We start from the raw sequence: 72,089 nt of genomic DNA on the forward strand, positions 1-72,089 counted from the left end.
AAGTGTATGTGAAGTAGTCAAGAAATAATTCAGATAAGTTCTTCAAAATACCAGATAAAAAGAACAGATATGACAAGAGTCAACATTTTAGAATTAAACAATCAAAAAAGACAGTGAAGGACAATTAAGGATTGACACATTTGGAGGGCTTACTGATTCTTGAAAACATTGCATTTCTGAGAAATGAAACCTGAATAGGGATTATCAATATCTGGGAATGCTCCATCAAGAAAGTCGGAGATGAGCTAAAGCTAGAAATCTGAGTAGGTTTTATGTATGACTTGCAATGCTGTTAAGTCATAAGGAAATTATTCCAAATGAAATCATCCTACTCAATGTCCCTTCTGTTTGATGTTTGTGCAAGTGAAGGGTGATGAGGAGAGCATGGATTGACATGTGCCAGCACAGCAGGTGCTAAAGTAACACAACACATTGTAATCTTGCACTAAATATCATGAAAGAAACACCTTCTCCTACTTTCCATATGCATATGAATGTATTAAATTATAGATTACCTCCTTACACAATTTAATAAATTGTCTTCATTTACAAGTATAAGTATACATACATATCTACATACATGTATAGATTTATATTTTTAATAAAATGTTTAGCGTGGAATTCACAGGCTTGTAGGAGATTTTATAGTAGGTTTTATAGTAGTTAGGCAGTTTGACAAACATTCAAAGTTATTGTATACTATAAAGTTTCCTGTGAAATAAAAAAGTGAAAGAAGATATATCAATGAATACTTGAATTTTCCAAGAATAGATGTAGTATATACAATATACAGAAATGCTAGCATTTTACTCAAAAAAAATCAATGAACCCAAGGAAACTTAATGATAAAATATAAAAATAGTTTTCACTATTCTTGAGTTAGGACAAAAGTTTTATAGACATAACTTATTGGTTAAGTGGTAAGGAAACTCTGGATTATTTGGGAAATCTTGGAATGAAATGAGTGTACTACACATAATACAAGCAGTCATCTTTTGTCTACAGAGACACTAACTAGTGTTCTTAATATGTAAGGTTGAATTATCCACATAAAAGCTATCAGAATGATCCAAGAAAACTCTTTAAACTATTCCTATGAATTAATGCTGGAGTTTATTTTGTTTAAGACACTTCTTGAAACACATTGAGGATTTCATATCTCTGGAATGTAAAGAAACCTCTAGCATTTTAATCCTCTATTGCTAGCTCATGTGTGCACACATTTCCAGAAGAAAAGTGCCAAAATCTGGTCAAACAGCTGAAAGTGATGCAGACAAGAATGAAAGTGCATGAGCACTGTCCCAAAGAGTTCAATCTCTTTCTTATTGACATTTAGTCAATGTGAAGTTCAATATACTCTGTAGAAAAAAAATGACAATTCCTCGATTGATGAGAAATGTGGTGATGTGGATTATAATATTGGTATAATAATACCAATAACCAAATATATTGGTATTATTGGCAATCTCTGGCCAATAATACCAATATATTTCTTTCACAGTTAATAAAACTTCAAAATTTGAGATGTCATAGTAAAGTAGTTGTAGCATGCTTCTTGGGTGATGGGAAGAACTTTAATGAATATCTTTTAATATGTGCATTTTTTTGCCAAATTTCTTTGTCTTTTAACTTATGGATATTCACTGATAAGTAAAATGCAATATCCCTTCATTCTTTATTGGTTTATGGATTGACTCATCCTCCTCACTAGTTGTATTTTAATGATTTATGTTATTTGTTGTGTTATTTTCAGTAAATTAAATCTAAACATCATAGAAAATCTGGTTAAATTGTTTCGGTGTTTCAGATTTTCCCCTTTAATATTTTAGCCAATACCCATACAATATTATTTGACGTATTTCATTCTTCCTGTGTCTTTATTTTTTTATTAAAAATGTTTTAACATCTTTATTGGAGTATAATTTCTTTACAATGGTGTGTTAGTTTCTTCTTTATAACAAAGTGAATCAGCTATACATATACATATATCCCTATATCTCCTCTCTCTTACATCTCCCTCCCACCCTCCCTATCCCACCAGTCTAGGTGGTCATAAAGCACTGAGCTGATCTCATGCTTCCCACTAGCTATCAGTTTTACATTTGGTAGTATATATAAGTCCATGCCACTGTCTCACTTCGTCTCAGCTTACCCTTCCCCCTCCCTGTGTCCTCAAGTCCATTCTCAACGGTGACTGCATCTTTATTCCTGCCCTGCACCTAGGTTCTTCAGAACCATTTTTTTTTTTAGATTACATATATATGTGTTAGCATACAGTATTTGTTTTTCTCTTTCTGACTTGCTTCACTCTGTATGACAGACTCTATGTCCATCCACCTCACTACAAATAACTCAATTTCATTTCTTTTTATAGTTGAGTAATATTCGACTGTATATATGTGCCACATCTTCTTTATCCATTCATCTGTCAATGGACACAGGTTGTGTCCATGTCCTGGCTACCATAAATAGTTCTGCAATGAACATTGTGGTACATGACTCTTTTTGAATTATGGTTTTCTGAGGGTGTATGCCCAGTAATGGGATTGCTGGGTCATATGGTAGTTCTATTTTTAGTTTTTTAAGGAACCTCCATACTGTTCTCTATAGTGGCTGTATCAATTTACATTCCTACCAACAGTGCAAGAGGGTTCCCTTTACTCCACACCCTCTCCAGCATTTATTCTTTGTAATTTTTTGATGATGGCCATTCTGACTGGTGTGAGGTGATACCTCATTGTAGTTTTGATTTTCATTTCTCTAATAATTAGTGATGTTGAACATTCTTTCATGTGTTTGTTGGCAATCTGTATATCTTTTTTGGAGAGGGACTAGTCAGAAATTAAAAGCTGTTGTAAACACTCAGGCTCAATAATTATCTCAGTTACTGAATTCAGTGCAGTTAAAGCTAACAAATAGTTTACTGCATTGTGGTCAATATTATACTGTGGTAAAAACTTCTAATTATTGAATGTAAATTTAGAAATATTCCCTGACTTACATTTTTGCTATATTCCAAAAGCTGCAGCCTAAGAAGTTTAATGCTTTTAAATGCAGATTTTCTTTTTCATTCCTCTTAGAAATCATACCATAAAAGGTGATTTGTTCTCGAGGTTAGTTCACAAATACTATTTACCATCATGTTAAAAAGAATATTATTGATTGCAACATTTTCATTATTATTAACCACAGCTCATAAAACTGGTTTCTATGGAAAGTATGTTATGAATCCTAACAGAGAATATGTCTATTTTCCCCAGTGAAGCAGTGGGAATGAGAACCCCATGGGTTGCTTTGGCAGTAGGAAAGGGATTCCAAAATGAGCTTCCCCAAGGTGACACCTTTAGGTAAACAGAGATTGGCCAGCATAGTATTGGGGCTGCAAGAAACTAATATAGCTTATTCATTAATTACACTTTTAAAAAGGAAAATAAATGTCTAAATGAGAAATTCTTTTTATTTTTTTTATTTTTATTTTTTTCGGTACGCGGGCCTCTCACTGTTGCGGCCTCTCCCGTTGCGGAGCACAGGCTCCAGATGTGCAGGCTCAGCGGCCATGGCTCACGGGCCCAGCCGCTCCGCGGCATATGGGATCCTCCCGGACCGGGGCATGAACCCGTATCCCCTGCATCGGCAGGCGGACTCTCAACCACTGCGCCACCAGGGAGGCCCTAAATGAGAAATTCTTAAATGTTAATATGTATTGATATCTCCTGCTGCTCTCTGACTACCTGGAACCACACTGATGGGACTCAGCCTATGCTAGAAAATACCTCACTCTCAAAATATTTATTCCTTATCCATCTTATTATAATAAAGGCTGTCATTCTTTTAGAGAAGATGCCTTAGGATAATATTTTGAGAAGAGATTGGTAAAATAAACTCACCAAAATATTTGAAGGCCTCTAGGTATAATACACTTTAAGCTCTATCTGCATCATAATTTTTTCACAGTGGAGTTCTTACTTGTTGAAGGACATTTATAAACACCACTAAAATGGTACCATTAATATATGTAGCTTAGTTACGTACAGGGTGCCTTCTGATCCCAAGGTAATATTGTGTTATTTCTTATAAAATAAAGAATGAGAAAGAATTAAACACTAGTTATTATTTTAATGGAAATTGATAGAAATCCATATATCCTTTAATTATAGGATACCATTGTAATTTGCTTATCTTGAATAAGAATGCAACCAATTATAAAAATGATAGAAATACATTGCTTATGTTTATTTTCTAAACAAGGTGATGAAATTGATGAAAATTAAAAACTTTATTTATTATAGTGTATTTACAGCATGTAATCATTACTGACATTGTGTACTTAACTTTTTTTGATAACAATTCTGCATATAGAATTCCATCATATCCTCTAGCTTTTGGGTGGAAAGTAATATCTATTGCTTCATTTAACAATCATTTTGAGTTTATTCATGAATTAATTAACTTATTAATTGTAGATATATTCTTTAACATATAACAATTTAGCATAAACTCTAAGAAATACTGTCTTAGGTAATGATGAGTATAAAACTTTTTGTTTTCATATACTACTTAAGAAATAATAGCTAATATTGATATAGCGCTTAATGTGTTTCTGACACTATTCTGTGTGCTTTAACATATTATTGTATGCAATCTTTACATCAATTCTGTGTGATAAATTCTATTGTTATCTGCATCTAACAGATGAGAAAACTGAGCTACAGAGTGGTTAAGTAACTTGACCAAGATTACACAACTAGTAAATGTAGAGACAGGAGTATGTAATATATTTTCATTATGAAAGATATTTTCAATTTTTCAGGTGTAGAAAAATATTCAGGATACTTTTGAAGTCATCTGCCTTAAGAAGGTAGTCTATCTTAAGGGATGATGTTCTTAAATACCTAAACAAACACAGAGAAAATAAATATGCAGAGACAATGTTTTTCATAAGTTACATGGCGAATTAAGTAAGATGTCAGTGGAGCAAATAAAAGAAATGTGGTAATTTGGTAAGAATGACATTGTTGAATATTTTCAAGGAGGGGGAATGACATAATTTGACTAAAAGGTAGAGAACAGTGGCTTGTCAGGCAACAATGATAACTCGCAGAAATTCAGAGAAGAATTAATGATAGCATGACCAAATTAGTGGCAATTGGTAGGAGAAAAATTAGGAGGCATTTAGAAAATAGAATCCATATGTGGTTTCTGGGAGTGAGAGAGGGAATGGGGCAGTGAATAATGACACAGAATCTGGAGTGGGCAGTAGGGTAGTTGCTGTTTGTAATCATTCATTTAGATAAACTGATGGTAAAAACACAAGCACTAGCAATTTTGGGTTGACTTCAGATAAAGGCACATTGTTTTGAACTATAATGTAGGGGATTTTGTTTATGTGAAGGCATGGAGATCGGTTGGTTTCACTATGAATACTATACTATAATTCATTATTTAATTTAATCAGAATTTTAAAAAATCTGAATTTAGATCAAAGTGTTATAGGTATATGTAATTTTATGAAATCTCACATGATTTATATAACAAAATGATGGTTTATTGGTTATGAAGTTCAAAGATAAGTCTATTTTTAAATATTTTTAAAAATGAATGTGTAGTGTGTGGCATTTTAAAAAACAAAAATACCTCCACCTATTTAACTGTATTAAGCAGTCATATTTGTGGGAAATAGTCATGCAAATAAATTAATATATTAGAAAATAGAGATTAGAGTTAGAAATTAGAAAATAAAGAATATTCTCCTGCTGTGTTATTCACTGATTACTTGCTGCTAATAAGAATTTTCCCTGCTATTGAGTCAGCCTGATTGTGCCTGTACAAATTATACAAATGAATCCATCTGTGCCCTTTCTCCCTAAAAAATAAGAGTAAAAATCTCTGAGATGATGAACATGCTATTACTACTTAAATTAATTTTCTTCTCATGGTTTTAAAATTATGTACTTTTCTGATATGTATGCAACACATGTAGAAATATCAACTGTGGTCTGCATTTTACTTTGGCCTGTATTTTGTATTTACTGTTAGCTTAAGAAAGGATTGAGACTTACACATATCTGATAGTTGTCCCTTGATAACTGTGTGCAGAATGAATTGTGGTAAAGGAAGGGGAACTAATAGGTTGTGATGAAATATTTCATTCTATTATTGGATGGTTATTAGATTAGTTATGAGAAATGTTTAACAATTTCCAGTAGCCTGAGGCAGCTCATAGATATCTCTTTAGTGAAGTCCTGTAACATATATCTAAATTAATTTTATTCAACACCTCTTTTATGACAAGTTTTTATCAGGAGCTAAAAATATCCTTAAAAAAGTGTGTTTCCCTCCCTTTGAGAAAAATATTCAACACAATATTCTTTAAAAAATAGATTTTGGCTTAATAAATTATAGTTCATGACATTATAAATGATATAATTTATATAATTATATAAATTATATCATTTATAATTTATAAAAAATAAATTATAAATTCTGTAAATTATAATTTACAGAAATTATAGTTTATGAGTTTAGCCAAATAATTTGGGCACACAATGACCACTGGGTAATATTCGCTCCTGGGAGACATGTTATGAGACACCTCTGAAAAATAAATGCATTTTAAATGGATGTTCAATGTGCAAAATAGAAAATATAAAATAAAGTGTGCATCATTTGCCATGAATCTGTTAATAAAAAATGGGAAAGTTGATTAATGACATTATAAACATGACCTTAATGAAACTTGTATTAAATAAAATAACCAATTAGTTGGATTTCATTAGCTTGCCAAATGAAATTCTCTTGTGTGCTATAGAAAATGTTGCAAAAATTTGGAAACCTTTGAATGATGTATTATGTTCTCTTATAGGTTTACATTTTAGTGGTGGAAGAGGGAGAGTGTAATCTGATTTGTGTGTTTTGTCAGATCACTCTATTGATCTTGTACATGATAACATTCTACTTGGGAGATGAAATTGAAAATGAATATTCCAAAAATGATGCATTTTATTTTCAGCGCAAGTAGTCATTATAGCTAGAAGTCAGAATGCCAGCAGCTGCTATATACTGAGCTGTACTGCAAATTTTGAAAGGTAATTCCACATTACCACATTCTGAATAGAGTTCAAAACAAAGTATCTGATTTATGCATGTTCATACTATAACACAAATAGGCAAATTTCTTTACTGATACATGGAGTTTACCATGTTTAGTTCAGCATAGCAAGCTTATTTAAAGGTATATTTACTTTTTAATTTCAACTTATAAAGCCAGCGAACAAATATTTAAGTAAAGTATTTCAAATTGTGCCAAACAGTTTAGCTACACTTCATTGTAGGTTCCCTACTTCATCATTCTTGTACCTTGTGTTGACTACAAAGTAAGGGTTTATACTTGTCCTTTACAACTTTTCTGAATGTCTTGGTAAAAAGAGTTTGATTCATAATTAGGGTAAAGGATAATTTCCCAAGATGTGAAATTGCAGCATACTTATTTATTACTGTATTTTAGGTTATATCTTTCTTAGAAATTTCTTGCATCCATGACAAGAGGGGAACAAATTATAATAATCATTTTCAGTATGTATTTCCTTACCAAAGATATTTTCCATTTGTCAGGTGAAGGAAAATATGCAGGATACTTTTGAAGTCATATAACAATAATTTGAAAGGGATTTTAGTGTGCCATTTAGAGAAGTAGCATATTTGGATAAGATGGACTGTACAACTAGATATATTTTTGTGTTTATCATTTAGTTACAGTACAATGTCCTTTAATAAATATCTGAAAAAGGTATTTTCTCTGTACCTTCCATATTTAAGTGAACATAAAGAGCTCAATCAAGGTAAAGTACAGCTATAGACTAGTGTACTTAAAGAATTAACCTTACTCAAAAAGAGCTCTGGTCTTTGCCCTCATTTTCTGGGAGCTAATCTCTAATCCCTTGGAATATCCTACCTGAAAAAATGACTTTGTTTTCTAGGGGCCCTTGGGACTTGCCTGATAGTCTATACTGACAATACTTTATCATGGGAGCTTTGAATCAGAAGGTATCAGCTAGATCTCTGCAGAGGCTAGAGGTTGAGGTCAGCCTTATGGGCAGTCAGCCATGTCCACATGACCAAACCCCACTAAAATTCTGGATACAAGGGCTTGGGTGACTTCTCTTGTTGCCCATACTCTATGTATATTGCTATACATTATTGTTGGGAAGTATCAGTGTTGTTTAAAGTTCCACTGGAATCTTCAAATTTGGAAGTCTTCTAGACTCTACCCCATGCATCTGTTCCCGTGGATAATTTTAATCCATATCTTATTATTCTATTAAACAGTGACTGTGATATTCCAGCTTTCAGTGAGTTCTGTGAGTCTTGAGTGAATTATTGAACTGAACGGTGGTCCTGGGGACCCCTGGACTTGTAGTTTGTGTGAGAAGTCGGGATGGTCTTAGGGACCTCCAAACATTGCAGAACTCAATATTTTCTCTTTAAAATTTGGTTTTGTGGTAGAACAGGAGTTAAGAACAGGTTTATAGTACAGTTAATGCGAGTCTGTGGATATAGAGAAACTGTCTTGTGAAGATTACATAAATTCATGTTTTAAAGCACTTAAAACAGTGCCTGAAGCAGACTGAGCACTACATAAACATTAGTTCTTATTGTCTTTTTTTTTTTTTTTTGGTAGTATGCGGGCCTCTCACTGCTGTGGCCTCTCCCATTGTGGAGCACAGGCTCCGGACGTGCAGGCCCAGCGGCCATGGCTCATGGGCCCAGCCGCTCCGCAGCATGTGGGATCTTCCCAGACCGGGGCACTAACCCGTATCCCCTGCATTGGCAGGCGGACTCTGAACCACTGTGCCACCAGGGAAGCACTATTGTCTTCTTTATTTGATATACAGGTAAGATCTTTTAAGAATGACTTTAATATAGCAAGTACTAGTTAAAGAAATGTACGTACAGTCAGTCATTGCTATGATCTTAAGTGATTTTTGGTTGACTTGTGGCCAATTTCTACAGTTTCCACTCACCAGTTTTCATTCACTCTCTTAATGAAGGGACTGAATTTTCTGTCCAGGATTCTTTGTTCTAGGATTTCCCTTCCTGTTGATGTGATAAAGTTTCTGTCCTTGTACCTGCCAGGCACAGATGTGAATTCATCTATTTTCCCAGATCTTTTCCTGAGAAAATTAGCCAAACATTGTTTCTTCAATAGTTATTTCTGTCCTACTTTTGGACAGTCTCCATAACTTTTTATCCTTTACTCATATAAAATGATACATTGATTTAATTTGTAATTGATTTGCATATAACATGTGCATTGAACTCTCTCTTAATACCTTTAAAATACTTGATAATCTTTATGTGATGATTAAATTCAGTACCTAGAAATCTAGTGATGCCTCCTGAACTTTTATTTATAAGAATATCTTATGTATTTTCACTTTTATTTATTTTGAAACAATTCCTTGCATAATTTTTTTTAGTGATGGGATTATTAATGCCCATTAGTTTTTGCTTTAGGAAAAGTATTTTTATAAATATTTTATATATATTTACTATATAACCAAAATTTAATTTTTAATATGCATTAGCCCAGATAATAGACTAGTGACAAGTATTAGTATATTCCCTGACTTCTTGTCGTTATTATAAAATATATTTTTCCTTCTTTAAGCAACAATTAGAACATATGGATTTCACTAGATTGATTTTCAATTAATTACTATGTCATTAGTATCAGTGATGATTTTCTTTTCATATATGAAAAAAATGTTGCTAATATGTTTTGTATTCAAAACCAGATAATGAATGAATCATTCTTTGCTTCTCAGTGGGGACATATTTATTCATTAGATATGTTATTAATGAATTATCCACAAATTATTCTCACAAAAATGGTTTATAACTTGCTGCTAATAATAAAACCTAATCTCTTAAGCTCATTAATATAGAGATATTTTGCTGTATTTTTAAATTGTCTATATTCAACATCAGGAGTTCTCAAACTTATTCTTTAAAAGTCCAGATAGTAATATTTTAGACATATGGTTCTTATGATCTCTGTTGCAATTACTTAATTCTGGCATTGTACTACAAAAGAAGTCTTAGAAAATATGTAAAGAAAAGGAAGTAAAAATTTATTTAGAAAAACAGATGGCCAGAGCATGGGCCACAGTTTACCAACCTCTGTTGTAGATTATTAACATATAAATAGATAAATAAGTAGGCAGGATGAAGTTATCTGAATATACTAACACACTGTAATAAACTTCACCATTTTTATTACTAAATCTTAATGTTTAAAACATAATACTATCCTACCAAAAATGACACTTGATTCTTTAATATTTACTTACATAAACCTAGACTAACAGAGTATTTTTCTGTGCAAATTCAAAAATTGATAAAAGATTGAAAAATAAAGGAACAGACCTTTAGGGTCATGTGGAACAATATCAAAAACTGTAAGATATCTGCAATTGGAGTCTCAAAAAGAGACACATTATTTAAAGAAATAATGGCTGAAAATTTTGCAAACATAGTGGTAGATACAAATTTACAGATTCAAGAAGCCCAGCAAAACCCACATAGGATAAGAACAAAGAAAATTACCAAGACTTCTCATCAATCCACTGAGAACAAAAAATATAGAGAAAATCAACATTAATCTTATAAGAACAGCCAGGAGAAAACAGCATGCTAAGCACAGAGGAATAATGATTTAAATGATCATGGACTTCTTTTCAGAAACAATGGAGGTCTGAAGACAATGGAACACAGTATTTTTTAAATGTCACCAAAATTAATTTCTACATCCACTAAGAATATACTTTAAAAATGAAATTGATATAAAGATGTTTTCATAAAAAAAGAAACAAAGAGAATCTTTTGCCAGAAAACCTGAATTTTAAGAAATGTGGAAAGAATTTCTTTGAAATGAAGGATATTGTTATGAAATGGTATTAGAATATATTAAATCTGGAAGAGGAATCAAAGAAAAGAAAAAAAATGATGAATAAAAGGATAGTTTCCTTTTTAATATTCTTAACAATGTATAATTATTTTAAAGGAAAATTATAATATATCATTGTCTTTGGGGTTTTAAAACATATGTAGTCATAACGTAGTATCTATGGAAACTGTAGTATGAAGGACTTGCGGTGGACAAATTATTATATGCAGTCACAAGATTTATACGTTTTATATCAGGTGTAAATATGTTATTTTTAGAAGACTATGAAAACTTATGGAGGTGTATTTAAATCGCTAGAGCAAGCAATGAGAATGTGTGCAAATAGTCTTATTGAAAATGTCATTAAGCTAAAAGTCTAGAAATATTCCAGTAATCCAAAAGAGACAAGAAAAGGGAGACAGAAATAAAAAAGAGAAAGATAAACAATAAATTAAAATAAAATTCTAGAATTCAGTTTTAAAAATAATTGCACTAGATATTAATTATTGCACTAAATATGACAATTAAATGAAAGATATTGACAGAATGGAGAAAACTAATTCTAAAAATGATATTTGTAAATAAAGTGTTATAGTTATGTTGAAAGTAATTGAACAGAAAAATACCAACTCAAAGCATAAGAAACATAAGTGGACTGTGTGTGCTAAATTTATATGGGAAAAAAGTAAATTTTAAGACAAATATAAATGCAAGAGATGAAGGGTAGTATTTCATAATTATGAAAGATGATTTATTCAGAAAAATCAAACAATCAAAAATATATATGTTGAAAATATATGTTCATTTTTTGAACGTATATTAAAAACATATGTAAAATTTATATATGATCAAATAACAGCTTCTAAATTTATGAAACAAGAATTGATAGACATAAAGAAATAGACTACATGATAAGCTGAATGTGTAACATTAAACTTGTCTTTCAGAAATTGATAAAAACAACTAAGAAAAACGTTAATAAAGATATAGATGTTCTAAAAAACACTCTCAATCACCTGGAATTGGTTGTCATGTATAGAACACTGAACCTAAAACCTTCACAATATGCATTCTTTTCAATTGCACATGGGACATTCAGCAAGATACAGCATTTGATGAAATTTAAACAAATGTCAAATAATTTAAAAGGCTCAAACAAACCCACAGCTAACATCATACTCAGGAATTATAGATTCAGGAAGAAGACAAGGATACACATTCTTACCACTTCTATTTAACATAGTATTGGAAGTCCTAGTCACAACAATCAGAAAAGGAAAGGGAATAAAAAGGATCCAAATTTGAAGGAAGAAGTAAAACTGCCACTATTTGCAGATGACATAATACTTTATGTAGAAAACACTGAAGTCTCCACTAAAAAACTATTCAAACTAATAAGTGAATTCAGTAAAATTGCAGGATAGTAGATTAATATATAGAAATCTGTTGCTTTTCTATACACTAATAATGAACTATCAGAAAAAGAAATTTAAAAACATGTTTAAGGTCATATCAAAAATAGTGAAATACCTAGGAAAAACAATAACCAAAGAGGTGAAATACCTATATTCTGAAAGATATAAAACACCGATGAAGAAAATTTAAGATGTTACAAAGAAATGAAAGATTTCTCATGCTATTGGGTTGGAAGAATTAATATTGTTAAACTGGCCATAATACCCAAAACAATCTACAGATTTAAGGCAATCCCTATCAAAATACCCATGACATTTTTCACAGAACTAGAACAAATAATTCTAAAATTTATATGGAACCACAAAAGCCCCTAATTTCCAAAACAATCTTGAGAAAAATCAACAAAGCTGGAGGTGTCACCTTCCCGAATTTCAGACTATGCTACAAAGTTACAGTAATCAAAGCAGCATGGTACTGGCACAAAAACAGACACAGATCAATGGAACAGAATAGAGACCCCAGAAAAAATCCCACACAACTATGGTCAATTAATCTATGACAAAGGAGGAAAGAATGCAGAAAAGACAGTTTCCTCAATACGTGGTACCGGGAAAACTGAAACAGCTACATGTGAAAGAATGAGATTAGAACATTTCCTCACACCATATACAAAAAATAAACTCAAAATGGATTAAAGACCTAAATGTAAGACCTGAAACCATAAAACCCCTAGAAGAGAACATAGGCAGAACACTTTTTCACATAAATTGCAGCAGTATTTTTTTTTGGATCTGTCTCCTAAGGCAAAATAAATAAATCAAAAATAAACAAATGAGACTTAATTAAACTTAAAAAAACTTTTGTATAGCAAAGGAAACCATTGACAAAATGCAAAGACCACCTACTGAGTGGGAGAAAATATTTGCAAAAGATATGACCAACAAGGAGTTAATATCCAAAAAATATATAAACAGTTAATATAACTCAATATAAAAACAAACAAACAAACAAACAACCAGATCTAAACATGGGCAGAAGACCTGAATAGACATTTTGGCAAAGAAGACATACTGATGGCTAACAGGCACACGAAAAGATGCTCAACATCACTAACTATTAGAGAAATGCACCAAATATTAAACAAAGAGATATCTCACAACTGTCAAAACAACTTTCATCAAAAAGTCTACAAATAAATATTGGCGAGGATGTGGAGAAAAGGGAACACTTGTACATTGTCAGTGGGAAGGTAAATTGGTGCAACCACTGTGGAAAACAGTCTGGAGATTCCTCAAAAAACTAAAAGTAAAACTACCATATGATCTAGCAATTCCACTCCTGGGTATATATCCAGAAAAAGCAGAAACAATAATTTGAAAAGATAACATGAATCACAATGTTCATAGTAACATGATTTACAATATCCAAGATACAGAAGCAACCCAAGTGTCCATCAACAGATGAATGGATAAAGAAGATGTGATATTATACACACACACACACACACACACACACACACACACACACAATGGAATATTACTCAGCCATAAAAAATAATGAAATTCTGCTATTTACAGCAAAGTATATTGACCTAGTGGATATTAGGCTTAGTGAAATAAGTCAGACAGAGAAAGGCAAATACTGCATGATGTCATTTGCATGTGGCATCTAAAAACTAAAACAAACTAATGTATATAGCAAAATAGAAACAGACTCAGGGATGCAGAAAACATACCATTGTTTACCAGTAAGGAGAGGGAACAGAGGATGGGAAAGATAGGTGCATGGGATTAAGAGATATAAACTACTATGTATAAAATAGATAAGCAAAAAAAATATGTTGCACAGCACAGGGCATTATGGTGGTTATTTTACTATAACTTGGAATGTAGTCTGTAAAATTACTGAATCAGGGCTTCCTTGGTGGCGCAGTGGTAGAGAGTCCGCCTGCCGATGCAGGGGACACGGGTTCGTGCCCCGGTCCGGGAAGATCCCACATGCCCTGGAGCAGCTGGGCCCGTGAGACATGGCCGCTGAGCCTGCGTGTCTGGAGCCTGTGCTCCACAATGGGAGAGGCCACAACAGTGAGAGGCCCGCGTACCGCAAAAAAAAAAAAAAAAAAAAAAATTACTGAATCACCATGCTGTACACCTGAAACTAATATAATATTGTAAATCAACTATACTTAAATAAATACATAAATGCATAATTAAAAGACTCAGTATTATACAGAGTTAAATTTTTAAATAAAATACAATTATGGTAATAAATTATATATCTCTGGAACCATAAATTCTGTGAAGATTAGCAATACACATAAATAATTCAGAGATCAAGGAAGAATCTCTTTCTCATACACATACATACACACCATACGCACACACATGCACAACATGAAAATATTTTGAACTAGAGAGAATAACATATCAAACAATGCGATTCAGCTATAAAAATAGTTGGGGGATAAATTTATAGTCTTAAATTTTATATAAGAAAAAAATTGAAGGTAATTGTATCCTTACACGAAAGACTCTTCCTGTCTGATTCATTTAGGTGAATTTCTAGAAGAAGCCTGATTAACATGTGCTGGAAAATAATCAGAATTGTTTTCTCTAGGTAAATTAGTAAAATAATTGAAAGAGGAGGAGCCATGAAGGAAATTTCTGTAAGAATGATGGTCTCTTTTGTTTGGGAATTTGATTACAAGTGGCATATGCATGAAGCTTGACTACCCTTAGGGTAACCAAAAAAGATTCAGAGTAATAAGTTAAAACTATTAGAAAGAGCATTCTCTGACCAAAATACAATAAAATTAGAACTCCATGAAAAAATCAATAATTAAAGATACACTCTCCTTGGAAATTTCAAAATTTTATTAATCAACTATTGGGTCTAAGGGAAACTACAGACTGAAATTTCAGAACATCTTGGAAATAATAATGAAAACAAAGCAACTGGAATTATGGAATAGCAGTTATGAGAAAGATTTATAGTAAGTAAATTTATATTAAAGAGATCAACAAAAACACAAAATATTATTTGTACATTTTTATCTTGCATGTTTTAGTCATATTAAAGATATACATAACAAAAAATGAAAAGAAATTAAATATATAATGAATAATCCTAGAAAAAGCAACAATTTAAACCAATAGTCAAAGACTGTTTTTAATCCAGATGTCCTTCAATTAATCAAGGGATTAGTAACAAAGACAGACATGCTATATACACTGATATTAATAGCTTTCTTGGATATATTCTTAAGTAAAAAATAGGTTGGATGATACTGTGAGTAGTATGCTTCTGTTTAAGAAAGACTGGATTATACAGGCACAAATGCATGCATATATTTTATTTAAAAAACAAACACACAAACATGAAATAAACCAATACATTAAAACAGTATGGTTATCTATGTGTGTGTGTATATATATATATATATATATATATATATATATATATATATATATAAACCAGTACATTAAAATAGTATGATTATCTATGTGTGTGTATATATATATATATATATATATATATATATATATATAGAGAGAGAGAGAGAGAGAGAGAGAGAGAAACAGGGTAGAGAGCAAACGAAGAAAAGTCACAGTTCTCTCTTTTGTACAATTAGCTTTGGATGCATGTTTTTGTAATTATAAAACAAAGTTATATTAGAAGAGCAAATCCGAAAAAAATGAAAGTAAGATAAAGCTGTTTGCATAGCTCATATAGAGCAAATATCTTCATTGATCTTAAAATGTAGTAATATGACTGATGGGATATGTCTTAAAGAGAAAAAAATGAACTTTTCACTATTCAGTTGTTGATAGTAATATTGGTATTTTTATTCACAAAATGGCCTATTGGATAAAGCAAATTATTAATTATGACAATGTAATTATGAATCAAGTTTTTAAGATAACCACATTAGTATAAAATCAAAGAAGTAAACATCCAGAATCCTACATATGATCTGGAAATATCAGAATGAACTTATGATTTATTTTCTTATTAATATATATATATATGTGTGTGTGTGTGTGTGTGTGTGTGTGTGTGTGTGTGTGTACTTTCTAGCTTTATCCCTTGAAAAGGAAAATATAAGACCAATGAATATCACTATTGACAGATTATTGTGTCAATATCATTCTCACTAATATGAGTGAGGAGAAATAACTGATTCCAGTTCTATGACAAGAAATATGCAAATACTTTGTCAGGAAAGAAGGAAACTGTTAAAGATAGAGGTCATGTCAAGAAGGTGTAGAAGTTGTCCTGAATTTGCTCCCACTGGCCAATGATATGACAATTTTGAGCATCAATAAGCATGATAATTGTGAAGTATTGAAACATATCCAATAATTTGAATCCAGAATATTATGTTACTCAGAAATGTATATTAATCACACATAGGTCACCTTTGAATGATTCTGGAAAGCAACTCCATATTCTGAATATTGGCAAGTGAAGAGAAATAAACTTTTAATCTCTCTACCAGGGACAAGCTCTGCCTCAGAGCAGCAAACAAACTTTAAGGGAAAATTGTTCTGTGTAGTATTACAGCTAAACGTGAAGAAGGGCTGATAGAATCTGAACATTTTGCAATCCATGTCAAAATAATGGAACTGGGTAGATAAATTTATCATTCATTATGGAATGATAGTGGAAAAATAGTGATTATCATTTATATGTTTCCTGCTGGAAGAGTATACCACCTATGAAGTATTCTTGGAAAAAACAAAGTAAACAAGCAAACAAAACAGAATCAGACCAAGATTCTAGAATTAACATTCGGTTGAAAGAAAATACAGGTGACAGCAATATGTTCAAAGACACTGCATGGAGATATTCGGCAAAATCATAAAACAAGATGAATGGCCCCGTTTCTTAAAAAAAAAAATTGTTAAGTAATCAATATACAGGCAGGGGCAATTATAAATTAAGGGACTTTCAAGAGAAATATAAATGACAAGTTACTGGCTTTCTTGTTGTGCTTCCTGATTGAAACAAATTGTAAAAGCAATTATAAGACATAAGAAATCTGAGGAAATGCAAACACTGACAGGTTATTTAATATTAGAATTATTCATTTTTAGGTGTTACAGTAGTTTGGGGAATGTGCATAGTTTAATAAAGAACTTCTGTCTTAGAAATAAAGTAGTAACTGATGTTAAACAATGATGCATAATTTTGACCGCTTCCAGTCAAGTCCCATATTTAAGCAAATTTCCAACTTAAACTGGAAATCAGTTTTGATTTATTAACCAAGGTTTTTGATTATGTTGTACTGAAATAATAATTTCCAGATATATATAGATTAGATGGATAGATAGAGGATATATATATATATATATATATATATATATATATATACATATGTGTGTGTATATACATATATATATGCATACATACATATGCAGATGGATGGATGGATTGGAAGGAGAGAGAGTGTGACAGATGAGGTGGAGGAAAGGAGGGCAGGGGAAAGGAGAGAAGGGAAAAGGAGGGGAGATGAAGGAAAAGAAAAGGATGGGAGGAGAGAAAAGAGCATGTGCACTATGTGAATGCAATTGCACAAACACTGTCTCATAAACTTACTAGTCATCACCAGATATTTTCCTATTTTACTGTGATTTCATTCCCCTCAACCCTTTTTTCCTTTCCAGTATTTCTACAAATGTAATCCCAAAGGGGAAACTGCAAAAACTTAGATCTCTAGTAAAATTGTTCTTGCATTATTATCTAGGTTAAATGATTGTAACTGCTTTATGAATAATCAAGTATTTATGTGTAAGTATATTTGATAGGCAAATAGAATTACCTTTATTGAAGTTGAAAAAATACATGGGATATGTTTTTAACATAGAAATTAAAAAATTATATGGGATATTGTTAATTGAATGATGGAGAATAGTGGCAAAATATTACTTATATAAAATATATTCAAAACCAGTTAGAGCTAGGCAATTAACTTAATAAGACCATAGCTGTTGTGTGCTCTGAGAGGATTCTCTGGAATCATTAAATGAGGTAATCTGACTTCACTGCTATGTAAAAATGTACCAGAATTATCATTAGTCACTTCTATATTTGGTTTATTATATGTATTATATTATCTTGGAACAACAAAATTCAATCAAGAATTCCTTAAGTAAAATGATTTAGGCAACATATAATTTATTTGGTCATTTTGTTCAGCTAAATATTAAATCTGGCAGGAAATTCTGCCTTGGTTATCATTAAGTTATTGGCAAAAGAATTATGCAAAATAAATTAGTCCTTAAAAAGCAAAACCTGAAAATTATTTAATGAACAACAACGAAAGGAGTGTGTATTACTTTGCTCTATTGAAAATCACTCTTTGTAAGAATTGTGATAATATGGTTCAAGAAAATATACAAGGTTCAAGAATAAACCCTTTCTTTATACCTATTTTTGTTCTTCAGCTACTCAGCATGTGTTTCAACTTAAAAAAAAAATGTATCCACTAAGTATATATAAGAGCTGTAGACTCCTATGATCCTGTTTAACAAAATAAAACAATAAGTGCAAATTCAATTAAATATCATTTGTTGATTTTTTTAATATCCAGCACTGTAATACCTTTTCTCTGTTTAGATACACTGTTCTGCTGCCTTCTAAAAAATACATCATAATAAATTATTTCTTTCAATGAAAAGGAGTTATATTTTGAGAATTTTTGGCATCTTCATGACACCTCATAGCTAACTATTCATGTGGAGTGAAAGCCATAGGCCAATTTATTATTCCTTTTATAATTCTTATTGCCATTTTCTCTGAAGAAAACTCAGTTGTACCTCAGTGAGTTAATTCTGCTATTCATCCTTTATATAATGTAAATAAATGTCTATAATTTTTCCCTTTTTCAAATCTAAAGGGTGTTCAAACTGTTTATAATTAGAATCATGTATCAAGATTATGTTTTACTTTGTATAATATTTCCAGTATGAAATGTGGAATCTATGCAATTTAATATTTATCCTTACATTATTTATTCTATTGTGGAAAATAGCAATTTTTAAGGTTTACAGAATTTAGCACTCTAAGCTCGAGTCCACTGCAAAATAAATACTAACTCTTACTGAAAGACATTGTACCTTATTTTTTTTCATCTTTATTGGAGTAAAATTGCTTTACAATGTTGTGTTAAGTTTCTGCTGTACAACAAAGTGAATCAGCTATATGTATACATATATTCCCATATCCCCTCCCTCTTGAGCCTCCCCCCCACCCTTCCTATCCCAACCCTCTAGGTCATCACAAAGCATTGAGCTGATCTTCCTGTGCTTTGGAGCAGCTTCCGCTAGACATCCATACATTTGTCAGTGTATACATGTCAATGCTACTCTCTCACTTCATCTCAGCTTCCCTTTCCTCTTCCGGCCGTGTCCTCAAGTCTGTTCTCTATGTCTGTGTCTTTATTCCTGCCCTGCCACCAGGTTCATTAGTACTGCTTTTCTTAGATTCCATATATATATGTGTTAGCATACAGTATTTGTTTTCCTCTTTCTGACTTACTTTACTCTGTATGACATGCTCTAGGTCCATCCACCTCATTACAAATAACTCAGTTTCATTCCTTTTTATGGCTGAGTAATATTCCATTATATATATATATATATGTGTGTGTGTGTGTGTGTGTGTGTGTGTGTGTGTGTGTGTGTGTGTGTGTGCGCCACATCTTCTTTATCCATTCATCTGTCGATGGACATTTAGGTTGCTTAGATATCCTGGCTATTGTAAATAGTTCTGCAATGAACATTGTGGTACATGCCTCTTTTTGAATTATGGTTTTCTCAGGTTATATGCCCAGTAGAGGGATTGCTGGGTCATATGGTAATTCTATTTTTAGGGTTAGCTTTTGCACAGCAAAAGAAACCATAAATTAAATGAAAAGACCACATCAGAATGGGAGAAAATATTTGCAAATGAAGCAACTGGCAAAGGATTAATCTCCAAAATATACAAGCAGCTCATGCAGCTCAATATCAAAAAAAAACAAACAACCCAATCCAAAAATGGGCAGAAGACCTAAATAGGCATTTCTCCAAAGAAGACATACAGATGGCCAAGAAGCACATGAAAGGATGCTCAACATCACTAATCATTAGAGAAATGCAAATCAAAACCACAATGAGGATCACCTCACACACCGGTCAGAATGACCATCATCCAAAAATCTAGGAACAATAAATGCTGGAGAGGGTTTGCAGAAAAGGGAGCCCTCCTGCACTATTGGTAGGAATGTAAATTGATACAGGCACTGTGGAGAACGGTATGGAGGTTCCTTAAAAACTAAAAATAGATGTACATTAATTTTTGTTGAATATTCATGAGAAAACACTACTTATGGACTGGAGAAGTTGGAAATTTAAACTGGTCACTCTTAAAATATTAAAATATGCCTGTAGGATAAGTTTCGGAGAATATAAGTATACTTTTTAAATTTTATACTGTTAATATCCTTTTTGAAGTTCAAATTTTTATTTGTAGGTGATCTGCCATATTATATTCTGCTCATCACCGGATACCCATATCAATCTCTGATGATATACACACTCTCTCTCTCTCTCTCTCTCTCTCTCTCTCACACACACACACACACACACACATATTCTTTTTCAATGCCAAGTGTAAATCTTCAACTTTTTAAACAATGGAAATTCTGTAAATTTATAAAAGGTATGCATTATTTTATACTTTTTAAAGTAGAGACAGACACATTCCCTAGAGTTTTACTAAATCTTCTCTTATCTCTGCATGTCTGTCTCTATCTACCTACTTTAAAATAGGTCTGTTTTTATAGATTACCTAGTGGTTCCTATTCTGAATTTTTTAAATGAATGGATCATACAATTTAGATATTTCAATCATGTACCTTTAGTGTTGCAAAAATCATGCTTTACTTGTTTGTTTTTGTTCTTATTTTCAATTTTTTAGGTTCCATGTATTTCAAGGCATTGTTAGGCCTGGGAAAGGGGCAAGATATAATATTTATCAATTAGAAAGAGCTTCTTACTATTTTGGAATTTCAAGAGTGTGGTTTGCCTTTCAATCCTATAGAGTATTACTATGTAGCTCTAATTATGAAATAAATCTTGGTATAGCTGTAAGAACCTTCCTCAGCCTCAGTAGTTTTGTTTTTTTCTGGAAGACTTAGCTTAATAAAGTGGCTCTTTCTTTCTACTTAACTATTTAAACATCAGTGTTCTAAGAAAACTTCCAAGGTGGTAAGTTGGGTCAGTGTGCAGTAGAGAGATCTTTCAGACTGTTTTATCTCTGTTTTATGAACATTTCCACATTTGGCTGTCTTATGCCCTCTGGGAGATCAACCAACCTCAGAGCATTTTCTTAAAGCTGTTTCTGAACTTCTTCTACCTTTATTATAAGAATTGTGAAGTCTTTTCTCTGAACCTTTTCCAGTTGTTTAATATGGTCAGTGTTGTGTCTTTGTATGAGCCACTTTGATTCCTCTCCCTGGGACTGTATTCACAATATTTTACTCTTTTTTGTTCCTTATTGATTCTCCTGCTAAGAACTTCTCTTTTTTTCCCCAGGATATTGAGATTCCACATTGCACATCCAGTTCTTTTAGCTTTTAAGGTTCTTACTGAGTTGTTCTTTCTACAGTAGGACTGGGAGAAACCAGTAGAGCAGAGAGGATTCCATGTCTTCAGGCACTCTCAAAAGGAAACCAAAACTAAAATAAAAATCAATAAACAAATGAACCCCAATAAATTATTTAAATCCAAGTATGGAATGTTGAGAGAAAGGTGCTGTAAATTTCATGCTATGGAATGTTGGAGACATAAATGTTTGTATTTGTAAATATCAGTGAGTCCAACACTTCATTTTACAAATTTTTTGCTATAGAATGTTGGAGACATAAATGTTTGTAAATATCACTGAGTCCAACACTTCATTTTCACAATGCCAAGCAATGTGCTAAATATGATCTGAAATAGGAAGGCAATTATGGTAACAAGGTCAAAGGAAGTAGATCACAATCTCTCCTTTCCAAGCTTTTGCAAACTTTCAGATTTCAAATGTAATTCTAGGGTCTTTGATATGCATTAAGTTAAATGGTTGATTATTCCAATTCATTCAACAAATATATATCAAATGCCTACTACATATCTGACTATAAACTTTGCAATGAGTATACAATTATGAATGAGAAATGCTCCTATAATTTACTGAATTACAGTATAAAGTATGGGGTACATATAAAAAGATACAACACAAAGTTGTGCATGCACTGATTCAAGAATGAGAGACCTGTTGCTTGAATATTAGTGACAGCCAATGTCTTTGGTGATAAAGTTAATAATAAAGCATTATTTTAATTGTCATCATGTTTTAAGCTTCAGATTTTCTTTTGGCAGACACCAGAACATTCTGTGAAATAGACAAAAGAAAGTCTTATATATTTTAATAAGCTGGGATTTTTGATATTAATTTTGTAAAATATTCAGCTCATCACACATTTAAAAGCATTATATATGTTTTCATGTACATAGAATATATAGAAATACTTGAGATGTCTGCTTAAAGCAACATCTAATAAGCATTATTAATCTTCATATTCAAATGCATCTTATGCATAGAACGTGTAAAATATTTGAAAAGATTTGAGAATAGTTTAAGTAATTTAACTACTTTTTCTTAACATACATTGAAACAGTAGAGAGTATCTTAGTGAATGTCCACCTAACACCTTTCTGAATTAGCTAATGTTCTTCTTTCCTATGGTAAATTATACACTGATATATCAGACAACATAAATATTTGCCATTAGGAAGCTCCTCTTATGTGTACTTTGATTCTTATCAGGTAAAAAGCATGCTGTTCTCAAACTCTATCTTGTGTTCCTGGATGTAATTCCAAAGTGTGTGTTAGGAGGAGGGTCTCCCCACACCAAAAAGCAATTATTGGACACAAACAGGGTGTCTGGGAATTCAAATCAATTATGTCACCATCTACCCAGAGTAAGCATCAGATTCCACATGTTTAGGGTCCAGTCCCGCAAGACTGTCCAAACATATATATATGAAGTGAAATAAATAAAATATTGAAGTATGTATGTACTGTGATTTTGCTTGAGGGCTTTATTCCACGTATATAATGTGTGTTAAATTTCCCAACAACCAATGACTTTCATTTCTGTTTAAGTCCATTTGTTTGTTTAGAGACAATAGCAAAGACTATGTTGCTATTGCTAAGAGCAAGAAACTTGGCTTTTTATTCCCTGTAATTTTCTAAAAGTTTAAGTAGTTTTTGAAATTCACTATCGCTCTCCTTCCAATAATTATGACTTTAACGAACTTTTGTGGAACCAAAAGTAAAGGGTGAAAAAAAATTACACTCTTGTCTCTAATTTTACTAGGAATATCAATCTCTGTGTCAATTGATTTCTTTGGTGGAATTCAGAATAATTTTACATTAACTATTGCTAGTGCCAAATGTAGTTAGAAAAAATAATATTCTCATCAAAAAATAAAAACCAGAAAGAAAGTGTGCCAAAGACATCTTTTTTATATTTCAAATTTTGGATAATGTTTTCAGTGACCATAAAAAATCTCTCCTATACTTTAGAGACAACACTCTTGAAGGGAAAAATCTCTGATGATTTTCCTCCTAATTCTCCCTTTTTTATAATATAGGTTTATATATTTATGTTTCAGAAAGAAAGGAAAATGATGTGAGCAAAATAAAAGAGCCATGATCCCTGATTATCATTAACTCAAAATATCAAAGATTAATTATGATTGATGAGTGTGAAGGCAGAACCATACTCAGATACATTATCTTCTATTTCAATGTTACATTGAACAGATAAGTTGTCAGGAAATTAAAAGTATAATTATTGTATATCCTTCCATGAAACGTGTTAACCATAGGTTGGAAAAAAGGTGAAAATAATTTCATTGAAAGATTCTAACTTCTTACTAATATTAAGTTAACTTTATTAACTACACATACTACAGATCAAATTCAGTTCTGGATATGAAATGCAAAGGCATAAATGTTATGGGCTCTCAATGAGCTTCCAAATTAATTGGGGAGAGAGACCTGTTATGGTAATTCTTCCTTCCACAAATAGAAGGGAGTAACTTCTAAACTGAGTTATGAATGATGAATCAGAATATCCACAGAGTTTGAAGGAGGGGTGGGACAATAAAACAAGGGTAACAGCAGTGAAGTATTCTAATACCGTGTAACTCATGAGCTAATTCTATGAGGCAAAAGAAAGAATGACACATTAGGAGAAATAAAATAATTATATTATAGTTGGAGCGTGGGGTGGTAGTGTGTATGTGTAGGTATGCATGCATGTATGTACACACAGGTGCACCATCATTTATATTGGAGGTCTCACTGGATGGACAGGTTTAGGAGCAGCAATCTGTTCAGAAAGAGAAGCTTGAGAATGCATTTGTTTCACCCTTTTCATAAAATGAGTAAATGCCAGTTTTCTATATCAGAGTGTTGGCTCTGTTGGGATGATGATGTAGAGCCTTTCCAGCTTGCCTTCTTCCAAATCTGCAGATAAACAGGCTGGGCCAAGGCACTGAGGAGGCTTCTAATCCTTGTTAAGGAGGTTGGCCTTCGTGCTGAAGGCAGAGAAATGTCATTGAATGGGTTATGAGCAGAGAAATGTTCACAATGTTTTTTTTTTTTTTTTTAAGATCAATATAAATACTGGAGGAGGAAAGGGTAAAATTAAAAGCAGAAAATAAGTTAGGAGGCTGACAATGGGGAGGGATATATAAATTGTTTGAGAGAAATTTTATGCACATTAGTAAGAAAGATAAAAGCAATCCCTTACATCTGGGACAGGACAGCTAGGTCTTGTTCTTCTGTTGAACATAAACAATTTCATAGAATATCAACATCAGTAAAGTCATTCTGACCGACATTGTTCAAAATAAAAACAAGACCACTTTGTACTCAGGTCTGAACAAAGGCACTGAACATTATCTAAAGCATAAAAATGACCAAACATCTTGCTATCCTTACTAAAATAAATTACTACTGCCTCTTTACCAATTATGGTTTAACCCTCACTCTAGTCTTCCATCTTCCTAAATAAGAAGGTACAGTCACAGAATTACCTCCACTTCCTGACAGTAAAACCAATCAAATCCAAGAGCAAAGCCCCACCACATAAACTGCCCCTAAAATCACAGAACCCCAGTCCAAAACCTATAATGAGGCCTTTCTAATACGTTCTTTCTGGGGTGCCCAACAGTTGCTCCTATGTTGTGTGTGTCTTTCCTTATTGTAAACCAAGTATGTTCCTAGCAGTCTTTGCTAGACACATTAGTAAGGTAAGGTAGTTATGAAAATATTCAATTACTTGTTTGGTTTCTAAATTAAGGTTTAATACATGAAGAAATATCTTATTTGTACTCTCTTAGAGCAAAAGTAACGGGAAAATTTATGACATGTGGGGAGACTGTTAGTAAAGCACCTGGAACTTATGACATGGAAATTAGGAAATTCTTTATATGAATCATTAGTCTCTTTCTCTCTACTTCTTTGAAAAGGATTGCATCTCAAAATGGCAGATATTTGATTAAAAAGCAAAGTGATTTTTATTATGTTAATCACCATAGCACTCTTAGTTTATAAGTACTTTCCAATTATCTTACTCATTAGGCTCTTACAAGAATGTCCTCTCAAAGAACAAATTTTTCTTTCAACATATTTGGTTGAGTCCTATATTGTGAGTCCTGTTAAATTTCCATAGTAGTACTAAGAAACATACTTTTTAAAAATTATTCTTTCTTATTCTTTAATACCAATAAGTTTTATACTTTAAATAGTAACAAGATGCATCTCCCTATCAAATTGTGCTTGAGACTAGGTAACTGGTGTGAAATACAATTAAAAATGTTTTCATATTTATTAAGTACAAATGCAGTTTCATTCATTGATAGTTAATACTGACATAAGTTTTGCAGTTCATCATAGAAAAATTACCATAATATTATATTTTTGAAATATAAAGATAGAAAAATTTGCATAGCTTTTAATTAGTTCTGAATTTATGAATGTATCTGTTAATATTATTCTACTTCAAAAAAAAAAAACCTGAGAAAAAAATAGCTTTGTTTTTTATTTTGTTGAATTCCTATGGCTAAATATTCATTGTTTTATTATATTTTTATGTAGCAAAGTATATGGATATTGTGTCACATAAAACAAAGTGAGTAATGTACAACAATTTGATATAGAAGTATATCTAAAAATATTTAAGCCATAAAATATATAACTGATATGAAAAATAATCATGGGGATTTTTTTGAATTTATCATTTGAAATGCTTATCTAGACCTCTGATTTTTATTTTACTATTTTTTGAATTTTGAATTTTCCAGATGAATTACTTGGGCATAACATGTGAGGGTACTTATGTTTTAGAGTTCTTCAGAGAAACAGGACAAATAGAATGCATGTATATACATAAAATATTTATTGTGAAGAATTGGCTCACATGAATAAGGAGGCTGGCAAATGCAAAATCTTCAGGGTAAGGCTGAAGGGTTCATGGAGACCTAGGGAAGAGTTGATGTTGGAGCTCAAACCTGAAGGCCATCTAGAGTCAGAACTGCCTCTTCCCCAAGGGAATTCATTCTTTTCTGCTGATCAGATGAGACACACCAACATTATGGAGGGTAACCTGCTTTACTCAAAGTCTACCAATTTAAGTGTTAATCTCATCTAAAAATAACTTCAAGCAACATCTAGACTGGTGTTTGAAATATATGAGTATTGTAACCTAAGCAAGTTGACACATAAAGTTAGCCATTCACAATTTCTAATATCATTTATATGTCATTGGCATGTTGAATATTTACTCCCCAAACTATAAGTGGAGTTGCAGTGCATTATTCATGCTTTCCCACAGAACTTTACTAGCTTTAGAAAAGAAAGGAATATTCTCTTCTGTGTTGAGACAAGCCCTGAGTTAATTACATTAGAGTAGTACTACAAATTTCTTGTGAGAAGGGTGTGATAGAAATATGTTTTTACCATGAATATTTGTTAGTTGGGTTGGTAGTGTGACTGTGTGTTTTAAGTAGGTAGATGTTTAAAAAATGCTGAGGCATTTAAACCATAAATACCTGATTACAGGCCAAATAATGAAAGATTAAGCCGTTCTCAATCTAATACTTGTTTTCTTGAATGAGTACAAATTTTAAAGTGAAAAAAACTTGGAAAAATAAAAACTGATTTCTTCATGAAAATCTATTATAGCAAAAAATGCAAATACTTGTTTTCTAAATAGTTGCATATTCATAAAAGAAACCATTAATTTTGAGGAAAAGTCTAAACATCCTGAATCTTTGAATGTAATGATTTTTGTGGGACATCAACTAACTGGTAGAATTAAGGCCTGACCTGTTTGTTCCCTCTTTTCTTCTTTTTTCCTCCCTCCCTACCTTCATTCCTTCCTTCATTCCTTCATTCCTGCCTTCGTTCGTTCTTTCCTTCCTTCCTTCCTGTCTCCTCCTTTTTTCAAGCACTGTGTATTAATTTTCATTTAAGGAGATACAGAAAGGTAAATTAAAAAATAATGTTCAAAATTTTAAATGAGGATTTTTTTTTCATTATACCTATGCATATGTGGGGAGAGTATCTAATACTTTTCACAAGGTTTTATTGTATTCGTAACTAAGTGAAATATTTAAGTACTTTGAATTGTTTCAGAGGCATGATCTGCTTTATGAGCAGTACATTTTATTTATCCTAAATGCTTATGATCTAAAGAGTGAAAACAATTCAATTGTTTAAATGTTTACATGACTTTGAATTTAGTGTTTAATTAGTTAGAAATAGTTCTGTTGCTATGACATATACAATTAGTAGCATAACATACATATAACAAAAGTTCCAACTTTGACTAGCTTTAACTTAGGCAGTATCTTACTCTGTTATTGCTGATGTTGGTAAGTCCAACACAGAAAATAGCACAACAGAAACTTCAAATACAAGGCAATGGCACTTTCATAACTCATTACATTTAATGGGAAGCTTGCACACATGTAACAAAAAGCAGAAAATTTAGCTAATAAATCTCTAAGACATTTTCTTTTTTTTCTCTACACAGACATTATTCTACATTTCAGCATCTTAGATTGTTAAAAGATAGAGGTAAAAAAAATCTGCAAAAGTTGTTGTTATCTAAACACACACACACACAAATACAGAGTGAGAAAAGGACCATAGTTCATTAAAATTACTTATTAAAAAAAGCTTTTACTGTTTTTCCCAACCGTATTGGTGTTATGAAAATATTTTGCTAAGAATTCCTTGAATCTTTCAATGTTCTAGTGGATCCAAATGTTCGTGGATGTTTTATGATAGTTTCATACTTTAGATTGGCTTTGTGTGTGTATGTTAATGTTTGTGGGTATAAAAAAGTAACAGAAACAGCAAAAAATATTTTCAGTCATATAAAAACCTTGATATAAAATAGTGAAGACAGATATATATTTTTATTCTCACAAAGTCTCTATTTCTAGATAGACCTATAATACCGAATCTTACCTTGAGATCCATACATAAACATCAAGAATATTTTAATTCCTAAATCTATGTAGAAAATTTTGTTTTGTTTTGATGCATATTTTTAATTTTTTTCTGGGATTTGAGAAAAAAAAAACTGATATTCAGATGAGGCACCTAGTTTTTTGTCTAGCCAAGCCAGGTACCCTTTATGATTTGGTGAATGCTTTTACATATATCAAATATCACCCTGACATTTCCAAGAATGATAGTTCTAACGATATTCTTAAGGAGAAGTCAAGCCCCCCTCAAAAAGTTATCACTATTTCATTTGGCGTTTTCTGGAGAATGTCTGATTTTTTTTTTGAGACAACAAATTGCTGATATTTACATCATTTCTACAAAAATATTGAACACCTAGTAGTAACATAAATCATCCCAGATGCTTATATAACATTATTTCAACACAAGACAATGGCATCTCCTGAAATTCAATTCTTAAAGTCTAGTCTTTGAATAAAACAAATCTCTTTAATAGTAAGCAATGCATTTTCCTTCCTTCCTTCTTTCCTTCCTTCCTTCCTTCCTTCCTTCCTTCCTTCCTTCCTTCCTTCTTTCCTTCCTTCCTGATGCATAAAGTAGATCAATTTGTCGCTTTTAATAAACATAGAAAAGTGGTCACCATATTCCTTTATGCTAAAACAAAAATATGATGACCAACTCAATAAAATATGTCCAGAAAATAGGGCAAGAGGAACAAAGTTAAATATCATTAATTGTTTTCCAAAATACCCAAGAACACAAGACTTACAGTGAAGCATCATACTAAGAATTTGATACCGCAGACTGAGCGTCTAACTTTGTTTTAGTGAGAAATACTAAATCTTGACAGGCAGCTTTGCCCAGATACCTTCATAAGAAATTGAATACAAGGAATGTGAAATATGAAACATGTATAATATATTCCAATAAAATAGAGGTCCAAACAATCAAGCAGCACATGCCATTCTAAAGTGATCTGTATTGTTCAGTTAGGGTATGACTCCCTCCCTTGATTTAGGACAAAATATTCGCAGAGGATATTTACAAAAAATTCAAGAACCAATACTTAGTTAGAACCACATTCCATGGTGGAAGTAGAGGAAGAATAACATACATTGTATTTGTGATCATGTGGGACAAGAGGCATGAAATATAGTAAGACTCTTTGGCAGCATCACTAAATAGAAGACTGGAGGTGGAATGATCATTAAATTTTGGATAAAAAGGAGGGGAAATTTTTTCCCTCAACTTTTTATTACTGTGACACTATACCTTGTTATGAAGCTTGTTTGTTTTGTTTTTATATTTTCTTATAGACATTTTCCTGATTTCCCCACAAATGCATTATAAATTCAACAGTTTTCCTTTCCATTCCTCTCTGCTCTGAAGTCTCTAACTCAGCCTTTCTCATAAAATCAACAATAGAAGTTACTAGACAGTGCAGAGAATAAGAGAGTTGAAAAAAAAATCAAATAAGCAAGGAGTAAATAGCATCCTTCCTCTCAGAGGTAGACTAAGACTCGTTCTGAAACTCAGAATCATGCTGTTATTTAGTCTCTCTCTATGTCCAGGAAATAATAATGAAAGAAAGGTCTACATTTGCCAAGTTGTGGGGTATTTTTTAGGCAGTGTTTCCTACACTGTGTCTGCTGATGCCACTTGAATGTTACTCCCTGTTATGTATTAAAGGTTTGTGTCTGTTCCGCCAGATTCATATGTTGAAGCCCTTACCCGCAGTGTGACTGTATTTGGAGATGGAGTCTCGAAGTAATTAAGGTTAAATAAGGTCATGATGAGGGGCCCTGATGCCATAGGATTAGTGTTTTATAAGAGATACCAGAGAGATTGTGCTCTCTCTACATGTATATGTGCCTAGGAAAGGTTATTTGGGAGAAAACAGCCACTGGCAAACCAGGAAAAGAACATTTTTCAGAAGGCAAACCTTGCTGGAACCTTGATCTTTGACTTTCCAACCTCCAGAAGTTTGAGTAAAATAAACTTCTTTCGTTTAAGCCACCCAGTCTATGGTATTTTGTTAGAGCAGCCCGAGTCCTACTCCTACTACTCCAGAATGCAACTCCAAAAACTCCTTTAATATGTAGATTTACTGAGCAGCTTACTGAGTTTCCTGGCTAAGTTTTATTACTACTGAGGCAGCCCTTCTACATCAGATCATTTACAGTTCTATTCCTACTTCTTCAATTGTCCAGACATCTACTGCCCACTCTGTACACGTACTAACTACCACCATGAACTGTTATATTCAAAAGGGGAAATATAAAAGCTGGGGACTAGCTCTGGTGATATAGCAAAAAATTCTTTCCCCACAGAGATGGATAAGGGGAACAATGACCAAAGATAAGAAATAGTAAAGCACTTTTATCCTGTGGGGCAATAAGCAAAATAGAGGGCTGAGGGAGGACTAATATCTCCTTTATATGTACATGTATGAATCTTACCATATGCAATTTTTTGCTCTTTTTGTAAATGTTTTCTTTCCTGCAGTGAATATGATGGCATTTAATAGGAGAGTTCAGTATCCATTTTACCTTGTGAACAATAAAGCCCCGAAGAAAGCAAATTTATTTTAATTCTGAATATCTGGTGCTATTTAAAACAACAGTGGACTTTGATAGCATTTATTTTAAGGCACTCTGAATTCTGAACCAATTCTGTCGCTCGGTTGTTATTTGTTTTGTATGTTTGATTTTTATGTACAATTTTACATATTTAGAGATTGTATCAAAGTTTATTTTTGTTCCTTTAACATCTTTATTATATTAAAAATTTAAATTAATGTCATCTAAACTAGAATCTAAACTAGAGTGTTCACACAATTCCTCCTTCTTTTTCTTCTACAAGGGGGTAACTTTATTACTTAATAAAAATAACAATACAACACAATGAGATTTCTAGAAGTCCACTGCAAACTGGGAGCCCTGAGGTTTTTTTTTTTCCTCTTTTTAACATTTTTTTTTTTTCTTTTGCGGTACATGGGCCTCTCACTGTTGTGGCCTCTCCTGTTGTGGAGCACAGGCTCCGGACGCGCAGGCTCAGTGGCCATGGCTCACAGGCCCAGCAGCTCCACGGCATGTGCAATCTTCCTGGACCGGGACACAAACCCGTGTCCCCTGCATCGGCAGGCGGACTCTCAACCACTGTGCACCGAGGGAAGCCTTTAACATCTTTATTGGAGTATAACTGCTCTACATTGCTGTGTTTGTTGCTGCTGTATAATAAAGTGAATCAGCTATATGTATAAATATATCACCATATCACCTCTCTCTTGCATCTCACTTTCACCCTCCCTATCTCACCTCTCTAGGTGGTCATAAAGCACCACTCTGATCTCCCTGTGCTATGCGACTGCTTCCCACTAGATATTTATTTTACATTTGGTAGTGTTTATATGTCAATGTCACTCTCTCACTTCATCCCAGCTTACCCTTCCCCCTCCCTTTGTCCTCAAGTCCATTCTCTAGGTCTGCATCTTTATTTCTGTCCTGCCCCTAGGTTCTTCAAAAGCATTTTTTTTGATTCCATATATATGCATTAGAATACGGTATTTGTTTTTCTCTTGTGGACTTACTTCACTCTGTATGACAGACTCTATGTCCATCCAGCTCACTACAAATAACTCAATTTCATTTCTTTTTATGGCTGAGTAATATTCAATTGTATTATGTGCCTCATCTTCTTTATCCATTCGTCTGTCAATGGACACTTAGGTTGCTTCCATGTCCTGACTATTGTAAACAGTGCTACAATGAACATTTTCATACATCACTCTTTTTGAATTATAGTTTTCTCAGGGTATATGCCCAGTGGTGGGATTGCTTGGTCATATTGTAGTTCTATTTTCTAGATTTTTAAGGAACCTCCATACTATTCTTCATAGTGGTTGTATCAGTTTATATTCCCACCAACAGTGCAAGAGGGTTCCCTTTTCTCCTTTTCTCCACAGCCTCTCTAGCATTTATTGTTTGTAGATTTTTTGATGGTGGCCATTCTGACTGGTGTGAGGTGATACCTTACTGTAGTTTTGATTTGCATTTCTCTAATGATTAGTGATGTTGAACATCTTTCATGTGTTTGTTAGAAATCTGTATATCTTCTTTGGAAAAATGTTTATTTAGGTCTTCTGCTCATTTTTTGATTTTTTTTTTTTTTTGATATTGAGCTCCATTAACTGCTTGTATATTTTGGAGATTAATCCTTTGTCAGTTGCTTCATTTACAAGTATTGTCTACATTCTGAGGGTTGGGTTTTCATCTGGGTAATGGTTTCCTTTGTTGTGCAAAAGATTTTAACTTTCCTTAGGTCCCATTTGTTTATTTTTGTTTTTATTTCCATTTCTCTAGGAGGTGGGTCAAAAAGGATCTTGCTGTGATTTATGTCATAGAGTATTCTGCCTACTTTCCTCTAAGAGTATTATAGTGTCTGGCCTTACATTTAGGTCTTTAATCCATTTTGAGTTTATTTTTGTGTATGATATTAGGGAGTGTTCTAATCTCATTCTTTTACATGTAACTGTCCAGTTTTCCCAGCACCACTTATTGAAGATGCTATCTTTTCTCTATTGTATATTCTTACCTCCTTTATCAAAGATAGTGTGACCATGTATTCATGGGTTTATCTCTGGGATTGCTATCCTGTTCCATTGATCTATATTTCTTTTTTTGTAACAGTACCATACTGTCTTGAATACTGTAGCTTTGTAGTATATTCTGAAGTCCAGGAGCCTGATTCCTCCAGCTCCGTTTTTCTCTCTCAAGATTGCTTTGGCTATTCGGGGTCTTTTGTGTTTCCATACAAATTGTGAAATGTTTGTTCTAGTTCTGTGAAAAATGCCATTGGTAGTTTGATAGGGATTGCATTGAATCTGTACACTGCTTTGGGTAGTAGAGTCATTTTCACAATGTTGATTATTCCAATGCAAGGGCATGGTATATCTCTCCGTCTGATTGTATCATCTTTAATTTCTTTCATCAGTGTCTTATAGTTTTCTGCATACAGGTCTTTTGTCTTCTTAGGTAGGTTTGTTCCTAAGCATTTTATTCTTTTTGTTGCAATGGTAAATAAGAGTGTTTCTTTAATTTCCCTTTCAGATATTTCATCATTAGTGTATAGGAATGCAAGAGATTTCTGCGCATTAATTTTGTATCCTGCTACTTTACCAAGTTCATTGATTAGTTCTAATAGTTTTCTGGTAGCATCTTTAGGATTCTCTATGTATAGTATCATGTCATCTTCAGACAGTGACAGTTTTACTTCTTTTTTTCCAATTTGGATGCCTTTTATTTCTCTTTTCTCTCTGATTGCTGTAGCTATAACTTCCAAAACTACGTTGAAAAATAGTGGTGAGAGTGGGAAACCTTGTCTTATTCCTGATCTTCGTGGAAATGGCCTGTTTTTAACCATTGAGAATGAGGTTGGTTGTTGGTTTGTCATATATGGCCTGTATTATGTTGAGGTAAGTTCACTCCATGCATACTTTCTGTAGGGTTTTTGTCATAAATGGGTATTGAATTTTGTTGAAAGCTTTTTCTGCATCTATTGATATTATCATATGCTTTTTATCCTTCAGTTTGTTAATATGGTATATCACATTGATTGATTTATGTATATTAAACAATCCTTGTATTCCTGGGATAAACTCCACTTGATCATGGTGTATGATCCCTTTAATGTGCTGCAGGATTCTTTTGGCTAATCTTTTGTTGAGCAGTTTTGCATCTATGTTCATCACTGTTATGGGTCTGTAGTTTTCTTTTTTGTGACATCTTTGTCTGGTTTTGGTATCCAGGTGACGTTGGCCTTGTGGAAAGAATCTGGGGGAGTTTTCCTCCCTATGCTATATTTTTGAAGAGTTTGAGAAGGATAGGTGTTACTTCTTCTCTAAATGTTTGATGGAATTTGCCTGTGAAGCCATCTAGTCCTGGGCTTTTGTTTGTTTGAAGTTTTTTAATCAAAGTCTCAATTTCAGTGCTTGTGATTGGTCTGTTTATATTTTCTATTTCTTCCTGATTCAGTCTTGGAATGTTGTTCTTTTCTAAGAATTTGTCTGTTTCTTCCAGGTTGTCCATTTTATTGGCATAGAGTTACTTGTAGTAATCTCTCATAATCCTTTGTATTTCTCATGTCATTTGTTACTTCTCCTTTTACATTTCTAATTCTGTTCGAGTGTTCTCCTTTTTTTTTTTTTTTGATGAGCCTGGTTAATGGTTTATTAATTTTTTTAATCTTCTCAAAGAACCACCTTTTAGTTTTATTTATCTTTGCTATTGTTTCCTTCATATCTTTTTTATTTATTTCTGATGTGATCTTTAATATTTCTTTCCTTCTGCTAACTTTGGGGTTTTTTGTTCTTCTTTCTCTGATTGCTTTAGGTGTAAGTTTAGGTTGTTTATTTGAGATGTTTCTTGTTTCTTGAAGTAGAATTTTATTGCTATATACTTCCCTCTTAGAACGGCTTTTGCTGCATCCCACAAGATTTTGGTTCATCATGTTTTCCTTGGCATTTGTTTCTAAGTATTTGTTGATTTCCTCTTTGATTTCTTTAGTGATCGCTTGGTTACTTAGTAATGTATTGTTTAGCCTCCATGTGTTTGTATTTTTTACAGTTTCTTTCCTGTAATTGATACCTAGTCTAGAGCCTTGTAGTCAGAAAAGGTACTTGATACGATTTCAGTTTTCTTAAATTTAACAAGTCTTGATTTGTGACCCAAGTTATGATCTATCCTGGAGAATGTTCCATGAACACTTGAGAAAAAAGTGTATTCTGTTGTTGATGGAATGTCCTATAAATATCAATTAAGTGAATTTTATTTAATGTATCATTTAAAGCTTGTGTTTCCTTATTTATTTTCATTTTGGTTGATCTCTCCATTGGTGAAAGTGGGGTCTTAAAGTCCTTTACTATGATTGTGTTGCTGTCGATTTCCTCTTTTATGGCTGTTAGCATTTGCCTAATGTATTGAGTTTCTTGTATTTTGGGTGCATAAATATTTATAATTGTTATATCTTCTTCTTGGATTGATCCCTTGATCATTATGTAGTGCCCTTCTTTGTCTCTTCTAATAGTCTTTATTTTAAAGTCTATTTTTTTCTGATATGAGAATTGCTACTCCAGCTTTCTTTTGATTTCCATTTGCATGGAATATCTTTTTCCATCCCCTCACTTTCAGTCTTTATGTGTCTCTAGGTCTGAAGCGGGTCTCTTGTAGACAGCATATATATGGGTCTTGTTTTTGTATCCATTCAGCCAGTCTATGTCTTTTGGTTGGAGCATTTATTCCATTTACATTTAAGGTAATTATCAATATGTATGTTCTTATTACCATTTTCTTGCTTGTTTTTGGTTTGGGTTTTTAGGTCTTTTCCTTGTCTGGTGTTTCCTGTCTAGAGAAGTTCCTCTAGTGTTTGTTGTAAAGCTGTTTTGGTGGTGCTGTATTCTCTTAACTTCTGCTTTTCTGTAAGGGTTTTAATTTCTCTGTTGAATCTGAACGAGATCCTCTCTGGGTAAAGTAATCTTGGTTTTAGGTTTTTTCCCTTCATCACTTTAAATATGTCCTGCCACTCCCTTTTGGCTTGCAGAGTTTCTGCGGAAAGATTAGCTGTTAACCTTTTGGAGATTCCCTTGTAGGTTATTTGTTGCTTTTCCATTGTTGCTTTTAATATGTTTTCTTTGTATTTAATATTTCATTGTTTGACTAACATGTGTCTTGGCATGTTTCTCCTTGGATTTATCCTGTATGGGACTGTCTGCACTTCCTGGGCTTGACTGAATATTTCCTTTCCCATATTACAGGTGTTTTCAACTATAATCATTTCAAATATTTTCTCAGTCACTTTCTTTTTCTCTTTTTCTTCTGGGACCCCTATAATTCGAATGTTAGTGTGCTTAAGGTTGTCCCAGAGTTCTCTGAGACTGTCCTCATTTCTTTTCATTCTTTTTTCTTTATTCTGCTCTGAGATAGTTATTTCACTATTTTGTCTTCCAGGTCACTTATGTGTTTTTTTGCCTCAGTTATTCTGCTATTGATTCCTTCTAGAGAATTTTTAATATAATTTATTGTGTTGTTCATCATTGTTTTTTCCTCTTTAGTTCTTCTAGGTCCTTGTTAAACATTTGTTTTATTTCCTCCTTTCTATTTCCAAGATTTTCGGTCATGTTTACTATCATTACTCTGAATTCTTTTTCATGTAGACTGCTTATTTCTTCTTCATTTGTTTGGTGTGGTGGATTTTTACCTTGTTCCTTCATCTGCTGCATATTTCTCTGTCATCTCATTTTGCTTAGCTTACTGAGTTTGGGGTCTGGTTTTCGCAGGCTACAGGTTCATAGTTCCCATTGTTTTTGGTGTCTTCCCCTAGTTGGTAACGTTGGCTCAGTGGGTCATGTAGGCTTCCAAGTGGAGGGGACAGTTGCCTGTGTTCTGGTGGATGAAGCTGGATCTTGTCTTTGTGGTGGGCAGGACCGCATTTGTGGTTTGTTTTGGGGGTGTCTGTGAAGTTAGTATTGTTTTAATCAGCCTCTCTTCTAATGCGTGGGTTTGTTTTCTTGTTTGCTAGTTGTTTGGCATGGGGTGTCCAGCACTGGAGCTTAGTGGTCATTGAATGTAGCTGTTTCTTAGTATTGAGATGGAGATCTCTGGGAGAACTCTCACTGATTGATATTACATAGAGCAAAGGGGGTCTCTGGTGGTCCAGTGTCCTGAACTCGGCTCTCCCACCTCTTAGGCTCAGTCCTGATACCCAGCCAGAGCACCAAGACCCTATCAGCCACATGGCCAGGTACCTGGGGATTTTCTTTCCTTTTGGGAAGTCTGAGGTCTTCTGCCAGCATTCAGTGGGTGTTCTGTAGAAGTTGTTCCACATGTATTTTTGATGTATTTATGGGAGGAAGGTGATCTCCATGTCTTACTCCTCCACCATTTTGAAGGTCCTCCCACTCAATTCCTCTTTAAGTGATCTTGGAGAAGCCCAAAACAAAGCCATAGATAATTTCAGTGATGTGTATTTCCTTTGAAATTTAGTGAACATTTGAATGATATATGAAAGAGAAGATACATAATGTGTAGGTTTTATGAATCAGAAAATTACAGTAGAAATTTCTACTTTAGTTTTGTCTTAACTTGACTTTGGCAGCAGCCACTCCTCTACTTGTCTATATGGTGACAAGGTGACAAGCCTTGGGTGAGAAGCCCACCACAAAGACAAGATGCAGCTTCATCCACCAGAAGACAGGTGACAAGTGTCTGGACAAAAACATTTAATATAAATGATCACATTAAATTGGTTTGCATGACTACTTTAAAAATTCAGACTCTCGGTACTTTTCACAGTTAAAAAACAAAAACAAAAACAAAGAATAGCTGACACATCTAGCCTGTCTCAGCAGTAAATAATTTCTTTTGGTTGAGAAAACTATAAACACATTTTTCAGGAATGAAAGAGTCTGATAAACTTATGATTTAGGAAAATAGAGAGTGCCCTGTGGTAACTCTGTAAGGGGATAAATCTGCAAGAGAAGCAGCCTTCAGTGTTTAATTTGAATCTTACTCTACAACTTGTTAATCCAAAGATCTGTTTGACACAACTATATATATGATCAAATTAATTTTACATTCATTTAGTAATTTACTTTGTTGTTAATTTTTATTATATTGTCTTAAAATTAGGCATATCTTTTGAGTAGATTGGTAAATAAAATGCAATTTGATTGAACTGTGCTTGCTAATATTATCCTTCAATTTGCTTTTCAAGTCACTTTTACCAAAGAAAATAGTGCAACTAATGAAATAAAACAATATAAATCTATACTGGACACTTCTATTCAAGTCACCATCAACCCAGAATTATGAGTCTTAAAAGACTCCGAAATTTCTCTCCTTACATATGCCACCCTGTTTTACATAGTAATTGAAGGGAAGAAGTATATTTGTTGAACTAAATTTATTTACCTCATTCCCTGAGAAATTACACCATACTGAATCCAGGTTTATATCACATTTTAGAAAAGTGTATCTTAGGGTTAATCTTGTGTAATGTCTGTAAGACCTGAAGATACAAAAAACTAAAACAATCATCTATCTGACATCTATAAAGGTGAATGGCATTTTTCTCAAAAGTGCTCACTGAAGATAATGTTTGGAACTGTTTGCTGTTTCCCAGTCCTGAGACGTCCACATATAGCTTTGTAGAGTTGTTCATGCCATTCTTTATTAAAAATTGCAGTTTTAATTTTTCCCTGTATGCAGCAGAGCATAAGAGACTTACCTTTATGTTTTTCTTAAATTCACTTGGGCGCATATAGTATTATATATTTTCTCTGTTTCTGTTTTGCTGAAAACTTAGAATCCTAATTTGTCCTTTGAGACCATTTTTCATCACATATTCTGCAAACAGACAATGTATAAAAAAAATAGGCATCCTATGCAATTATTACATTTCTTGCCTGTCTCCTATGTTTCTCTTAACTGTGAATTATTTGGGTTCCTAAGAATATTTCCAGTTCTTTCCTTTAGGGAATCTCACCCCATTTTTAATTGTGATTATGCAATGACCAGATATTTCATATTTGACAACTGAGATGAAATTGGCCTTGTCAACATCACAACTAATATACTTTTGGCCTTCTGAAACCACACAGATCTATCACAGAAATTAAATAAAATTTTGCCTTAATTATAGCACAATATTCAATTCAAAACAAAAGGAAAAGTAATTTGAAGTCAATCAACTTGTGTGTTGATAGGTTCAACAACAACAACAAAATTATAGGAAAAGAGAAAAATCAGTTCTATCAATTTGAAAAAAACTCTAAGCAAAATATCTTGGATTCCATAGCATTTTAGACTAAGAACAATAATGTGAGCTAATAGCTTTTGAATATTCTAGATAACCGACATTTTTGTACAGCAATATTGATTATCATAAACTTCCACAAATGGACTTGGACTATACACAGATAACCTATTTTCTTCTTTAGAGTATGAATGAATTTTTAAATATTTCTCTAGTACTTTGCCTTGGGCTTTCTTCTGGAAGAAAGCTAAGCAGACATTTCCTGAATAGTTTTATAGTGAGATGGAAGAATGGAAATGACACTGAATAAACCTAATGCAAACAAAACTTTGATTCACTATTTAAAGCTTCATGGAATCTAACCTTTTAAACTTGTATTTTGCAAGCACACAAATGACCTTTAAAACTAAGTGGTAAAGTCTGTTGTTAGGTTCATTGTGGTTTGCTACTGATGGTGGGTGTTGGATTATTTTTTCTTGACATATCTTTAGAAATGCTTCTGTGTTTCAATAAGTAGTGATTAAATAGCATAAAAAGGAAAAGGAAACCTAGTCAGAAGAAAATTTTCTGTTTAGGCACATCTTAATTTAAGCAGAAGATTGGAGGAATTTTCCAGGGATGCATTAACAAAGTTTGTCTTACAATATTCAGAAGCAGTGGTTCACCTCTTTCTATTTAGGCTGTTTAGCATAGAAGTGAAGGGGGCAAGAGCTAAACTCTGAGATTATATGTGCCTCTTTCCCAACATGTTAATTAGCCTTTCTAAATATTTTTTGTAATCTAGAAAGTGAGGCCAAGACTTGACATTCCTCATAGGGTCTCACTGAGGATCAAATGAGGCAGTGTTTGTAAATCAATTATTCTGGTACCTGGTTTATGCTCAGAACTCAATATATGTGAGTAATTATTATGGTATTATACAGAAAAACTCTTGTATACAATGTTTTATAATTTAAAATTTTATAATTTCTGATATTTATGAAACCATTGACATCTTTATGTTTCTGTATTTTTTTTCTTTAAGTATATTGTGAACATTGCCTCTGGATTGCTTTTCTTTTGAGTGGACCAACATAATGCACATAGTATATATTCATTTTTTGACAAACATCATAACTTTGATAATAATGAAAATCATTGCTATTAAACAATTCAATTAATGGCTACAAACAGCATGAATTTCCCAGTACTCTTACTGATGGATTGTTTGTCTTTTTTTCCCATAGTCTGGTTATTCATAAGAAGAAGCTGAGCTCTTGATGTCCGTCTTCCAATTCATGTGGTAAGTAATTTCTCAGAATTTTTTCTCTCCTGCCATTTCCCCTTTGTTTCTAAAAGCTAACTTTATTCTGAGAGTACTTTTATTATTATTATTCTTTACTGACATCCTGGGATGATTGTACCAGTGCTACTCTTTGCCCTGTGCTTAAACTCAGTGACTTTCTCCCACAGAAATAAAAACTATTTTAGAAGAAAAATTATATGTGATGCATTACTACATTATATAGTTTATTTTATTTCGAGTCAGCCCTTTTGAAGTGGAGCTCCCACATAGTGTAACTTATTAACTTCTAGAATTTCAAAGAAATTATACATAAGCATTTTTCTTTCTCCATTGTCAAATATTTATCCATGGTCATAACAACATTAATATGGGATTATCGAGTTTTGTATATTTTAAGCATATCCTATATCTTCTAAAGACTGTTACATAAAGCAATATATACATATGTATAAGCACATATATAGTATGTGTGTGTATATGTATGTATGTATTTGTATGCCAAAATAATGTTTTGAATGAGTATTCTTGAAATAATCAGAAAGAGTTTAAACAATCAAATATGAGTAGGCCATATTGGACACCAATGGCTGTATTTAGGGATTGGTAGATGTAAAAATTCTGAGAAGAACTATTTAATTTAGTAATGGAAGTGAATGCTTCTCGTATTGTGAAGCACAGGGCAATGATAAGAAGTATATTGATTTCTACTTTAATATGATCTCTGCTTTACTGGAAATTTGAAAAACGATGGAACCAGACAAAGTATGCAAGTTAGGGGAACTAATTATAGTTATGTTTGGGAAGGATCTTCAGATGTTGTAGCTCAAGAATAACAAGAGAGGAAATTAACATGGGAGAGCACAGACACGTATTTTGAGGACTGCAGGAAGAGGAGGTCAGGAGAACTGAAATTCCAAAAGGTAAAAATTAGTAAGCAAAACCTGAAGATTCACAGAGGAAAATTTAGGTAGCATGTATATATATTGAATGGAGGAGCAAAGTAAGTCTATTAACACAGATGTTGCATAATTTTGAGAAAGTAGTCCCTAACATTGAAATATTTGATTATGTCCTATATCTGTGATCCTCACTGGGCATGGGGAGTTCTGAATAAAAAGATACTAATTATAGCTGAAAAGAAACATAAAAATATTAGTATGTTCTTCTGGATAAAGAAAGTTAGAGCTTCTTCCTGTGTCTCACGTGTTTCTACAGAGACAAAAGATCATGAGTTAGAAATTGACAGCCACAGAACACAAGATGCATTTCTCATGGGTTTGTCCATAACAGGAAGAATATCCTAGATAAGACTTTGAAGTAAAGGGTTAGGATAAGACCTGAATTATACACTTGATGAGACACAGGAAGGAATACAGAACTTTTCAATAGACATACTGTATTTCCCACATACAAATCTACTGAAAAGTCAGAATAGCTTACGGCTATTTTATCACCAAAACTATTTGTTTCTTCAGGAGTTATTTGAACTGCAGAGGATATATAACTCTAAAGTTCATTAGAAAGTTTGGACTCAAAGGAAAGGAGAAAGATTGTGTCAAGGTTAGAGATAACACAGCATTTATTTATAAAGCATGTTTAATATTCCATGGGGACTAATGGAGAAAATATTAGCAAGAATGTGTACAGAATATTAATAGTACTATTTTGAAGCAAAGGTCATTATAATTACTTTGAGAATATTCTAAAATGTTTCTTTTTAAAATATTTTGAGGAAAAAATTTAAGATTAAACAATTGAAATTTTCTTAAATGGTAATTTAATGATTATATTAAACTATTATGCACATGTGTCAAAATATGAATTAATAGAGGAACTTCTTAAAAGTTTGCAGAAATATTAAGGCTTATGAGTCCAATGTCATCCACATTCTCTCAGGATCAACACTACTTGGAAACTTAATAGAAATCCAAATTCTTGAGTTTCTCCTCAAATTTAGTGAATCAGATACTCTGGGGGTGGGTTCAGCAATCTATGTTTTATCAAGCTCTCCAAGTCATTCTTATACATGTTAAATTTGTAGAGCCACTAATCTACTACTATTGTACTTGAATTAGGGTTGCAAGAAAAAAATAATAACTGAGAACAATAGCAACAATAATAAAATCACTTAGATTAGATTTTCAGAATAACAGCAAATAATGTTTAATATAAGCATGTCACACATAGGGCATGGGTGATGTTAATACTAAAGCTCATTAATTATTTATCTGAAGTTCAAATTTAACTGAGTGTCTTATGTTTTATCTCAACCCTTACTTGAATGGCTAAGACTGGTGATAGGTCAGATAATGTAACCCTTTCATTTTGAACATGGAAATACTCAGGTTTAAAAAGATGTTATAAACAACTATGTTCCAGAGTTGGTTTATTTCAAAGGGTGAGTCTGTGTGCAAGAAATATGTTGAATCCTTGCTCAGTGCTCTTTCCACTACTTCCTCTTCTATATACCCTAAACTCCATGAACGGTTGTCTTAGTCTGATTGGACTACCATTAAAAAAATTACTATATGTTGGGTGACTTAAAAAACAGAAGTTGGTTTCCTCACAATTCTGGAGACTGAAAGTCTGTGATCAGGTTTCCAATATGGTCAGTTTGTGGTGAGATATCTACTCTTGATTGGCACAAGGCCTTCTTGCTATGTTCCCATGTGGCAGAGAGAGAGAAAACAATCTCTCTAGGATCTCTTCTCATCATGAGAGTTCCTCTTGCATGATCTCCTCTAAACCTCTAAACTTGATTACATCCCAAAAGTCCCATCTCCAAATGCCATCTCATTGAGGGTCAGGGCTTCAACATATAAATTTGGGGAGGACACAGTTTATCCCACAACAAGTGTTAATATGTATCTTATAAATGTATAAGAATTTCAACTTTGCCTTGAAAAATTATATCTAGAAATCTGATATAAAGAAAATAAGTGCAGAAATACCTAAGAAAATATAGTATTTCTGAGAAAAATTCTGGAGTGTTTTTGATCTGAATTGCCCACATTCCTGAAGTTCTAAACTGTACAACAGTCAATGAAGCCACATAATCCAGAGTATATATTGAATCTGCCTATATTTTGTAGACCACAGTGCATGTCAACTAACAAGGATTAATTTTTTTAATTAATAGGCTTTATTTTTTGAGCAGTTTTAGGTTTGCACAAAGTAGAGTTCCAGTATACCACCCTCTATTTCCCCCATATTATTAACATCTTTTTAAGTCAATGGATATATTTGTTACAATTGGTAAGCCAATATTGATAGAAGATTATTAGCTAAGATTCCTGGTTTATTAATGTTCCGTCTTTGAAGTTTATATTCTGAGACTTGGCAAATGTATAATGCCACATATCCATCATTACGTTATTGCTCTAAACTCCCCTGTGCTCAAGGATTCATTTCTTAACTAGATGTTTTCAGTGATTGCAAAGTGAAGTCTTTACTGTAGATATCTAAAAAGAGTTACTTGAATAGAGGAAGAGAAACAGCTTTAATTCTTATTCCTACAGAAGCAATTTCTAGAGTTGTACATTTGTATTGCATTCTTATTTCCTTTTTATTTTCAGTAAGTTCATGGCACTAAATTATATGAACTTTAGAGATTAAATTTTTCATCTCCCAAAATTCACCCTGAGTACTACCAAATAAAATCAAACACAGAAAATAAGAATAATTAAAAACACTCAAGTAAAATCAGAATCTTCCTCTCTGAGTCTCTTAGCTGTATTAAGAGATGTAGAGCAGATATTTATGCTACCTTTCTAATAGTAAAGCAATCTTTTTTATTTGCTGTATTCAAGCTCTAACATCTGGTTGGTTACATTTCAGCTAAATTTCATGTTGTTAATAGTCTGTTCAAAACAGCCACTTCAAAGATTTCTTTCTGCAGCCGCGTTTGATACTGGTATTTGTTCTTAGTCCTTTGTGGGGTGTATTAATTGGATCATTTTACACTAATCGAAACTCTTTGCCAAACAGTTACTTTGACAATTTGGAATGGAGTTTCTATATTTGCCTTGCATGCAGGCTCAGTCTGGATCAGGGTAGATACCAGAAAACTGATAGATATGCATTCTTCTTTTACCACTCTTCAATATTTTAACTTCATGGTTAATTATGTTCAATCTGCATACCTTTATAGATAATGGGAAATTTTAATTACAAAACTTCTTTTTATTTTTGTAATTTTCTAGTTCTGCTGGCTAGAAAACGATACCTATTTGGGTCACTGTACATTTTTTCTTTTAGATTTTATTGGTTATTTAAGTTCTAACAGAAAAAAAAAAACTCATCTCTTCTGTCTAAGAAAAACATTGCCAAATAAAACTGAGCTAACTTTGAGACACACTACTTAATTTCAAACATTGAAATCTAGCATATATTTTTGAAGGAAAATTTGAGCTGTGATTTAGATTATTAAAAAGCATTCTAGTTAAGCTACAAAATAATATTCAGGAAACAATTCACGGACATTCAACAAAGAAGTATATAGTCACAGAATATTAAATATTACAAAACATAACATGTTAAAAATTCACTAGTGTTGCTTTTACATGAGTACATTGTGAAATTTGAGAGTTCAGGGTATTAGCATTGAAGGGGACTATTATTATTTTTAAATGATGTTCTCTTAAATCACATTAGTTTTTACTCACCAATATACAGTTAGTATTTTATAAGTTTTGCTTGACAAATGAGGTTAACCTTTGACAAAATTAACAGACAGGGAAATTTGTCAGCAACAATTACATGTGCTTTTAATTAGATTTTAGATCTATATTTATATTGAATGTCTCTTTGCTGATCACCAGTGCACTCATTTCTTCTATCTGGCTAATTTTAATCAATGTAGAATGCTGATAATACACAGACGTTTTCTCAAATAACTTATCAGTTTGGTTGATATGATTGAGTCAGCTGTCTTCTCTCTCAATGCACAGAAATTATATATTTCTCTATACCACTAAGTATCACAGTCTAATCCAGAAATCAGACCATCATGGCTATACTGTCTTCGATTTTCACTCTCACTTTTTAAATTTATTTTTAAATCTAGGATGTATTTGTTCATTTCAAATTCAAAAAATTTCCTGCTTTCTTTGGAACATGACTTATACCACATTTATTTTTAGAACAGAAGAAGGAATGATTCTACCTTTTTCTCTAAAACAGCATATCCCTAGTGCATTCAGTAGAATGTGGTCAAACATATTATGGAAACATATCATGTGTTTTTCATCTCAACCATGTCCACTGTTAACATAGTAAAGATTCGGATTAAAATACAAAAAAATAAATTGTGATTAATACATAATTTACTGAACACATTTACTTTCCAACATTCCTCGCTCCTATCTCTTTAAGGAGACATTAATATTATGCAGCATCCATGGATCATGCTGCTCTTAATATTGACAGAGTAGAGAGTAAAGAACGCAGGATTCTGCTTTCTAACTGGATGTTGATGTTCTTAAGTCATTAAACTACCTAGCTAACATGAAACATGGTTTAATCTTTCTTAGGGTGCTCTGCAAAACCAAAGTATGCTTATATGCTTTGTAAGTAATTAATTCGGAAAAACACTGAATAAAAACCATGGGATAAGTTGAGTGGACAACCACTGCCCTCCACCCGAAAATCTATTTAAACGCTTACCTAATGCTTTCATAAAGATAAAAGCACTTTCGCTAAAGCCCTTAATATTTAAAATAGAACAATACTAAATGAAACACTAAAAACATAAGAATAAAATTACTCTTAGGCACAGACAAGAAGATAAGAAAAATGAATACATATACCCAATTCCCAGAAAAATTGTGAACTTCTTAAAAGCACTCCACTCAGAAATGAGTAAACAAAAGCTAGAGAACCGGCGGGAGAAATCCTAAATCCAAAATCCAGCTCTAACACTTGATAGTTTGTTTCCATTGGATAACTAGCTGACACCTCTAAATCTGAGCTGTAAAATATGTACACAAATAGAAATCAAATCATCAGTTAATTTGGACTTTAGCTGAGATTATTGATGTAAAATCTTAGCACAGTACCTGGCACATGGTAATCACACATTTTATTAGTTATCATAATGAAAATCCATTATAGCAGTATGTCAACAATATAAATATTCTGTGCCCTTAAGGAGGCAGGTTTCCAAGACTCTCCCTGTCAAGAAATTGGAAGAGAGGGATAATTTTTTTCAAATACTTGAGAAGTTTTCCTGCACATTTGCTGTTTGCTATTGGAGGCTTGGGTACATTTTATAAGTGATAATTAGCTAATAATGAAATGATTGTGCCACACCCTACATTAAATATACTTTTTAAGGGCAGAAAATAGGTGCTCAAGTCACATATCTCTAGAAACAAGGCAACCTAAACCTAGGGTGGTTTCTGTGGCATTTATTAAACTGACATTACCAAGAGAAGTACAAAAAGACAGCTATTGGTTTCATTTTTGTACTCTACCTAAGAGCTATAGGGGTCACTTTGGACTAAAATATGTTTGTAATGTATGGCTTCTAAAGAGAAATAAGAAGTTATGAATTCCTATAATTAAAGTGTTCTCTATGCTCACACAGAATATGAAAAAGCTATGAAATATGTTTTACCAGAGAGTATAAATTGTTGCAAAACAGAATGAAAAAAACTGAAAAAGGTACCACAGGTATATATTAATAAAGTATACAGTTATAAAACATATTAATAGATTACAGATCAGAAAGAAAGGAAATCTTATTGATTTGAGTCCTCTCCTTTTTTTCTTGATGAGTCTGGCTAAAGGTTTATCAATTTTGTTTATCCTCACAAAGAAGCAGCTTTTAGTGTTATTGATCTTTCATATTGTTTCGTTCATCTCTATTTCATTTATTATTGCCCTGATCTTTATTATTTCTTTCCTTCTACTAACTTTGGGTTTTGTTTGTTCTTCTTTCTCTAATTGCTTTCGGTGTAAGTTTAAATTGTTTATTTGAGACTTTTCTTGTTTCTTGAGGTAAGATTGTATTGCTATAAACTTCTCTCTTAGAACTGTTTCTGCTGAATCCCTTAGGTTTTGGGTCATTGTGTTTTCATTGTCATTTGTTTCTATGTATTTTGTTATTTCCTGTTTGATTTATTCAGTGATCCATTGGTTATTTAGTAGCCTATTGTTCAGCCTCCATGTGCTTGTGCTTTTTACAGTTTTTTTTGTTGTTGTTATTGTTTTTTCTGTAATTGATTTCTAATCTCATAGCGTTATGGTTGGAAACAATTCTCGACATGATTTCAATTTTCTTAAATTTACCAAGGCTTGATTTGTGACCCAAGATGTGATCTGTCCTGGAGAATGTTCCACGTGCACTTGAGAAGAAAATGTATTCTGCTGCTTTTGGATGGAATGTCTTATAAGTATCAATTAAGTATATCTGGTTTAATGTGTCATGTAAGGCTTGTGTTTCTTTCTTAATTTTCTGTCTGGATGATCTGTCCATTGGTGTAAGTGAGGTGTTAAAGTCCCCCACTATTATTGTGCTACTGTTGCTTTCCCCTGTTATGGCTGTTAGCATTTGCCTTATGTATTGAGGTGCTTCTATGTTGTTATGCACCTGAAAATAACACAACATTGTAAATCAATTATACTCCAATAAAAATTTTTTAAAAAGATAGAGAGGAAAAAGAAATATGAAATATTTAAAATTTACAATAATTATAAGCATGTAGCAGTATTTCAAGTTCTTTGAGTTAGTTATGACATAGCCAGAGAGAATCAAAACCATGAATTGATGACTAATGTGTGTAGTAGAGAAAAGAGCAAATATAAAACAATAATGGACTCCTAGAGACACATGAATGCTCCAGTGCCACATAGTAAAGGACAGGCTGTGATAAAACACTGAACAATGAGTAGAATCCAATTTCTAGTGGATTGAAAAATCATGGAACTGACTGTAGGAAGAAAAAAGAAAAGTGAATCTAGCCACTATCCTTCTGGATGAGACAGATATGTTGGTATAGAGTTTTAACCCATTCCATTAGGAGGAAAATGTTTAATAACTTGGTAAAAGTCTGTGCCCTCTCCCCTCTCCTATTCCACATTTTACCAATAACTCATTAAAGACATACAAAGCACACTCATGATTTTTTACATAGTTATTGACTATATTACCCACTGTGTACATTTCACACCCATGACTCATTTATTTTGAACCTTCAAGTTTGTATCTCTTAATCTCCTCACCTATTTCTTTTTTCCTCCACCTCCATCCCTTCTGGCAGCTACCTATTTTTTCTTTGTATCTATAAGTCTGTTTCTGTTTTGTTATGTTTGTTCATTTGCTTTGTTTTTTTAGATTCCACATGTAAGTGAAGTCATGTAATATTTGTGTTTCTCTGACTTATTTCACATATCATATTTCCCTCTAGATCCATTCTTGTTATAAATGGCAGGATTTTATTCTTTTTATGGCTAATATTCCATTGCACATGTGTGTGCATGTGTGTGTGTGTGTGTGTGTATGACATGTTCTTTATCCATTCATCTGTTGATGGACCCTTAGCTTACTTCCATATCTTGGGTATTGGAAATAATGCTGCAATGAACAGAGAGGTGCTTATATCGCTTCTAATTAGTGTTTTCATTATCTTTGGATAAATATCCAGATGTGGAAATGCTGGGTCGTATGGTAGTTCTATTTTTAATTTTTTGAGAAATCTCCATACCTTTTTTTTCCATTGTGGCCACACCAGTTTACATTCCCACCAACAGTGCATGAGGGTTCCCTTTTCTCAATGCTTCTTATTTGTTGTCTTTTTGGTAATAGCCATTCTGATAAGTGTGGTTTTGATTTGCATTTCCCTAATGAAGAGCAATGGTGAGCATCTTTGTCTGTGCCTGTTGACCATTTATATGTCTTCCTTTGAAAAATGTCTATTCAGATTCTTGCCTATTTTTTTAATTAGGTTGATTGTTTTTTTGATGATGAGTTGTATGAGTTCTTTGTGTGTTTTGGATATTAACCCCTTATCAGAGATATTATTTGCAAATATATTCTTCCATTCAGTAGGTGATCTTTTTGTTTTATTGATAATTCCCTTCACTGTGCAAAAGCTTTTTAGTTTGATGTAGTCCCATTTGTTTATTTTGTTTTTGTTTCTCCTGACAGAAGAGACATATCCAAAAAAATATTACTAAGACCGACACCAAAGAGCTTACTGCCCATGTTTTCTTCTAGAAGTTTTATAGTTTCAGGTCTTACATTTATGTATTTAATCCATTTTGAATATATTTTTGTTTATAGTGTGAGAGCTGAGTACAGTTTTATTCCTTTTCATGTAGCTGGTCATTTTTCCAAGCACCATTTATTGAAGAAACTGTCTTTTCCCTATTGTATATTTTTGCTTCCTTTGTCATAGATTTATTGGTCATATCATTAATTGGGTTGTCTGTTCTGTTCCATTAATCTATGCATCTTTTTTGGTGCCAATACTATATTGTTTTGATTACTCTAGCTTTATAATATAGTTTGAAATCAGGGAGCATGATACATCCAGGTTCATTCTTCTTTTTCATATTGTTTTGGCTATTTGAGGTCTTATGTGTTTCCATATAAATTTTAGAATTATTTGTTTTAGTTCTGTGGACAAAGCCATTGGCATTTTTAATTATGTTAAATAAGAATGGAGAAATGCATTAATATCAGTACCAATAACCGAAAGGTCATAACTAATTAGAAACAATGGTCAAAATATAACAAGATTAAATTTCACAAAGATAAATAAAGGAGGAGGGAAGCTGTTCTTCATTTATAGTAGCTATTTGGAAAGTGTGCATCAAACTTTCAATTAATCATAAATTTTGTGTAATTTAAAAGTGAAATATAACCATGAAATAAGCTATTTTTAGTTACCGTGACATATATATCCTGAATGAGAAAGCTGATAGGCCTGCCTTCTGAGAATGCCATTAACCTTATTTGAAGAATTATGTTACATTTTTGGTAGGAAATTTTAAGAAGGATGTAGAAAATTCAGATGCATTCACACAGTAACAAGGGTGGTAGTGCAACTCAAAAGCATGCCTTATTAATAAAAATAAGCTAAAGATAAGATTTGGGGAAGGAAAGCCAACACAGGAATACTCAGATATTGAGGAATGTCAAGTAAAATTATTACATTTGTTTTCCTTTACCAAGGATAGGAAGTAGAAATGACAAATGGAATGTAGAAACAAATTTTCACTCAACATCAAAAATAGTTCTCTATTACAGTTGTGTAAAAGGGGAATTTTCTACTTAGAAGACACCCAAAAGTAGTTTGTAAAACAATTCTACAATTAAATAGAGAAGATAGAATGTGGTGGGAGAAGATAATCTGCATTTTTCCTTCTTGTCCTAACATTCTATGATTCTGTGTTAATCCAATAAAGTAGACCAGAAGATGCTGAAAGATTTAGCTCAGGATCTTACACTAGGAAGGTAAACCCTGAAGAAAGACATTATAAAATATCTTCACTGAAAACAATAGCCTGTGTCTGAGAATAAATGAATTATTATAATTTCTGAGAAGAAAAATCTGTCATACTAAATCAAAACTTTTAATAGGTGTGAAAGAAAAAATGCTGAGTGAAAAATTTACTTGACTGTAATGAACGTTACTAAGTTCAGTAGGTATGGAGATATTAAAATCACAATCCTTTATGTCCAAAGTAGACACTGCATTTCCCTAGTGGCCTTTTAAATTTACACTATGAATCTATGATCTCTGAAGGCCTTGCAATTTCTAATGTTTTATGCTTCTGTGATCTGTTGTCATTCTGTGATGTAATGATTTAAAATAGACTTCACCAAGAAGAATTCTTTTCTCAGTTATGATTTATCGAAGACTTTCTTGTTCCCTACCTGTTACTGATGACCCAACATAACAATCAACTGAACATTTTTTTTTGCCGTACGCGGGCCTCTCACTATTGTGGCCTCTCCCATTGTGGAGCACGGGCTCCGGACACGCAGGCTCAGCGGCCATGGCTCATGGGCCCAGCCGCTCCACGGCATGTGGGATCCTCCCGGACCGGGGCATGAACTCGTGTCCCCTGCATCGGCAGGCGGACTCCCAACCACTGCGCCACCAGGGAAGCCCCCAACTGAACATTTTGACTTCTCATGTTTCAAGCAAATATTTGACGTCATATTGGTAAAATTTTAATCCCTTTGAATTAATTTTCTTATCTTTAAGATTGCTGTTACCTATATGCCTTTTGGAAAGTTTCTAAGTATTAAAAAATATCTCTTATGAAGTCTTTTGGAACAAGGAAGCATATAGAAGATTCTGTTAATGACTTTTTTATTAATCCTCATGCTTCTGTGAGAAGTATATCCTTGATATGCAGGTGAAAGAGGATTATATAGCCAAGTAGTAAGCCAGAGTATTTCAATATAGCTTAGGAAACTATAGCAAGAGTTTCTTTTCTGCTTAGGTTTACTATTTGCTGAGAATTGCTCTTGTTAAAAATAATCTCACAAACAGATTTAAGAATTCTTTTTAGGAAATAAAATAATAAAAAAATAAAAATAAGGTAGTCCTCACATAAACCTATGAAACCAAGTAACAGTGAATCAACATCCATGTAATAGACTAGCCTTAAATAATATTTGATTGGAAAGATGGGATACAAATAATTTAAACTTTTGAATGATTAGTTTTAATTTGATGTATGTATCATGAATATTGACTAAAATATTCTAGGCAGCAATATGCCTTTTTAATATAAAATTAATATAAATTTACCATTAGATATTTTCAATTATCTTTTGAATATAATTTTTCATTCACATGTTGTTTTTCTCTGTGCTTATTTAGCATAAATGATGTGTATAACACTTCTAGAATTTTGAGACCAGCATAAAATTTAGTGTTCATCCTAAAGGTGCTTCATATTTATTGAGAAATAAATTTGAACTCTGAAATGTTTAAAATGAAGGAATTGATTATGTTTACAGTGCCTGACGTATATATACGTAGGTGTTCAGGTTAAACATCATGCATTATGTAGTAATTTGATTTATAAGAATATCAATTTTCTTTGTTAAGGAACCTTACTTAAAACAGAATTGATAATATAATAATATTTTTAGTAAATTTTACATTTTAAATTATCCCATTGTTTTACTTGACATTAGTGAATAATACTATGAGATATTGCATTTAAATCTAAAATTAGAAAATCATTCTAAAAGAATTTAAGCAGCTTGTCAATATTCCCATAGGTAACAAATACCCAATTCAGTATTTTTGATTCCAAAGACAGTGTTCCATCCTCATATCTAACTCTCTATGGTTTCTTCTTTACTATAGCAGCACTGAGTGAAGTCATAACATTTGTACAGTTTTACAAACAGACACATAAGGGGGAACAGACAGATGAATGATGGCAGATAACTGCAAACCACACCTAATTGTGAAAGTAAGTCAGTAGTTATGCCTTAATAATGATGGCCGCTGCTGTATTCAAATAATTTTTGTCTTCTTAGATTATATTTCTTTTTTAAAAAATTTTTATTGAAATGTAGTTGAATTACAATGCTGTGTTAATTTCTGCTGTACAGCAAAGTGATTCAGTTATACACACACATGCAAACACACACACACACACATATGTGTATATACTTTTTCATATTTTTTTCATTATGGTTTATCACAGGATATTGAATATACTTCTTTGTGCTATACAGTAGGACCTTATTGTTTATCCATATATATATTATAAACTATATATAATACATATAAACTATATTATATTATGATATATTATATATTATATAATATAACTATATATATTATATTATATGTATAAACTATATATATTATATTATATGTATAAACTATATATAATAGTTTGCATCTGCTAATCCCAAACTCCCAATCCTTCTCTCTCCCACCCTTGTTTCCCCTTGGCAATCACAAATCTGTTCTCTATGTCTATGAGTTTGATTAGGTCTATTTATTTATTTTTGCTTTTACTTCTATTGCCTTGGGAGATTGACCTAAGGAACACTGGTATGATTTATGTCAGAGAATATTTTGCCTATGTTCTCTTCTAGGAGTTTTATGGTGTCATGTTTTCTATTTAAGTCTTTAAGCCATTTTGAGTTTATTTTTGTGTATGGTGTGAGGGTGTGTTCTAACTTCATTGATTTGCATGAGACTGTCCAACTTTCCCAACATCATTTGCTGAAGAGTGTCCTTTCCCCATTGTATATTCTTGTCTCCTTTGTCAAAGATTAATTGACCATAGGTGTATCATTTATTTCTGGGCTCTCTCTTCTGTTCCATTGATCCATATGTCTGCTTTTGTGCCAGTACCACAGTATTTTGATTACTGTAGCTTTGTAGTACTGTCTGAAGTCTGTGAGGGTTAGATTATATATGTATGTATGTATATATATATATATATATATTTTTTTTTTTTTTTTCTGCTGTACGCGGGCCTCTCACTGGTGTGGCCTCTCCCATTGCAGAGCACAGGCTCCAGAAGTGCAGGCTCAGTGGCCATGGCTCATGGGCCTAACCACTCCACAGCACGTGGGATCCTCCCAGACTGGGGCATGAACCTATGCCCCTGCATTGGCAGGCGGACTCTCAACCACTGTGCCACCAGGGAAGCCCCTAGATTATATTTCTTAATAAATTTTCTTCTCCAGCTTTCATTTACATTTTTAAGTTGGAAAGCCATCCTTGAAGAAGTTGCCTTGAATTTGATGGGAAAAGAAAACTGCCTGGATTTAGTTTAACCATGCATGTATTGTGCCCCTACTCTGAAGCCCCTAAATAATTATCCCATAAAATATGAATATAATTTTAAACATTAGTTAAAAAAAGTATTTAAATAAAATTTTGCAGAATCTTTAATACAGGTTATATATATATATATATATATATATATATATATATATATATCTCACAAGAAATATAAATCCATAACTATATTTCATAATATAACACAAATATTTCTTTATTGTTAATTCTTGCTGTATGAATTGTTTTATAATTCTCTTTTACAAGTTATACTATATCTTTTACAAGATATCTACTATATCTCCCTGTATATTCTATTCTCATCCCAGGATCTATATTCAGAGCACCAAACTTTCTGCTTCAATACATTTGGCATGTGTCTATCAGTCTTACTGTCTTAATTATCAAATGTCAGTAACATACACAGTTTCAATATTGTTTTTAGAGGGAGTTTTGGCTAGTATTCCAGAAGCCTTTAGCGATCTGAGTACTATTCTATGGGAGATAGAAGACAAGCTTCTGATTAATACCTACCATTTCAAAGTAGTATCCTAGGAATATTTGCTTAAATTAACTAAATATTTTCAATGCTACAAGTTAGGTAAGCTGAAGAATCAGACTTTATATGTTAGAAAATAAATTGAGGCCTTTTTTTTTTTTTTTTTTTTTACCAATTCTTCACTCCCAATAATACCATGGCCTTCTTTTCTCTTTCCACAATTTTCCTTGTAACCAGGATGCTTTACGAGTCTTCTAAATATTTAAATCATGTCTCTACTTCACAGTTTAGCTTATATCCCATTTGCTCCATAAGATGTTAAAAATACAAAAAAAAAAGCAAATTTATTATCTGAAATTATATTAAAATTAAAATTTAAACTTTAAAATGATTTATAAAAACTTTATAAAATTAAATCTTTATAAAATATAAGTAAGGTGTTTTGTTTCCAGAAGTGTCAAATTATATTCAGAGACTGAGATTGTCTTTTTCAATTAATCTATTTAACACAGGTTCACTGTGAGAATTATAATAATTTCACAAGCCAATAGCATACAGGATAATGTCTCTTATAAACCAATAAAGAAATAACATATGGGCTTCCCTGGTGGCTCAGTGGTTGAGAGTCCGCCTGCCGATGCAGGGGACATGGGTTCGTGCCCCAGCCTGGGAAGATCCCACATGCCGCGAAGCGACTGGGCCTGTGAACCATGGCTGCTGAGCCTGTGCGTCCGGAGCATGTTCTCCACAATGGGAGGGACCACGACAGTGAGAGGCCCGGGTACCGCAAAAAACAAACAAACAAACAAACAAACAAAAGAAATAACATACTCCAAACCAATAATAGATTAATTACACCATTTTTCCAGGCAAGGAGATGAAAAGAATAAAGTACAAATTTAGTTAGATGAGCCTTTCTATGAGTTCGTTGTCTGGAGATTTGGCTTAGACACCAAGAAGCTGATGTCCAGCTGCTGGGGTAAAAGTCCCTTGCTGCTAGAGCATGTTGCTAGAGAAGGAGGACACAGGTGTTAGCTAGCAAGATGAGCTTCCCTGGGCAGCTGCATGGTTTTCACCACTACCTTGCAGAGTTGCTTTGCCCAGGCAGGAGCTAATGTCCTAAGGTCTCTGGAGAGCTACTTATATCAAGAGTCTTCTTCCCCAGACCCAACACTCTTAAGTTGTAGGTCAAACTTATTGGTATTTAAAACTTAAACATCCCCTAACCATAGTTGCTCCTCTACACATTCTTATCAATAACCCCAGCAGTGCTAATCAATATCTGAGCTACTGAGTACTTATTGACAACCACAAATGTGGAAGAGGGCATCCTGACACAGCTTCCTCAAGGTAAATCACTTAGAACAAAACAACTTCATTCTTAGATTAAAACAATGTCAACAAAAAAAGTGTATTTTGAATCATATCAGACCAATACAAAACATAAGGTGAGGGCATGTAAATTGTTGTGTTCTTTATTGAATCTCTCAATCCTGGTCCATAGTTGGTATGTGAAGAGTGAGTAATGAACATGTGCTGATGAAAGAGTTATTGTGCTTATAACATTCTGGCATTCCTATAAGTGTTAATAATCTTTTCAAAACATATATTATGTGTCATGATAGTATCATGTTTTAGTGTCATGTTTCTAAATATAATAAAATAAACCTAATTTAGGAGGCAGCCCAAATGCTGAGAGGTAATGAACAGAACGTGACATATGTGGTAAATCAAACTTTTCTCCACTCAGAAGTGCATCTTAAGCAAATACTAGGAAAGACATAGACAGGTTTCACTTTTTTAAATATTTTGTTCCTGTTTCTATTTTTATTTTTCTAAAAGTATCCCATATCTTCTGATTCAGAACTTGAATAAAAGGACATTTAAGGCAGGGACGATACCATTTCTTTATTTATTATTGAATAAAGTGTCCCATCAGTTTATTGGTGAGAACTGATATATATATATATATATATATATATAATCTGAATTTCCTAATTATTGAATATGAGTACAATGAAAAACTGCTTCTGAGATTTATATACTTGGATTAATGCACATATCCTTTGAACCTATGTTAAAGAATCCTTGGAAGACAACATTTTAAATGGATATCTGAACAGGCTGGACCTTCATAAATAATATTTTTTAAATTCTCATATTATTCTCCTGACAAAATTCTGTACAAGTAAGGTTTATTTTTGTTTAGTTGAACAATATATTACTATTATCCTTATTTCTAGTTCTTTCAAATTTTATTACAAGTTTAATTGTTTATACTCAACTCTGAAATTTCTTTCCATTTCTAAAAGCCAAGAGCTTCTACAATTTTGTAGGAATCAGGATGTAGCACACTCAGAGAATTATGTTGGGTCATTGCAGCAAAGTGGTGAAGGCTATGAGTTTCGGATTCGAGTAAATCAGGTTTGAGGTGATTTCACATTGTATCAATAATATAACCATGGGCACATTAGTTAACCTTTCTGATTATCAATTTTGGTACAATTATTTTAAAATGGCTTTTTATTTAAAAAATTGAGTACAGTACCTAAAATCTTATTATGGAGATTAAAAGTGGTAATTAATTTAAAGTAGTGACTAGGACCCAATTAGTGTTTATTAATATTAGATTTAGCATATTATTTGCTATAACATCTTGTGGAAGAAAAGGTTTTAATACATGCAAATTTGAGACCATTCTATTTATTTTCAATTTTCTTATAATTGTTACTTTTCTTTAGAATATTAAATTACCATTGATACAAAGCCAAAATACTTGCCCATCATTTATATTTCTATTTACAAATTCTTTTGAGCATTACTATTATTTTGACATTCACAATATATTCAAAACCTAGATTCTTAAATGTAAGTTTTATATAATTTTAAAAGTGAATTTCTAACTAGTTTCTCAGAGAAACACATATCAAGTGATAGGAAAACAGGGGGAAAATAAGATCCTATATTAGGAAATTGGTTTTACAAAAAATATTTTAGATATATAACAAGTGAAATACATGTCAAGTGATACAATGAAACTGGTGGGAAAATAAGATTCTATATTCTAAAATTGATTTTCAAAAATAATTTAGGGATACATCAGTTTCATAACAATATTCAACTCTATTAAAGGCGTGCATACTTGTAAAATTCTGCACAAAATATCCAATTTTATGAGATTTAATTTTCTCAAAAATTTAAAATACACAGATAACCAAAGTACACATGATCTTTGGAAAGTCTTGCTCCCTAATGCCTCTGGGTGTGCTGTGCTTTGTTTGTCAAAATGGTGTCAAGTCTATTAGAACAGCTTGGCCAGTTTTGACAGAATTCCTTCCTAAATTAAAGGTAGCAAGATGAAGCTTATAAATTAATGGGGGAAACTTGATTCTATCACCAGCTCTCTGTGAACAAAACTTATTTCTCACTTTACAATTTATACTTCCTTTTTTATTTGAAAGAATGTAATTATTTCAGTGTTTCATTTAAAACCTTAACCATGCATTTTATTTAACTTTTTAAAAATTTGTCTCATAAGCATATAGCAAAAACAATGTGACTAAATTTAGTATTTCATCAGACATAGGTTTGACATCAGAGAGAAGTAGATCTGAATTTTGTTTGTCACTTCACACCTGCATGACTATATTTTTTGGAAATAGTTTTCAATTAAATTCAAAATATTATGAGATTTTTGTCAATATTGCATAACACAACTAAAAATATTTAACAGAGTGCTTGGCAGGTGCTTGACAAGTGTGCCTCTGTTTGGACGAGTTGTTGTTTCTGTTATTGTCATCATGGATAAGTTGAAGCCTTGAATGAGATTCCTATTTATTGTATTTTGTTCATAGAGAACTGATGATGACCTGAATATTATACAGAAAAAAATAATAACAATGTTATATTAAATTGATACTAAAAGAAAATCTACTATATACACACTCAGTGTTAACCATTGTGTACATATTGCATCATCAAAATGGTCACCTTTGTACAGATGGGACCATAAGCTAAAAAATTAAATGTCTTTTTGAATTTTTATACTCATAGAAAATAGTTGACCGAACATTTAAAACTAAGTCTATCTGTGTCCAAAACCCTTGCTCATGCTCTTGTATAAGGCTGACTCCCATTGTGTTTGGATTCAGAATTGTATCAAGACTTCTGTATTTTGGGAAATTTTACTCCAAGATCATATCAGATATGATTAATTTTTAGTCAAAATTAATTTCTTGAAAATGTCAATAGTTGACGTTTTTGTTCTTATGTCAATATTATAGGAGGGATTAATTCTCCTAGCATTAATGAATTTGGTGCTATGATTATTTACTGATAAATTTATCTCCTATATAACCTTGTATGAGACTTTTTTTCACATATTTTTAATCATTTTACCAAATTTCTTTTATAATTAAATGTAAATCACATTTAAATCTCTGTTTTTATGATGAATGGTAGTTTGAATAATTCCCAAGACATATAAATTATTAAAAATAGAACAATGATACAATTACTAAAATAATATACAACTGACACTAGTGATTTCAAGTCATTTGTGTGAAATAGTTGATTTTCTAAATCTGATACTTAATAAAAAGTGATGCTTTATTTATAATAACATGGCATTACGTATAATAAAACAAGTGACATCAGTTTCCTATTTTATATCCACTAATGAGAATTAAGAATAAAAAAATATGCTATGAAAAATTCCATACTATGCTATATTTTTAAAATGATCCATAGATCAGATAAGATAAAAAAATAAGTTAACTTTTGCAGTCATCAGTTAATTAAGCTAGGTAATGAAGAACCACATGCTGAGCAAATAAGTCATTGATCCAGAATTAAATAATAAAATAAAGGCTTTTAGAATCTATGTATTTATTCAGTATTTTACATTCTTCTTGTATATTAAAGCACACTTATTTTTTAGCTTGTGTGTGTGTGCAGCTGTAAAATACGTTAAGTATATCACTATACTCATTATTAATGCTACTTTTTATTCATTTTGTATATGGCTTTTGCATTCCATACAAAGTATCTAGATACATGGATACAATTTGCAGGAGTTTTACAATGTTTAAAGTTAACATGCAACAGTGTAAATAAATTTGTCTTTGATGAAATCACATTGTAAGTGAACATTTCTGGATTTTCCTTATAAGGAAACTATTTATGTGGTGTCCTAGATTTTTTACAAACCAAAAGATATTTTAAATGAATGGGAGGGAAAGGGCAAAAATTCTTAAGCTTTTGCTGTCTCAACTGAATTTGCTCCACACTGAATGGGAGCTCCCTGGTCTTTTTTTGCACCCAGCTGTGAGCAGTTAGGAAAAACAGAAGCAGGAGATGAGGCATAGGTTAATGTAGTATATATCTTTATTTTGCCTTGTTTGAAATTCATAAGATTTAAGTCACTTTGGGTACATAACTATAACCGTCTTGAAAAATCTTTATTCATTTCAACTAACTCATGATCACATTCACTTATGATCATATTAAAGACAACCCAGGAGTAGGAATCAAGATACCTGCCAAACAGAACCAGTGCTACACACAGGGCTTCAGTCAAGTTGAGGGATATGTTTCCATTGAGAGGAAAGAACAAGAAAGAAAAACAGGGAAAAAGTGGCACAGTTACAGGGACCAGAAAGAAGATGGCAGTGACACTTAAGGAACTCTTATGGTGATGTTCATCTCTTTCATGGTTCTTTTCTAAGGCTGATCCTGGTTATAACACCACTTATGACTTTGATCAATGTAAGTAGAAAAGGATGAATTTTTCAGACAGAGACTTTTTGTTTAACCTATCTGGGTGACTGACACATGCTTTTGTTTTCTTTTATGAATGATATGTTGATTTGAAGATTTTTTTCTTTCCCCAGTGATTTCACTAAGAATTTTGTTCAAGGATCTCATATTAGACTTGTAGATAAGGTGAAGGAATATAAAATTTTCTTTGCCAGAAAGAACAGGAACTTCATAGTTCTTTTTTTTTTTTTAATGAAAGGGACACTGAAATAGGATTGAAGTAATTGAGAAATGATCTCTGTGAGTAGAATGAGCATAGTGAAACAGGAGATGGTACTTGTGTCATAAAAGGATGGCCTGTTAGGACTCTCAACCAGATAATCCTATTATTAAAGAATAAGCTTGTCTGAATTCTCTGTGTGTATGTATTTTCTAGCCAAAATCACACTATTGAAGTTTTTGAAACAGTTGACAGTTTTCTACTGCCTTTGTCAAAGAAATGAAGCTCTGGCATAAACATTTGGCCACTGTTTCAAATCCTTACATGAGAGGGAAGTCCTAAATAACTGAAGGACTAATGTAGTAATGAATGGTGCGAAAACAATGTTCCTGTGCAATTGAGGGCAGTTATTAATTTGTTTCAGTTGGATGCATATGCCAGAAAGCTCAATTTATGCAAGCCATTCAAGGAGAGAGAGAAAGAGATCGCTCAGCCTGAAGGAACATAACAGTGAAACATTTCTTAAACAAGATCTGTTCTTGCCTACAACACAATGTCACTTTCACAAGCTGATATTCAAGAAAAAAAAAAAGAAAATTATAACAAATTTCCTTAAGATTTTCTCCAAGTATTTTAAATTAGAGAGTAACAATGAGAGAAAGTTTCCACCTCCCCACCTTATTTCTTCTCGTGTCCACAAAGTACTTGGAAATATGTATCACTGCTACACAAGGTGGCATTCTTATACTTCCATGCTGAGACTCCTTATATGTCTTTGAGCTTTTAAGTACTGAATAATTAAAATATGCATTGCCATTTCCTGACATTTAAATGTCTATTTAAAACTCATAGCTTTATTGGTTTTGAATTGTCTACACAAGAATCATTCGTGATTAAAGAATTGTTTTACCCCTGATCTGCCGTATTTTACTCTAATTTGAGTATAGGGAAACTTATTTTCTATGCCATAAAGCGTTTTCAAGTAAAGTTATATATTTAGAATAACATTTTGGAAAACTACTGTACTTTTACTGTAATTGAATAATGAATCATACCTAAATCTGTGTCTTAACCATGCCAATTTTACAGTCCCTCATGCTGTTTTGGCTTTTTGTTTTATTTTGTTTTGTTTTTAATTATTCACAGTGAGTTTAGGCAAAATTCTCAGAGATGTTACATTATTATGTATCAATGTTTTTATTTCCATATTGGTTATATTACACCTTGGATATGTGTCTCTTCTAATTGTGAGATGATGGTGATATTTTCAAGAAAATTTGAAAATTGCATACATTTTTTTCAGAGTATTCTTCAGAAGAATATGTGTTTCATTATGCATTACTATATATTCTTAATTTTTTCATGTTAGGTTCCATAGAATTAATTGTCATAAAATTCTGGTGCAGTAAAATCTATATGAGCAAATTTATCAATGTGTGTTAAGATAATACGATTATAAAAAAGTCAAGCTTATTCTATTTACAATGGAAAAACACTGAGTCATTGAAAATCAACTTAAAATCAATTTTTTTCAAAGTTCTAAATCTAATAAAATGTGAGAATATTAGTTGCAACTTGCAATTAGTTGTAATCATCTAAAAACCATTAGATCACTTTTACAATTTTGCTTTAAATAATTAGGAATAACTAGGAAAATCCCAAACCAGTTTCTACATGCACAAAAGAATTTGTATTCTAGCTATTCGAGCAATGTCATATGTTTTTAATAAGACGTAATTTCTACATGTGGGTCAAAACATAAATAATGTTGAAATATTACATATAGCGCTTGATGTAACTAATTAAAATTCAACAGAGTTGCCTTAGGGCAGATGGTTTGCTTTGTGTTGAGCAAGAACATCCTCTAAAATTGATCCAGGTAAAAGAATTTGTCCCCTAATAAATAAAGTTATCTGAAATGTGAGCCAAGTGAAATAACTTGTTGATTCACTGTAAATTGATTTGAAAAGGCAAACTTTCTTTCAAAATTGATAACTAACAGAAACTTAATTAAAATATTAGTTTTAAGGACTTTTAAAATTCAACAAGGACAAAATGATCTGGGAAAATTAAGGAATATAATTTCAAAGAAGAGGGAAGTGGAAGAAATGACGTGAAGAATATGAATATAACAAAGAGTAAGATTGAACCTTGGAAGGATAAGGTAGGAAACAAGGCAGTGTTTTAAGGAAGAGAGGTAGGTATTGATGCCCCCTAAAACTTTCATATAATTTTCCCATTTTTCTCCTTGATAATCAATCCCTTAAGCTTAAGTGCTTCCTTTTGGACCATTTTACCAGTAAATTAAGTTTTCTGTGACTTTTAAAAATTTTTTGAGGATATTCCTGTGGGAAAGTAAGGGACTTGGAAGCAGAAAAAGTTCTGCTGGTAACAACAGTGTACCTGGAGCCAGAAAAAGAAAGGCAAGGGAAGTTGAGGGAGCACAAAACCCAGCAGAGACAAGTAGGAGAGTCATTTGCATAATCTTCCCAGTGCTTTGAATTTTAGAGTGAACATATCATGAGGCAACCAAAGAGGCTATAACTGGATACGGTGAGGAGACATTTCAAAGTATGTGTGTTACCTGAAGCTATATTGTTATTATTTTACTCAAGCTTAAGAGGTTCATTCAAGTTAGTAGCAGTGTAGGAAAGGTGTTGAAGAGTTTATCTTCCAAGGAAAAAGGGGAAAATCTGCATGACTGAAACTGAGGCTGTGGCTGATCACACACACTGCTGCTGTGGCTGTTAGGGGATTATGTCTCCTATGCCGCAGGTAATGGTATTTGGCTATATTTAAAGATCAAACATAAGGCATTGCTTTAAAATTTGTCCTTAAGAAGGACCTTATTTCCAAGTTACATGATAAAATGACTCTATTGGCAAGGCAGAACAGAATATAAGATTAAAAAATCTTAAGTCACATTTGTATTTGCATTTTTTTTTGAATAAAGCTGTGTAAAACACTCTGTGAAACCCTCCTGCATTAACTCAGTAAGGAATTAAGAAAAATTTGAACATACAGAAAATATCGTGATTGAAATACTTTTTGCCTCTGGTGTACAAAGGTAATAAATACAAAAATTACAGAACCAACATAATGCTTGTTTTTTCTCTCAGAATGTGAGAAGGCAAGTTTCTAAAAAAATACTTTTGTTCTAATCCCACTCAGTCAGCTCAGGTCAAGGTGAGATAAAAATTAATGAAACTTTATTTTTTACATTTAATGTTAATGTGCTCTATCTTTTATTTCTTTTTTTTTTCCTTTTGGCTATTTCTTTGTCCTTGTAGAGGTCTTCTTGGTCAGGTAATGAATTTTTAGTACTAGTATTTTCACAAAGGTGTAAAGTTCTTTGCTTTGTTCCCTCTGATCTCTGAATGCTCACCTTGCATTAAAAATCTGCCCTATTTATTTGGAGTCAATAATGCAACTCCATGAGTTGTGAGCACTAGAATATTACCTTTGTGCACTAATTAATTGAATATGGTAATGAGGGCATGCCTACAAAGTCAAAGCAGGAAAAAATGAGAAATAAAGTAATTTATTTACCAATGCAAAAACAGTGAAAGCAGGTTTTACTGTCCCTAAAACAATAGTTTTAGGTTATATTTTACACTTGTAGTTCTGTGTTCATATTTGAACAGATATATCAGAAGAGTCCATTTTATTTTAGCTTTCTAAAATTTAAAAATAGTTACAATGCCTTAAATCTAAGATATCAAGCTAGACTATTAATACTACTGTATTAATTCTTCTTTCAAATTACAGTTAAAATGCTTAATTTGTTTCTCCCTTATATTTTTAAGCTTAAATTTTTTTCTTAAACATATATTACTCTATATTTTATATCCAAATCTTTATATTATGAACTAGAGTAGAGTTTCTTGATCACCTGCATTTTAATTTAAGGGGAAAAATAAACTTGTATTAAGAAATAGTTGTTAATAATTATTACAATTAATGTAATAATTACAATGATTTTAGCAGACAACAGCAATGTTTCCAAAAATGCTCTTCCACAATATTCAGCTGCAAATGAAACATTTTATTTTTATTTTTCATGAAATAGATGTTTTCTGCTTAACTAGCGAGGTCACTGCTCACCCTACCCAACCCACAACAATAAAATTGATGACACTTTAAAAATAAATAAATGAATAAATTTTAATTTCTCTTTGTTTGATGCTTAAAGTATTTCCCTCATATTTTAGGACATTCTTCATGCAAAACTCATAAGATACATAAACTATATGTGTATGTATCTATATGTATATGTCACTATATTGACAAAATATGCATCATTAGTGTCTCTGAACAAAATAGATTAAGAAAGAATGGTTAGAGTTTACAGAGTTAGAGTTCTCTACCAGTGTCACAGCTAAAAAAAACTGCTATAGTTTTCAAAGATGTGATCATGGAGGGTAACTACCTTGTTTGTCTATAAAATGTCACTTCGGCCACACTCAAGGAGAGAATATTACATTAGTTAGACAACTGAACTGAGGAAGTGTGGCATTTTCTCTGGGGTATTGTTAACAGAATTTGTTGGCATTTGCATGTCAATTTGTAGAGTTTTATCTATAAAGGCAATATTCTTTCATCAACGGTAGCTATTCCCAATGTAAGGAGGGAAAATTGAATAAATTTATATTTAAATTTAAATTTAATTCCCTGATAATTCTTGTTAAGATCATAATGGGAACAGTAGTTAAATCTAGAAATATCCCTGTGAGGGGTAAATATATTGTATCATTTTGTGTTCTCGCCAAAAATATCTGTTATATAATGATGAATCTATCTATCCAACCCCTTTACAATACCCCACAATCAATATACTTCTCTACCTTTCTAAATATAGCTATTGCTGAAAATAATCTCTAGTGTCATTTAAGTATCTTTAAGTACATTGATTAATATGACTCATTTTCTCTATTTTCTTATTTATTTTTCTCCCAAATATTGACCAAATCAGATTACTTTCTATTTCAAAATTCATCCGTGATTATTGCCAATCTCATTGTTGTGATTTAAAATGCAAGTGGCAATCACTGTGGGAAGGTTTTTTGTTTTAATAACCAATATGTATTAAAAAATATAGTTAACTTTTACTTTTTCCTAGCCCAGATGTACCTGATATTAAGAAGAAATAATCTAAGAATGTTTTCTTTATGTATTTTTCTTAGTCAAATGTGTGTAAAATAACTTTTCAGAAAATCAGTTCATAATATTAATATTTCAGAGTAAGCTTAGCCTAATGCAATAATTTGGGGATTTTCCTTCTAAAGCAGTGATTCATAAAATGTAATGTACATCTGAATCACCTGGGGGTGATTGTTAAATATGCAGATTCTTGGACCACCTGCACATCATTGAAGCAGGATTTCTGGGGAGAAATTTTTATGCAGATAAATATGGATCGTGCTCTGGCAAAGCCTTAACTTACTGAATGAAACTAGCTAGTGTCTTAAAAACTACAGATTTAAACTCCTTCTGTGCTCTTTGCAACTCATCTTAAAATTCACAGAGTGCAACAAAATTAGCCAGTTTTCTCTTTTATAAAAAGGGAACTAACATTTGTCAAGAAGCTGGAAATTGGAAGAGTAAGATTCAAATGCAGATATCTCTGGCTCCCAAATTTGTGCACTTTCTCCAACAATATGGACATCAATTCTAGCTTAAGAGTTTCTTGCATGAATATATGATTTACTTTGGTATTTTGTTGTATAATCATGTAGGGAAAAATGTGGAGTTACATTTTGCCTCTGTTTAAGTTGCAGCTCTCCCAGGAACATTAGTTTACAATTTTGAAACTACTGTGAATGAAAATCTTACCTTCTAAAACTCCAAAACCTCTATGACTTTTATATTTCAATTTTCTTTACTTATTATTTTCCACTAATTAATCCATTACCCATTTTTCTTAATGCTTTACTGTTTAAAACTCATTTTGGGCTTTAAATCCTGTATTGATTTTGCATGCCTTTTTTCTCAAACTTTCATCTCTTATCTCTATGACCCTCTGCTTCAAAAAATGAATAGAAAGAAATAAAATTGAGAGAAAAAAATATTGCAATGCACTTTTAAAATTTTTATTTTGAAGTACATATTTTACAGAAGAGTTGTGAAAAAAATATGAAAACTTCCCATATGACCTTAACCTACATTTCACATATGTTAGCATTTTTATTGCACTGACTTTAACATTCTCTGTCTCCCTCTCTCATTCTTCATCTCACCATGTATAGTTTGGAATGAGTAAGTTACACATGCCTTATACAGTCACAGTGTAACTGTCAACTCAGAAAACTAATATCAATACAAAATAATTGTGTTATCTATTGACAATTTCATCAGTTGTCCCACTAGAAATGAAATAATTTACTAGAATCCAATCATGGATCACCTGATGTATTAGTTATATAGTTTTCAGCTCCCTAATATGGAAACATTTCTTGTTTTTTCTTTGCCTTTTAGGACCTTGGTATTTCAAGGAGGAAAGGACAATTATTACACAGAATGTCCCATAGTATGTATTTATCTGGTAATCCATGATGCTTATACATTCATCATATGATTTTGTGGCAGGAATTCCATAGAATTACTGTTGTTTGCAAAGATTCATTAAAAGACATCATGATGAAGATTTGTTCTATTATTGATGATGTTAACCTTCATAACTTCGGTTACGTAGATTTCTGCTAGATTTCTCCACTGTAAAGTTACTATTTTTCCCTTTAGGTATCTTGTTGGGAGATAATTTGTGACAATATATTCTCATGTTTATCATTCTTTGCCCACAATACACCGATGATTAATGCATGAAATATTTATGAATATTCATTATGATATTCCTAAAAAAATTATTATGACAGTTGCCAAATGATAATTTAATAATTTCATCTTGTTTTTACATTTATTACTTGGAAATTAGTCATAAGTTAGTCTTTCCTTCTATCCTACCCAACTATTTGTCTATCTAATATATCTATCAACAATTTATTATTCATAATGGTATTATTAAATTTGTCTTTATTTTATTCAGTGGGTTATAAAATATTTTGAGTCATATAGTAAGACTATAGAAGAACTCATTGAGTTTTCTTTTTATTTAATATTTCATTTTTTACATTAGGCACCTCATACATTTGGAATATATTCTTATAGACAGTGAGATATATGTTTCTTTTGAGATATATGGTTTTATTAATTATCTTCTATTTGTCCAAAGCACTGTCCAGTTGTATCAGCATCAATATTTAAGTTTATATTTCTCAAGTGATTAGATATTCCTCTTTTAAGATACTTTCTCTGTTATGAAAGCATAATATTGTCTCTATATTCATAAGACCTGAGATTATTTATGTTGTGTACATCTTCTATATTTTATTTATATTTTGTCTACTTAAGCAGTCTTGTAGTGAGAGTCCTTGAATTTCCTTTTGCTTAGTAGAGGTGGATTCTGTGTCATTTGGTGGAAGGATATCCATCTAAATTGTGAATTATTACTTTAGCATTAAAATATGTATCCTTTGCATGAGTAAGCTATTTCCATTTGAATTACACTTTGTCTGGCACAAGATAACTAACTCTGCATCTTTATTGTTTCCATTTCCCTGGTATATCTTTGGCAGTCTTTTTTGTTCTTAGCCCTCTCTTAATCACTTTAAGTGTATCTCTTGTATAAAGCAGATAGTTGCATCTTTTTTCTCAAACAAATTTGAAATATTTGTCTTAAAATGGATGACGCACATTTATTATGTCTGCTATGTTTAGTCTCAATTTTGTCATATAATTTTCTTTTTCTAATTGAATTGTAGTTGATTTACAATGTTGTGCTAGTTTCAGGTATACAGCAAAGTGATTCAAATATGTATATATGTAACATATATATTCTTTTCCAGATCCTCTTCCATTATAGATTATTATAAGATATTGAATATAGTTCCCTGTGCTATACAGTGGGTCCTTGTTGCTTATCTATTTATATATAGTAGTTTGTATCTGCTAATACCAAACTCCTAATTTATCCCTCCTCCTCTTTCCCCTTTGGTAACCATAAGTGTGTTTTCTATGTCTGTTGATCTGCTTCTGTTTTGTATATAAGTTATATAGGTTTATTTGTATCATTTTTTAGATCCCACATATAAGTGATATCATATGACATTTGTCTTTGTCTGACCTACTTTGCCTAATATGATAATCTCTAGGTCCATCCATATTGCTGCAAATGGCATTATTTCATTCTTTGTAAATATTCCATTGTATATATGTACCACATCTTCTTTATCCATTCATCTGTCGATGGACATTTAGGTTGCTTCCATGTCTTGGCTATTGTAAATAGTGCTGCTATGAACATTGGGGTCCATCTATCTTCTCAAATTAGAGTTTTCTCTAGATATATGTCCAGAAGTGGGATTGCAGAATCACAGGATAACTCTATTTTTAGTTTTTTAAGGAACCTCCATACTGTTTTCCATAGTGGCTGCAGCAATTTATATTCCCACCAACAGTGTATGAGGGTTCTTTTTTCTCCAAACCCTCTCCAGCATTTACTATTTGTAGAATTTTTGGTGATGGCCATTCTGACTAGTGTGAGGTGATACTTCATTGTAGTTTTGATCTGCATCTCTCTAATAATTAGTGACACTGAGTATCTTTTTCATGTGCCGGTTGGTCATCTGTATGTATTCTTTGGAGAAATGTCTATTTAGATCTTCAGTTCATTTTTTGAATGGGTGGTTTATGTTTTTGATATTATAAGTTGTATGAACTGTTTGTGTATTTTGGAAATTAATCCTTTGTTGGTTGTTTCATTTGTAAATATTTTCTTCCATTTTGTAGGTTGTCTCTTCATTTTGTTTATGGTTTCCTAAAGCAAAAGCATTTAAGTTTAAGTCCCATTTCTTTGTTTTTGTTTTTATTTCCATTACTCAAGGAGACGGATCCCAAAGATATTGCTGCCACTTTTGTCAAAGAGTGTTCTGCCTATGTTTTCCTCTAAGACACTTAGAGTATCAGGTGTTACATTTAGGTCTTTAATCCATTCTGAGTTTACTTTTGTGCATGGTGTTAGAGAATGTTCTAATTTCATTACTTTAAATGTAGCTGCCCAGTTTTCTCAGAACCACTTGTTGAAGGGACTGTCTTTTCTCCATTATATATTCTTGCCTCCTTTGTTGAGATTAATTGGCCACAAGTGCTTGAGTTTATTTTTCGCCTTTCTCTCCTGTTCTGGTGATCTATGTGTCTGGTTTTTGTGCCGTACCATACTGTTTTGATTACTGTAGCTTTGTAGTATAGTCTGAAGTCAGGGAACATGATTCCTCCAGCTCCGTTCTTCTATCTCAAGATTGTTTTCACTGTTCATGGTCTTTTGTGTTTCCATACAAATTTAAGAAATTTTTATTCTTGTTCTGTGAAAAATGCCATTGGTGATTTGATAGGGATTGCAATGAATCTGTAGATTGTCTTGGGTGGGATGGCCATTTTAACAATATTGATTCTTCCAATCCAAGAACACGACATATCTTTCCATCTGTTTGGTTCGTCTTCTATTTTTTCATCAATGTCTTACAGTTTTCTGAGTACAGGACTTTTACCTCCTTAGGTAGGTTTATTCCTAGATATTTTATTCCAACAATACATTAAAAGGATCATACAACATGATTAAGTGGGATTTATCCCAGGGATGCAAGGATTTTTCAATATTTGCAAATCAATCAATATGTTAACCAACATTAACAAATTGAAGAATAAAAACCATATGATCATCCCGATAGATGCAGAAAAAGCTTTTGATAAAATGCAACATCAGTTTATGGTAGAAACTCTCCAGAGAGTGGGCATAGAGGTAACATACCTCAACATAATAAAGACCATATATGACACACCCACAGCTAACATCATACTCAATGAATGGTGAAAAGCTGAAGGTTTTCCTCTAAGATCATTAACAAGACAAGGATGCCCACTCTCTCCACTTTTACTCAACATAATTTTGGAAGGCCTAGACACAACAATCAGAGAAGAAAAAAGAAATAAAAGGAATCCAAATTGGAAAAGAAGTAAAACTGTCACTGTTTGCATGATACTATACACAGAAAATCCTAAAGATGCTACCAGAAAACTATTAGAGATCAATGAATTCAGTAAAGTTACAGGATCAAAATTAATATACAGAAATATGTCGCATTTCTATATACTAACAATGAAATATCAGAAAAAGTAATGAACCATTTACTATTACATCAAAAAGAATAAAATATCTAGGAGTTAACCTGCCATATAATTTTAATCATATGTGATATATTATATTTTCTATCTTTTTGCCCCCATGATGTATTTTCATTTTTCTTCAGCTTTATTTTACTTTTGTTTACTGCAATAATTACCTCTATTTTTTTCATTTTTTAAATTGAAGTATGGCTGATTTACAACTGTATTTTACTTTGTAAGGAGTACTTTCATTTTATTTTACGGTTTACCTTTATACTCATTCCTTTTTCTGTGCAATTACTTTCCTATTTTCTTGTTTAACATTTTACTATCTGGTTTACTAGCTTTCTGTGGTATCATCTGACTCCCATATTTTACCTACCCAACAGTCAGTAAATGAATTATACTTTCCCATTTCCTTCTCCCATCTGTTCTCATATCTAATTAATTTTTCTACTTTATCAGAATGTACAAATTTGCATACCATTCTTCCACTTGTGTCCTCAGTTTGTTTAGTCTTAGGTAGAAAATTAAAAATATTAAATGGTCCCCATAATTTATTTACTCATATTTTCCCTGTCATTTTC

The sequence above is a fragment of the Hyperoodon ampullatus genome (assembly GCF_949752795.1).
Source record: "Hyperoodon ampullatus genome assembly, chromosome: 5".
Classification (NCBI taxonomy): Eukaryota; Metazoa; Chordata; class Mammalia; order Artiodactyla; family Ziphiidae; genus Hyperoodon; species Hyperoodon ampullatus.